Source organism: Helianthus annuus, chromosome 14 (genome assembly GCF_002127325.2).
Source record: "Helianthus annuus cultivar XRQ/B chromosome 14, HanXRQr2.0-SUNRISE, whole genome shotgun sequence".
NCBI lineage: Eukaryota > Viridiplantae > Streptophyta > Magnoliopsida > Asterales > Asteraceae > Helianthus > Helianthus annuus.
This window is the reverse complement of record NC_035446.2, coordinates 12,005,072-12,077,160: the sequence shown is the minus strand read 5'-3', so window position 1 is coordinate 12,077,160 and position 72,089 is coordinate 12,005,072.

Sequence of the window (72,089 nt, the reverse complement as noted above, 5' to 3'; positions counted from 1 at the left end):
GATAGGGTTTGCACACCCTGTTCATAAGGTCCATAAATACGGCAGGTGCGTTCAATAATATCAAACCATCCATCATATCAAACATAAAGTATAGTAGTTAAAATAATTCATAAAACCCAATACGATTGATGTTCAAACCAAACTTTGTTTGAGTAGCGGAAACATAATAATGAAAACCCAAAATAAGTTATAAGTTCAAATATCGTTCATTGCGTCTCCTCGTCCTAACACGAAAGCTCGACCTCTTGCCTCGTTGCCATTGTTGTTGTTGTTTCCCCCGTTGTTGTTGTTGTTCCCGTTGCCCTGGTTATTGTTGTGATTCTGATTCTGGTTCAACTGAGGGCAATCGGGTTTGTAATGACCTTCAGCCCCACACTGGAAACATCCCCGGTTTCCACGCTGTGGCTGCTGCTGCTGTGGGTTCTGAGGAGCTGGTGGTGGAAGTTGCTGGTTCTGATTAGCTGGCCGTGAGCTTCTACAATCTTTGGCTTCGTGCCCTATCTTGAGACATCTCTGACAACGTTCTTTGCGACACCTTCCACTGTGGTGCCTGTTACACTTGTTACATAGTGGGTGAACTCCCCGGTATCCACCCTGCTCCTGACTGCCAGATGACTGCTGACTCGAATTCTGGTAGTCATTCGTCCTGCGCTGCTGTGCTTGAGACTGAACGGATACTGATCCCCTGCTGGAATCCCCATCCCATTTCCGTTTGTTGTCGTTCGGTGCAGCAGAAGTAGCAGCTGGAGTAGTAGTTGCACTGACGCGTTTGGGCAGCTTGTTCTGTTCTACTGCCTGATCTGTGAGTCGATGAGCAAGATGCTGGATATCTTGGATGTTGTCGAGGTTTGCCGATGTTACATGGCTCTGGATTTATGGCGCAAGTCCCTTGAGATACAACTCAATGCGCTTCACTGGAGGGTCCACCATAGTTGGACACAGAATGGCCAGTTCGTTCGATCGCTTCGTGTAAGCTTCTATCTCTGACCCCGTCATCTTCAAATGATAAAACTCATTTTCCAGCTTGTGAATGTCGTCACGCGTGCAGTACTCACGCTTGATGAGTTCCTTGAAATCGTTCCAGGGTGTGGCATTAGCAGCTGCCAACCCTAAGATCTGAACTTGGGCGTTCCACCAAGTTAGCGCTATTCCTTCTAGCGTGCCAGTGGCGTATTTCACCCTGCGAGCCTCAGGGCATTCGCACATCTCGAATACAGACTCGAGCTTCTCAAACCAGTGGAGGAGTCCCACTGCCCCCTCTGTGCCGCTGAAAGTACTTGGACGACAGTCCATGAAGTTCTTAAAAGTGCAAACTTGCTGCTGCGCTGGTTGACCTATTGTGTACGAATGGGGAAAAGTTTAAATACAAGGGCTAGTTTAGGAGTGTAGGATCTAAAGATCCCAGTGTAAGTTATGACTACAGGATATACTACCTGCTTGAGCAGCTGCAAGTGCCGCAGCAACTTGAGCTTGAACAAGAGCCTCCAGCTGGGCTTGAGTCATGTTAATTCATCCAGACATGATCTTCATAGTAAAGTAACGTAAGTGAGAGTGGTTCGCGAGTAGGGCGATGACAGAAAAGCGTAAGCACGTAGGTATTCTCATGTAATAGAGTCATGTGTATCTAAGCGTAATGCGAGCAAAGTTCTAAGCAGTTCTAGCAAACAGGCAATAAACATAAACCTTATCACCTAGGATGTCGAGTCTTGCACGTGGAGCGAAGCGTCGTTGTGGATCATTGAGAGCACTGTTCTGGTTATAGTCTGGTTTTTATAAAAACGTTTCCCCATATTAAAACCTAGTTCTCCATAACCAATGGCTCTGATACCAATCTGTCACACCCCTAAAATCCACCTGCGGAGTATCACCGCTTGGGAGCGTGACATGACCAGGATCAAGCCACCAATCAAATTGAACATGTAAATAAATAGTAATAGTTATTCATCAATACGAAAGGTGTTTATCAAACCAACATAGTTAAGTATAGCGGAAGCATTTAAGTAAACCCAAACATAAGTATTAATATGTGAAATATCATAAGTGTTCACATAGCATTCACGATCCTTTGCCCACAACGACCTGCTCCTCCCTGTGCAAGCTCCATAAAGTACCTAAGGTCCTGCAAGGCATGCAGCAGAGAGTCAACAACTAGTTGAGCGAGTTCACAGAAAGTAAGTTCAGTAATAGAAATGGTATAGCAAGCATTTGCGTTCGTTCATCTAATCATGCATCGTATTAGTTCGTTCATTGTTCATGTATAGTATTGGTTTCCATCGCGGGCCCTTTCGGCATGTATGCGAAGATTTGGATTAATACTCCCAAATATCCTAGACTATGTATATTTGTATCGCTGGCCACCCTGGCATGTGTGCGAAGTTCTAATATGTTTAGTTCGCAGCCTTCCCGAGGCATGTGTGCGATGTGCACGTCCGGCCCAACTTGTGACAGCTTGTGCGACTGAGGACTGCTTGTGTGCTCGGGTCCTCTTGTGCGAATGGACAAGCCTTTGTGTGATTAGTTTGAATTTCCAGAAATCATGCATTCAGTTACAATCATTCAACGAGTTTCCTTATCTACACTTATCAATTAACAAGTTTCCAACTATTCGTTTAGCATAGAATCGATCAAACAAGGCAATTATCTTTCAATCCATATGAACTCTCATGAACCCTAGATGATCGATAATCATGAACAATCATTCAAAACACCTAAACATAATCATCTAAGGATTTAATCATCATGTAACCCTTCATATTCGACCATAAGCAAACCCGATTTCACAAACATAAATCCGATTGACACATTATCACATCACAGCCGATTTCTATATATCTATGCATCCGATTCTAAGTTAATTAACTCGTCCAAACGGTTGTGTAACAAATCCGAAAACATGACATTCCAGCCGATTAACATTCATACTAGTCTGATTATATTTATCATCATAACAATCCATCCGAGGACCAAGCATAACAACATAATCGAATCGGCCCTAGTTTATTAACATGCAACACTAATCTGTTTAATCTAAGTATGTAATCATAACATCACTTAATACGAAAGCATAAACAAAACACTAACCGATTACGAGTAAAGAAGTGTGATCCGAACAAGAGGATGATCTTGTGCCGTCGGGTTCCAAGCAACACGAGAGAGAAAGAGAAAGTCTAGGGTTTGTGTGTGTTATGAGAATTGTAGCAAATGAGAGAACAACCCCCCCCCCCCCTAAGGGTGTTTGTTTGCGTGAAAGGGGAGTGGGCCGAGCCCAACTCGGCTACTCATTGATCCGAAAGCAAGGTGTAACCCAAATGGGCTTGTGCGAATGAACGGTGTTGTGCGATTCAAGTATCATGCACGCAAGCATTTAATTCGTAACATATAACACATAACATTAAGTCAAATAATGTAGCACACATAAGCATGTAACGTTACAAGATAAGTCTAAAGTACGAGTTGTCACAAAGGCAAGGTATCGAACGGGTCAAATTATTGATCCGAGTCAGGTATGTAAAGTGGTTTAACTCATCACTTAGAACTTGAGGCTCTTTAAGAGTTAAACAAAGTCAAAATTGGATATTCGGTTACCTTAAAGGCAAACCGAATGATTTAAGTTATAAATGTGGTATTTTAGAAAAATAATGGTTTCTAATCAGAATTATCCTTAAAAGATCGGATTTTGGGTCAAACAAGCATCTAAGAGTCATTCGTCGTAAAAGAGAGTCCAAAATCGACCAAAACGCCCTTAAGGGTTGTTTGGAAACGAATTCCATGATTAGATAGATACTTAGAATAAGTATAGAAGTTGAAAGATGTAATATGTTAGTCAAATAGCTCTATTTGAGTCTTGCCGTAAAATAACAATCCGAAGGGCAAAACTTGGAACATATAGATATACACATTGTAATACAACACACAAAGAGTTGTAGTTGAAGATTACTTGATAAGAAATGTAGGAATAAGATACTAGAAATGAATGAAAGCGATTTCAAGCTTTAAAGTGCTTAAATACCCTTAACGGGTCAAAATAAGCATACGAGCGAAAACGGGTTTAAATTGTGTAATAAACCTATGATTAGAACCTAATATAGTAGGTAACATTAATTAGAAGAAGTGTATGAGATATAGGAATCAAATAAATAGGTTTGTTTGATAAAATGTATAAACGGGTTAAAATTCGGTAAAAGGGGAACGAGTCGAAGGCTTAGAAGTCTCAAAATTTATTATGTTGGATGTTGGATTTTAACTCCATATGATGGAGAATTAAATTACGGACGCGTAGGAAAAAGAATCGCGTAAAATGGATCAATAACAAAGAAGTTATGGCCGTTTCCGTGAAATCGGGTTGAGCTGGGAATGTACAGCAACAGCTGAAGCAACAGTCTGTGAAAAAGGGGGCCTAGCGTGACGCGACGCCCCTTGGCGTCACGCGACGCCCCTAACTCCGGAAAAATTTTAATTTTTGTCATTTTAACCCCTGTACTTGTTTGAACTTAATATTTGACTATCAAAACTAACTTTTAAGTTGGTTTTGATCATAGGTGATCGCCAAGAGTGCCCGGATGAAGATCAAGCTCGATGAGGAACCGAACACGATAAGATACAAGCTTCCGCGCGGCGTTTTGTCGTATCTTTAAAACGACGAATCCAATTACACTAAGGGTCTGTTTGGTATGAGGTAATGGAATAGATGAGAGAATGAAATGGACGAGGTAATGGAATGGACAACGGAATGAAATGGATCATTCCATTCCATTGTGATGTTTGGTTACTCATATGTGAATAGAATGAATCATTACTTTGTACAATTTGATAAACAAAAAAATATGAAGAAACGAAACACAACTGTATTAAAAACGACAAAAATATAATTATCTCAATAATAATAACAATAATAATAATAATAGTAATAATATATTAATGATAAAAAAATTAATAATAGATTTTTGATACATATTAATATCAGTATGAATATTAATAAATATAAATATAAATATAAATATAAATATAAATATAAATATAAATATAAATATAAATATAAATATAAATATAAATATAAATAAAAGTATAAGTATAAATATAATAATAGTAATAATAATATAAATATAATAATATAAATAAGTATAAATAAAAGTATAAGTATAATAATAATAATAATAATAATAATAATAATAATAATAATAATAATAATAATAATAAGAATAAGAACATATTTTTTTTCATTCCTTGAAGGAATGGAAAAAAAAAACATCTACATACTAATGAATGGAAATTATTATATTTGGAAGGAGTTACATTCCTTTGGAATGCTCCATTCCATTACCACATTATAACCAAACATGTTTCTTTTCATTCCATCAGAATGACCCATTCCATTCCACCTTCCATTCCTTCGTACCAAACGCTACCTAAGTTGCAAATTTTTGAAATGTTGTTAATATGTGGAAATGTTAGTATGAAAAGTTTTTTTTTTTGTAAAGTCACATTTTAGCATTTAAATGTGTATTTTATTAATAAAATCTTGATATATAAGACGAGCGTTACAAGTTGGTATCAGAGCCTTGGTTTAAGAGATTCAAGTATGGTGGGAAAACTATGCTTGGACTTAAACCTTATGCTCTTGATAAAGATTGGTGTTCGGTTCGTGGCTTGATCACAAATCCGGTAAGTACGTGTATTTTAATGGTTTAGCATGTTAAAGTGTTGTAAACAACACATAGGGTTATCGTGTAATATACGATACCTCAATTAAATAATTGATAGATACAGTTAACGAAACTACGCGTGTTGACACGTATGGTTGAAAAGCCTTGTATTATGATACGGGCGTTTAGTGAAGTTGACATTACTAATCTTTGTAAATGTTTTAAATGAAAGGATACTCGCATCTGAAGATGGCAAGGGTGTAACAAGTGACGGATAGGATAGAAGAACGGTCCGAAGTATGACAAGTGGAGCATGCTCACAAAGGACCAAATTGCGTTACAATCGCGATTAGGGATAATGGCAAGGAACGCCCGTCGGGGCAAACATTACAGGTGCACGCTTTAAATTTAATCGTACAAGTAGTCATATGTAACAAACATGTAAAGAATGACGGTTGGATATATATGATAGAACTTAGAAAACCTGAATAGGATATCTATTCAGGATGATATTTCAAGAGAAATTTAATAGAAAAATGTGTTATTCACAATGATGAATAACAAAGAACTAACAGGAGTAGTTCATATGGAAACTTGGACGGTGGTAATATTCCAAGTGGAAAACTCTCAATATAATGCTATTGAGAAGAGTAGCAATCACAATAACGGGTGCGATTATATAATAGTTTGATAGAGAAGAAAAACATTTTATATGTTCAAATGTAAAACTAGTAAAACTAACAATTGCTGTTTTGGCAATTAAATAAAGTTTTACTAAATAAAATAAAAGGTATGAAATAAATAGAGGTGTTACTTGCATAGGGTGTGATGTGAAAACTATAAAAAGGTCATCTGTATCATGTGTCGATCGCTTACTCTGGCCAAGTAAGTAGTGGCATATGATACTATGAACTTCTTGTAGCGGACACATTTACGTCCGATGTAGTAAGGGCGGGGTGAATGGGACTAACTTAAATAGTACCCAAATGAATCAAATAAATAAGATGTTTGTTGGATCGTCGTTGACCCTGAATGAGTCGATCAGAAGAGTCGTTTTCCAATTCAAAGGCGGAATCAGTGAATTAGACGCTCAAACTAAATATAATGCTTCACTTTATTGATTCTGATAATGTTTACAACCTGGAAGCAATTTGGCAGCACTTCGTTACAATTTCCAAGCCGTTACAAATGAAATAACCAGTCACCTATTTATAGTGTTCATGAACCGCCTATGTGACCTGCTCTATGAGCGGTCCAACTAAGTTGGTGTGGATCGCTTTTATAGACAATGTCCATATAAGCGGTCCAACATGCTATTTAACCGTTTCTCATTTCTCGAACCTCGTGCACTGGTTATTCTAACCTATCCTATCCTATTACATGATACAAGACGAAGTCAATAGACGTAGTGCACCAACAATGTTTGATAGTAAACGTAAACGCAAGCCAGACGACGTAAGCGTATTACGTTAAAATGACGAGCCCGAGAGAAGGGACAAAGATCGAAGTAAATGAAAATACAAACCAACTAATGAGAATGCTAAGGCATGGGGATAAAATTGTTATCGACATAAGTGATGAAATTCACATGGATAAGTCAAACGAATTAAATAATGAATAGAGGACTTAATTGAATAAAAGCGATGGATTTCGCTAAGACGACCAAATAAATTAAAATGATATCTTAAACCATATAAGAATGATAATGATTACGGTAAAAATACCCGATGAATGGGTAGGATTGTGGGAGAATGCGCAAACCGAGAGACGGGAACGCGAAATAGAAAGTCAAAAGACTCGGAATACGAGTCATGACTAAAAGATGACAAGAATTTTCGCAAACATAAATTTTGGTAATTACATTCAACCATTTCAAAGTTGGACGGGTCAAATAGAGAATGAAGTTTGACATTCATAAGTGAGGAAAATTCACCCAAAATGAGTCAAACGAGTCAATTGAGGAATAACGCTTAATATAATAGGAAAACGCAAACCGGTGAAATCGGAAAGCTAAAAACAATAAGATAGAAGGACCCGGGTAATGGGTTGTAAAAGAGTATAAGTATAAACCGGGTAACGGTAAGCGTAAGACAAACCGACGTGTAAATGACGTTAGAAGTCGTAAAGTCGGAAAGATAGCCCGAAAGTAAACAAATGAAACCTTAGATTACGGTCAAGGTCAACTAAAGTTCAAAAGCAAAATTAAATGATTCCAAACATAACAAAGGATGCTTTAAAGCTATATATGTATAAATAGGCATATGAATGTAGACGTGAATAAAAGACGATCTATGGGATCATCATAACCTACGGGATAAAATGTAGTGATAAGGTCTACGAGACCAAGGAGATCGTTGGGTCATAAATAGAAAGAGACGAACTGTTGGGTCTCACCTTAAAAGGTGAAACATATAAAGAAATAGCCCATGAGGCTAAGTGAAGAAACCTACGGGTCAATATTGTAAAGCAAGGGAAACTGGTTACAATTCTCCGTGTAAAATAATAACGGTCAGGAATAAAACTTAAAACGAAAATTCCTAGACATGAGAAAAAGATATAAGACAAGGAGAAAATGTAAACAAAAAAATTTAGTTTTTAGTCAAAAGCAATGTTTTAACAAACATAAGTAGTATGAGATGGTTTAGAAAATCTTAAACACACATAAGGCCGGAGATGGCAAAGTAGTATACCCGTGTGACGGGGTATGAAGTGACGGTGGCAAATTAGGCTAGCCGGCAAAACTATTCAAAGTTAAGAAAATATCATGACGAATACAAAGCGCTTGTTAATATAAGACAAGCGCGTGATAAACCTGTTAAAAGACTAACGAGACTGAGTGGTCTAGTTACAACTCAGTCAATAAAGATTAAGGGTTATAAGCAGTAAGTAACGGCCCGCGAGGCCTTACACATGAAAGACGTACACGTCAGTATACATGAAAACTTTTAACTAAAAGATAACGAGTTTTTAAATGGTTACCTTATAAGGTAAACCATAGCAAATAATAAGGGTAGAAAGTAACTGGACCAATAAGTCTAGTTAGTGAGACCGGTTAAGGTCATTTAAATAAATTTGGTTTGCTTGTAAGTGGTGGATTCGGTATAACTGAGCCGAATATATAAATTTGAAAACAAAGGAAATTGTTGCTAAAGGTGAAAGATTTCACCAAAGACATTTAAACGGGTCAAAGTAACGGATCCATAAAGAATTCGATAGTATATGAAAGGGATGGATATCGCTAAGAGAACTAAACTAGTAGAAATAACGAGATTACATTATTTCAAGTTGCACTGTGTCTTATGAGATACGTAGACAATTAGAAACCAAAAAGATGTTACCATACCTTTCTGGTAATACTAACAATTGGTTAAAAGTATAAGTACCGTTTAAAAGATTTCTCGGATCAAATACATTTGAGTTTAAACTCAATGAATTATGTAAGAAAATGTTTCGAGGACGAAACCTCTTTAAGGGGGGTAGACTTGTAACACCCCGAAAACGGGTTTGGTAATCAAACCACGTTAATACTACAAGACGGGTAAAATACAGTTAGTGGTAAAACTTACCCCGTAAATTTCAGGATTTAAATAGATAAATTTAATATTTATTAAAAGGATGAGAAAATACTTTGAGAAAGCAAAGTACATAAAAAGGCCCGAGATTTAGCAGGACTTAAAATAAAACGAGTTGTGAACAAGTTAAAGTAACTAGGAAATAAATAACCTAGTACAAGTCTTGTAATGAAATGAAAGAACAAAATATCAATTTACAAACCAAACTAAAGTTGAGGGGCCTAAAGGGTGTAAATTGAAACTAATATTATTAAAACAAAATTAAAACTCAAGACCCACTTAGGAGCGTGGGTGGAGGTCGAACCAGGCAGGGGGAAGGCGACCAAGGTTCTTCAAAACCCAAGCTTCCACAAATCTCATCAATTGAGGGTTAAAATCTGATAAAAAATGATATCCGAGCTAAGATTAATGATCCCCATTGCAAGGAGATCATAAGGTATGTAGAATTTGACAAAAACCCTCTACTTGAAATTCTTATGAATTTAGAGAACTTGAAATCTGATGATGCATGTGTGATTTGTAGATGAATTAGGAACATTAAAACGTCTAGGAGTAAACCCTAGACAAGTACATGTTGAAATTATGCTAAATTCTAGAGAAATCCATGGTCACCATTGTAGGTGATTAGTGGGTTATGTAGAACTTGATAAACACTAGGAAATTTGGGGTTGTTCTTGTGTAAATTGACATATGTGAAGTTATTTCAGAAATTTAAAGGCAAATATTTGTGAAAGACAGTTTGATTGATGAAAATTCGGGTTATGTGACAAGTTATGAGCTTGTTAATGAATTATTTAAAATTCTGCCTTTAAGGTGTTTGTATAAATGCCTCAAAGAAGACTTGAAATTGAAATTTAAAGTTAAAACGCATAATTGTAATGATTTAGCAAAGTATGCGATACATGATTGAGAAAGGGTTCTAAACGGATTGCAAATTGAACTCTTTAGGAGAGGAATCTGGATCGTCAAATGGACAAGCCGGTGGAAATACGCGTTTGAAAAGGGCGCTTAAAAAGGTACATAACTACGGTTTTGTTACGTTATGCTTGATTACGTATTTTCGCTAGTAGACTTTAAATTAGCATTATAGATGAAATTGGTATTTAGTTGAAGTGACGAAGATCACTAAATAGATAAATGGGTCAAAAGGTGAAATTATCACCCTTTGACAATATCGACTAATGGTTTGTGAGTTATATGATTATAGGAATGAATATCAAATGGATGCAGACCTTGCTATTTCTTAGCGGCTATTAAGGCAAGGTATCGAACGGGTCAAATTATTGATCCGAGTCAGGTATGTAAAATGGTTTAACTCATCACTTAGAACTTGAGGCTCTTTAAGAGTTAAACAAAGTCAAAATTGGATATTCAGTTACCTTAAAGGCAAACCGAATGATTTAAGTTATAAATGTGGTATTTTAGAAAAATAATGGTTTCTAATCAGAATTATAGTTAAAAGATCGGATTTTGGGTCAAACAAGCATCTAAGAGTCATTCGTCGTAAAAGAGGGACCAAAATCGACCAAGCATCAGAATTATAGGAATAATATGCTAGAAACGAATGAAAGCGATTTCAAGCTTTAAAGTGCTTAAATACCCTTAACGGGTCAAAATAAGCATACGAGCGAAAACCAGTTTAAATTGTGTAATAAACCTATGATTAGAACCTAATATAGTAGGTAACATTAATTAGAAGAAGTGTATGAGATATAGGAATCAAATAAATAGGTTTGTTTGATAAAATGCATAAACGGGTTAAAATTCGGTAAAAGGGGAACGAGTCGAAGGCTTAGAAGTCTCAAAATTTATTATGTTGGATGTTGGATTTTAACTCCATATGATGGAGAATTAAATTACGGGCGCGTAGGAAAAAGAATCGCGTAAAACGGATCAATAACGAAGAAGTTATGGCCGTTTCCGTGAAATCGGGTTGAGCCGGGAATGTACAGCAACAGCTGAAGCAACAGTCTGTGAAAAAAGGGGGCCTAGCGTGACACGACGCCCCTTGGCGTCACGCGACGCCCCTAACTCCGGAAAAATTTTATTTTTTGTCATTTTAACCCCTGTACTTGTTTGAACTTAATATTTGACTATCAAAACTAACTTTTAAGTTGGTTTTGATCATAGGTGATCGCCAAGAGTGCCCGGATGAAGATCAAGCTCGATGAGGAACCGAACACGACAAGATACAAGCTTCCGCGCGGCGTTTTGTCGTATCTTTAAAATGACAAATCCAATTACACTAAGTTGCAAATTTTTGAAATGTTCTTAATATGTGGAAATGTTAGTATGAAAAGTTTTTTTTTTTTTTTTTTTTAGTAAAGTCACATTTTAGCATTTAAATGTGTATTTTATTAATATAATCTTGATATATAAGACGGGCGTTACACAACCGAGATCGTGGCAATCCCGCGAACGAAGACCCATTCTTCAACATAGACGATTTAAGGAACGCCATCCCCGATGATGAGCCGTTTAGTGTTCCCGGTTACCAATCGCCGGAACATGTAAGCATTCATACAGAAAATTCGGTCGATGTGGGGTACTATGATGATCGGGCTAACAATGACGAAGATTGGGGGTACGTGAATCGAGGTAATGGTTAAAATGCAAGAGGGTATGACGCTGAAGAGTTTGGTTACCAAAACACCAATTATGTTGGGGATGAAGACTACGGGTATGGGAATAGAAGGAATGACAGTTACGAAAATAACCGCCAACCACGAAATGACAACCAAAGGAACCGAAATGACAGGTTTTACAACAACAACAACAACAACAACAATGGCAACCCTAATCAGATTCCTCTTTTCGTGGGAGGGGGTAACCAAGGTGGAAATCAAAGAGACGATAGAAGAGGTGATAGGGGCGGTGATTGAAGGGACAATCGAAGACCGGGTGATCAAGAAGTAAATGGTCCACAACGTCGTCAACAACCTCCACGGGGAGTGAATGACCGCTTTCGACCGATAGTTACCGAAAATGACTCTCCAATAGTATGCGAACGGAGAATGTTTGATTGTAAACCACATTACATCAACATACTTCCCCACTTCAATGGGAGGTCGAATGATGAGCCGTATACGCATTTGGCGGAGTTCTCGTCCATTTGTAACACTATTGGGGGGCACAACTTCGCATTAGAAGAGGTCAAGCTTCGTTTGTTTCAATTTTCGTTGAAAGCAAGGCAAAACAATGGTTTCTCACACTTCTGGCGAATAGTATTCGGACATGGGATGAGATGCAACAAGCATTTTTAGATGAATATTATTCGATGGCGAAAACTGACGACGCTAGGGATGAGATAAGATCATTTCGGCAACTATCGAGTGAACCGTTGCATGAAGCGTTCACTCGATTTAAAAAATTGATATAGAGATGCCCACATCACCAAATAGAAAAGTGGGAATTGGTGAAGTGTTTTATACGTGGGTTGGATGACACAACATGGAATCGTCTCGAATCGACGAGTAACGGGACCCTTTTGAGCAACCATGAAGACGATGATTGGGAGTTTTTGGAGCGGATGAGTAAACGGTCAAGGGAGAAGGAATCGGCCGATCGAGCTAAGAAGCATCCCATTTCCCATTTCTCGGTCACTTCCCGATCTCGACTCTAAAGATTGGATTTCTACCTTAGAGCAGGAAATGGCTCGAATGAAGAAGAAGGAAGTGAATGCGATGCAATTTGAGGTGTGTGAAGAGCGTGGTGACATTGGACATAGAGCGGAGCAATGTCCAACAGGGTCGAGTGACTACATCGAGGAAGTCAACCAAGTGTATGGAGATCGGAAGCAATATGACATGAACTCCAACACTTACCATCCGGGCTTGAGAAATCACCCTAATTTCTGGTATGGTAATGCCTCGAATCAAATGAACCCGAATTTTCAATCGGGTAATCAAGGAGGTCAAGGTGGGTCGTCGTACAATAATCGGCAAGGTGGTAACCAAGGGGGTTACCAAAGGAATTACAATCAAGGGGGTAACCAAGGATATCAAAACCGTGAAGGTAATTATCAACGTGGTTACAACCAAGGCGGAAATGGGGGTAATGCTTCTAACTCCCGAAGTGATGATTCGATTAGTTCAAAGTTTGATGCTATCATGAATGCTGTGAGTACTCTTACCAATTCACACCATGAGTTCAAAGCCGAGGTGAGGAAAGAGTTTGAAGTAAGGGATAAATCTCAAAAGGCATTGGAGAAGCAAGTGGGTCAACTCGCGGAGGAAATGGCTCAAATGAGAGGAAGCACGGGAAAGCTCCTGAGTGACACCGCGGTGAACCCTAAGCATCAAGGGTCAAGCTCGAGAAACACACGTGAGGTACCAATTAATCAAATTTCTTTGCGTAGTGGTCGAGTCATAGATAGTGGTGTCAAGCCACCATCACCCTAGTTTGTTGAAGGGTGGTGGAAGATGCTAGTGAGGATGAGCAGGAGGATGGTCAAACGGGTCAAAATAAAAATGACTTGAAAAAGAAGAATAACACTCCCGTTGTGACCATCCCTGTCCCTAAGGCTAAGGAAAAGGGTGTGGAGGCTAATACCGCCCCTTATCCCGAAGCATTGAAGGGACCCATTAAGAAAGTTGTAAACAAAAGAGGTCCACAACAAGAAGAGTTGTTGGAGATTTTTAAACAAGTAAAAATTAATTTACCTCTTTTGGATGCAATCAAACAAGTAACATCTTACGCTAAGTACTTGAAAGAATTGTGTACCCAGAAACGAACTCATACATTTCCTAAGAAATTAGATTTAACTGAAAATGTGAGTTCGATTCTTTCGGGTGCATTTCCACCTAAGCTCCAAGATCCGGGTACGCCTATCATTTCAATCCAAGTAGGCGATTTTAAAATCAACCGGGCACTTCTAGATCTTGGTGCTAGCGTGAGCATTCTACGGTTGACATGACATTTGGAAATCGAAGGTTGAGGTTGCATGTTTTTTTCTGAACTTATGAACCCTCCAGTTGATGATGAATGCTATATGGCAGACATTGTTGACACGTGTATACCTCTTTGCGACACAGTCATGGATGGGGAAAACACAATGGAGGATTGTTATATGTTTGACAGGTCACAGGTAGAGGTGGAAATGAGCATAGATGAGGAAGTGAAGAGTTTGGAGGTGCTTGCGGTTCGAGAGGGAAAACCGACATGGACGCACCAAGTCGAGAACTTACCGGAGAGCATTGATACTAAATTGAAGCCGTCATTAGTAGAGCCTCCGGAGGTTGAGTTGAAAGCATTACCGAAGCATCTCAAGTATGCTTATGTTGGTGAAGGCAATACACTCCCGGTTATTATTGCATCAAACTTAACCGCGGAGCAAGAGGAAAAATTGATGGATGTTTTGGTCACCAATCGGGCGGCGATTGGATGGATCATTGCTAATTTGAAGGGTATTAGTCCCTCAGTGGTGATGCACAAAATCATCACGGAAGAGAAGGTAACTCCCGTTCGAGATGCATAACGGAGATTAAATCCGAATATGTGGGAGGTAGTGAAGAAGGAAGTGCTGATATGGCTCGATGCGGGTATCATCTACCCGAGCTCGGATAGCCAATGGGTGAGCCCAACACAGACGGTTCCCAAGAAAGCGGGTATACAAGTCGTCAAGAATGACGCAGGTGAAGAGGTAGCCACTCGGCCGGTAACCGGGTGGCGAATTTGTATTGATTATAGGAAGTTGAATACCGCAACTTCCAAAGATCATTTTCCTTTACCGTTCATTGATCAAATAGTTGAGAAATTGTCAGGGCAAAAATTTTATTGCTTCTTAAATGACTATTCTGGTTATAACCAAATTGCTATCCATCCGGAAGATCAATCAAAGACCACGTTTACTTGTCCCTACGGCACCTTCGCATTTAGGCGAATGCCGTTTGGATTATGTAACGCCCCCGCCACCTTCCAAAGGTGTATGATGAGTATCTTTTCAGATATGGTGGGGAAGTCTTCGGAAATCTTCATGGATGATTTCTCAATTTTTAGGTCATCATTTGAGGCTTGTTTGGACCAACTAGATAAAGTGTTAAAAAGGTGCGTCGAAACTAGTTTGGTCCTAAGTTGGCAAAAGAGCCATTTTATGGTTCAAGAGGGAATTGTGTTGGGACACGTGGTGTCAAGTCGTGGGATAGAGGTTGATCGTGCAAAGGTACAAGTTATATCTACTTTACCGTATCCCACGACTGTTAAAGGTGTTAGGTCATTTCTAGGTCATGCAGGTTTTTATCGACGGTTTATTAAGGGTTTTAGTGACATAACAAAGCCTTTATGTAATTTGTTGTTAAAAGATCAACCGTTTGATTTCAATGAAATTTGTCAAAACGCTTTTAACAATTTGAAAGAAAAGTTAGTTGAGGCCCCAATCTTGCAATCGCCAAATTGGTCTTTACCTTTTGAAATTATGTGCGATGCAAGTGATTATGCGATGGGGGCCGTGTTGGGACAACAGGTGGATAAAAAACCCGTTGCCATATACTACGCGAGTAAGACTCTTTCGGATGCACAATTGAATTACACCACTACCGAAAAAGAGCTACTCGCGGTGGTATATGCATTGGATAAATTTCGGTCATATATATGGGGTAGCAAAGTGATTATTTATTCTGAATTTCTGATCACACTGCAGTTAGGTACCTCATGGAAAAGAAAGATGCAAAACTAAGGTTTATCCGATGGGTATTGTTGCTCCAAGAGTTTGATTTGGAGATACGGGACAAAAAGGGTATCGAAAATGCGGTAGCGGACCACTTGTCCCGGTTGATGGTCGAAGAGGATCCTAAGTCATTAGAGATCAATGAGTCTTTCCCAGATGAGCATATTATGAAATTAGATAAGTTACCATGGTATGCTAACATTGTAAATTATCTTGTTACAGGTGACATGCCAGCACATTGGGATAGACGGAAGAGGCAACACTTCATGTCTCAAATCAAGTATTATCGGTTGGAAGAACCGCACTTGTGGAAGGAATGTGCGGATCAAGTGATAAGAAGATGCATAGATGACGAAAAAATTCCATGCGTGTTGCAGCATCTACACTCGTTTGCATGTGGTGGCCATTTTAGTGGTCACAAAACGGGTCATAAAGTGTTGAATAGTGGTCTTTATTGGCCTACTATTTTTAAAGATGTTAATGAGTTTTCAAAGAATTGCATAGAGTGCCAAAAAATAGGGGGTATTTCAAAAAGGGATGAGATGCCCATGCAACCAATCCTCGTAGTCGATGTTTTCGATGTGTGGGGTATTGATTTCATGGGCCCATTCCCCAATTCTTATGGTAACTTGTACATCTTGGTGGCCATTGACTATGTGTCAAAATGGGTCGAAGCAATAGCCACCAAGACAGACGACCATTCCGTAGTGTGTAAATTTGCTCAAACCAATATTTTCTCAAGGTTTGGGATTCCTCATGTCATCATAAGTGATGGAGGATCTCATTTTAAAAATTTTCGGTTTGGGAAACTTCTAAAACGGTTTGGTGTTGTCCATAGGATTGCTACCCCCTATCACCCTTAAACAAGCGGGCAAGTTGAGGTGTCAAATTAGGCAAATCAAAGAGATTTTGCAAAAGACCGTGCAGGCGGACCGTAAGGATTGGTCAATTAAGTTGAACGATGCTTTATGGGCCTACCGTATGGCACATAAGACACCCATTGGGACCACACCTTCTCGGTTGGTTTATGGTAAAAATTGTCGTTTACCGGTTGAACTTGTGCACAAATCATTAAAGAGGTTAATGTTCCGTATGATGATGCAGGTAAGGAAAGGAAACTCAAACTATGAGAGTTGGAGGAGTTACGGGAAATGGCATATGAATGCGCATCCAAGTACAAGGATGGGATGAAGAAGGCGCATGATGCCAAGTTGAGAAAGAAAGAGTTCGAGGTTGGCCAAAAAGTGTGGCTTTACAATTCGAAGCTCAAGTTCTTTCCCGGAAAGCTAGGGAGCAAATGGATGGGACCTTATGTTATCACTCAGGTCGGACAATTGGGTGATGTTACCATCGAGGACCCGAAGGATGGGATACGACAAACGGTAAATGGTCATCGGCTAAAACCATTTCTCGATGGTAACGAAAAGCTGGATGAAAACAAGGAATCGGTGAGCTTCATGGTAAGCATCCCGGTTTATGAGGTCGAATGAAAAGGACCGGTAACGTTTTGTGCAAAGTTATGTGCAATTATTTAATTGTTTGTGTGTTTTTGTGTTAATCGTTTTCGTTTCATACTAATCTCTCTTGATTGTGTGAAGTCCGGACATTCCGAACGGGTCATGAAGACACAAGGTATGTTTTTAGGCTTTGTTATGTGCGTTGAGGATAATACACGACTTTTCGGGGGGTGGTAGGGCCGTTAACGGTTTTCGTGTTTTAAAAATTTAACTTATAAAAAATCACAAAAAGATTTTTAATAATTTTTAGGATTTTTGTATGTATATAGGCCCTTTATTAAAAGTTCATAAAATTCTCTTTATTTTTCATAAAAAAATAAAAAATAATAAAATAATAATTAAAGAAATTAATTAATTAAATAAAAAAATAAAAAATGTGTTTTACAGACACCGTTGCCGATGGTGTCAGCCTTCGCCGCCTACGGCTCTTCGAAATGTCCGTCGCCCATGCTTGTCCGTAGACAGCCACTTTGGCCGTCGCCAGAGTTCACCAATTCCACACGCCGTCGCCGACGGTGGTCAGGCCCGTCGGTGACGGCCCCCCTAAACTCACCCGACGCAGAATTTGTGTTAAGGGTTATGATCGAACCGAAGGTCAATTTCAGCTCTTCAAACTCGAAACAAAACATGTTTTGACCATTCACATGACCCGATAACTCCCATACACACCCAAAAACACCCTCAATTCAGATCCATACGTTCCTTTTCTCTCTCTCTTGCATTCCAACTTCATCTTCCCCAAACTTCTTCTAGAACCCTAATCCTTCTTTCACTCATAACTTCTTCAAATCCCCATCAAATCCAGTGATTCTTGAGCCTAAATTGTGTGCTTTTTCGAGAGGAACAAAACCCCCTTAACCGTTTCCATCAATTCTTGCTTGTTTGCAAGATTTCTGGGAGTGAGTTTTTAGGGTTTTGAAGAGTGTTCATCCAAATCATTTGCTTTGCACTTTTCCTTAGTTCTTCTTGTTAATCTACGCCAAAGGTATGAACTTTCACTTAATTTATGCTTGATTATCATATAAATTGTTGATTCCGTTCGAATTTTTAAGCCTAGTGTTTAAGAGTAGATTGTTTATCCTAATGTATGATGTTCTAGCATAAATGTAAGAATGTTTGCTTGATTTGGGTGGGATTTGAACATGCTTTAGTTTTGGTGATGTGATTACACTAGATTGTTGCATGATTGAACATAGTAGTGATGTTGAATATTGTTCAAACCATGAATTTTTGAGAAATTTTATGACTAAACATGTTTAATTGATATAGATGATAAAATGAGCAACTTTGAAAGTTTAAAAAGGCGATTTTACATCTAAAATTTTATTGAAATTCAACATTGCATATTATGTTCAAAGTTTGAGATTGTTTGAAGGTTTGGGGTATACTAATTGTTGTTTTCTTTGTCTTTTGATTGTAGCCATGTTTCTAGGAAGCAAGAAAGCAAAAACTTCTGGTCAAGGTTCATCTTCGGGAGCCGGTTCAGGCTCAGGGATATATCAAAGGCGTTGGGAGCAACTGAGTAATGTAGAGGAAGGCGATGGGCAACTTTTTAGACAAGATTGGGATTGATAGGAGGCGAAAAATAGTAGGTCGGCTTCGGTATGGAAAGATGAAAAAACAAAGGCTCTTTCCCGGTACCAAAACAAGAGACTAGAAGCTAAGATGTGGAAAATGAAGATGGTTACGGGTATTTCAAAACCCGTACCCAAGTGGGCAGTATGTGAGCGTACAGTAGATGTCGAGGAGTTCCGAAAGATCGGCATAGTTCAAAAGTTCGAAAAGATTGGTTGGGAGTGAGTGATTGACTGGTGTGAGGATATCACCACCCGGGTATATTTGGGGGCTGTTTGTGAATCGCTATCTACTCTCCATTTCGAACATTCTGATAGGCCGGCTCATAGGTGGCAGTTGATCGGCAACATTGGCAAAAACCAAATGATCATGTCATTCGAGCATATTAATGCTATAGCAAGATTTGACTCGCTTGGGATTGAAGTTTATGACTACTACGGATATGATCAGTTTTTGGACAATAAAAGAAACGACGCTGATCCGTTGAGACTGTTAGAGGACACACTGCCAGGTTCCGGGGGTGCAGGAGATTCAAGAAACGACTTGTCTTTGGAGGGCAAATACTTCAAGGCATTTCGTTAGAGAATGTTATGGTACGGTTTGGGGACCGCGGTAAAGTGAAGGCACCCGACTGCCGGGTTTTGCATGCGTTGTTGTATGGGACACCCAAGCTATCATGGCGTCAAATTGTGATGACCAATACATGGGATACAAGGGAATCATTCAAGCGGAAGATGATGACTTATGCGAGGTTGATTAGCGCAACGATTCTGCAGCAGAATGCATTGCCTCAGGAGTCACTGTGGGTGTCTAAGCCCATCGATCAGTTCAGCTTCGCCACCATGAGGCGACATTGGAAGATAACTGTGAAAGCTTTCGGTCAACTTCACACGGTTGAAGATGAACAAGGAGATAGTTACCGATTCAATGAACAGAGAGAGGGTGATGAAGAGGGTGACGAAGAAGAAGGCGATGAGGAGATGCCTGATGTTGAGGAGGAGACGGATCCTTCTGGTCCGCGGGGACTGAGGCAAAGGTATGGGAAGAAGCATCGGGAGATTTCTGCCGATGTAGCAGACTTTGTGAACCAACGGCAGATACCGTCATACCGGTTGTGGACCCGCGGGCAATAAGCGGCTTACGACAATGTATCGGCAGGTATTGGTGAAGGGAGAGAGTACCATGCGAGCAGGAAGGCTTGGGAAGAGGCGCAAGGGGTGTACTTGCAAGAACAATGGGGTTTCCAAGCAACCTTTCGCGAGCGGGTGGAAAAGCATATGGAGGAACAACAACTGCAACAGGCGTTACAACAATCACAAATGGAACGCTTGTTACAGTTGCAAGAGGAAGAAAGGGCCCACAGACGGGCATGGGAAGAAGAGGAGGCTAGGCGCCAAAACGCACAAAGGGAATTGGACCAACGCCGATGGGGAGCGTTGGCTTTCTCTAACCAAATAACGATTAATAATGCCAAGGTGCTCCATGATCAAGAGCGCCATCAAAGAGATTATCAAGCCGGTCTTCCTTTTGCTGAACATTCGGGTGGATCGATTACCCCAACCTTCCTCATCCACAAGGCCCATCCGATCCAACCCCTCATTGGCTCGAGGCGGTCGGCTCAAGTTTCATTCCGATTCCTTACCAACCGCCACCTCAGGGAGAGTCGAGCCCACTAGATAACTACAGGGATATTTTTGAGGCCCTCACTGGTTACCCATACCAGCCGAACCCGCCAGTGAACCCTAATGAGAGATATCAGCGGTAGAGGCAAGGTATGTTTTGTTGTTGTTGTTGTTGTATATTATGTTTGTTTTCGTTATTTTTGTTTCGTTTAATTTAAATTTTTGCCTAGTTAAATGAACGTTGTGGGTGTGCTCCCTATATAACCCTCACGAGACCTCTCGTCCTCCCAAGCTATTGGGGGATTTAAAAGGGCTTGTTGCATAAGCTAAATGCAACCGTGATTCCTACGAAAGTGAGTTAGGTTTGTTGTTGTTGTAAATTATTTTTCCACATAAATCAAAGTAAAATAAGGTATGACTTGGTAATAATTTCATAAAAGTGGTAGAACTAGATAACTAACAAATTTTGATGGTTATGAGAAGCATGCTTCTACACAAGGGTTAAGATTTGTAGGTACATTGGGTTCGTGGGACAACCACTTTCATGAAGAGAAGAGGAGCACACTAGGAATGAGCTCAGAAATCAGGTGCATACATTTCTTTCTACTTCTGATTTTTAGTTAGCAAATAAGTGGAATGTAAATTGTACATTATTTTCCGGGGTGAAATTTTGGGAAAATTAGCCGTGTCACATCCCTTGTGCGTTTAATACTCTAGTTCTTACACATTGAGGACAATACGTACTTCAAGTGTGGGGATGGGGGAGTAGTAAAAATTTTCGCGTTTGACCCGTTCATTTAAACACTACACATTGAGGACAATGTTTACCTCAAGTGTGGGGATGGGGGAAAATTTCAAAAAATTTTCAAAATTTCTTGTTTCAAAAGCGATCTTAAAAACACAAGTAACTAAGTCAACGAGGGATGTCACAACCCATTTGATCTTTTGTCATGGTCAAGTTCAAGTTAATAGCATGACGAGTATTAGCGTGTGGTTATTTGGGAATAATCCGCCTAAGAAACTAGTAATTTATGCCTGTCACATACCATACCCTTTTAGATATGTGAGGTTTTGAGCCACTTTTATATCATAGATTACATACCTATGTTTCTTTGTTTGAGTGGACCATTAGTCATATATTGTAGAACTTGCAACTTTTGATACGTTAAGACTATAGACCGAATACAAGCATGCGAATGATTAAGGCATTAGGTAAACCTTTTCTCTTAAAACCATTTATCTATCTTTACCCAAATAAATCCCCTAGTCGCCCATTTTGAGCCAAAAACTTTCGTTTGACTACCCTAAAGCCCATAACCGTTAAACCTTTTCTTTTAAACCCGTGTGATGAAAATTCGATTATAGGAATCGTATTTGTATAGTTGCTTTTGATTGTTTACATAAAAAAAGCATTGAGAAAAACGCAAAAAGAAGTGTTAGTAGTTGTCGAATAAAGGGTGAAAGATTATTGCCCATAGTTGATGTTTTTATTTAGTTTTGTTTAAGTTAGTGGTTTGTAATAAAAATCGAATTTTCATCGCCTTAGCCACTTTAAAAATATCCTAATTCCTACCCTTAGCCTAGCCCTGTTACAACCCTTACAAGACCTTATGACTTGTGCTTAGTGTTCTTGATCAATAGTGGAGAATGATTGAGTTGCAAGCTTATGCGGGTATGTGTACTAATCGGTTTTGAGTGAATATTCTTGAAGTGCTAATACATTATAAATATTAGCCAATTTACAAGCCGAGTGGAGAGAACATTGTGAGGGATGTGCATGAATTGTTGGTTTCACGGGCGGGTTAATCTTGGGTAATCATTTGTGTATGTAAAATCACATTACTGTTAAATATATCGAAAATTGTAAAGAGTTTGAACTTTAGCTTGACACGGGACCTTAAACTTCGTCTCGAGAATGGGGAGTGTATTTGTCGTTCGACCCACGTGAAAGTGAAAAACAGATTTGCTTGAGGACAAGCAAAAGACAAGTGTGGGGATGTGATACTTGGTCGAAAACCGGTGCTCATAATTGTTTAATTTGATGTTTTTACACATGTTTTAATTTCGAATAGCCCACTTTTGATTAGATACTTGTTTTGCAGGTCTAGTAGAGTTTAAGGAGCTTTCGGGAGCTTTACGGGTCACCGGAGTGAAAACTGGACCAGCGGAACGCGAAACGGGTCAACCGGGAGCAAGGAACGCGAAAAAAACAAAAGTTGGGTTTCCAGGCACCGTCGCCGACGCCCATGAGGGCCGTCACCGACGGTATGTGTGATGTACTGTAGACCAGATTGTCCGTAGACAGCCAACTAGGTCGTCGGCCAAAATCAGAAAACCACCCACCGTCGCCGACGGTGGTTAGGTCCGTCGGCGATGGCCCTTCAAAGCTGTTGTCGTGAATTTTTTGGTTTCTATTAACTTTGGAACGAATCAAAAGGGCATGGAGGTCATCAATTCGGGAGTTACATACTTGTGGGAGTTTGAAAACATATCTTGGAGACACAACTCACCACCATTCACCTACCATTCCATCTCAATTTCCATCTATCATTCCGACATCACCCGAATCAAGATTATCACCATCTACACAATCAATCCATCATCCACAAACCCTAATCCTTCTACCATCATTATCTTTCACTAAACATCATCATTCACCATTCTCAAGGCTTCAAGATGTTCAATTTCGAGTTCCAATCATCCGGTGATCAAGCTTCTTCAACCATGAGCGGCTAATCATCTCGGTTTCACCCCGGCGTAGGTAGTTGTAATTTTAGGGTTTCGAATTGTTTATTGCTTCAACTTTGTGACAACTTGTGTTTGATTTTTGAAACCTTTGATAATAGTGTTACATTTGTTGCGAATTCGTAAATTGTCGAACATGTTAAAAGTTATGACTTTGCGAAATGGTGATATGTAATTGTGCATTGTCGTGGATAGGATTTACTTGTGTTGATTACAAAGTGTATTCTTGTTCGTTCTTCGGGACGTTGATAGTTATTAGCACCTAAGTCACGGTACACTAAATCCGCTAATCATTTGCATTTGAGTTGAATCTAAAACTTGTAGAAATCCTAAGTTAGCAATTACCAAAACCGGGTGTGATTCCTTTTTCTTATTACTATTCTAGTAACCAATTTTCTCGTAAGCGTTAATCATTAGTTGTTAATCAATTTAATCAATTCACTTAGTTTAAACTCATGTCTCTCAATTAAACAAAAACATAAAGATATTCTAGCAAGCTTCATAAATTATGACACTCTTGATAATTCAATCAAATCCATTCACAAACCACATACTCTTCGTGGTTCGACCCCTTGCTACCACTAACTATTGTTAAGGGTAATTTGGGCTTATAAATATTATCTTTGACCGGAGCGCGACACTCCGATCAAAGACGTGAGGTAAAACGACCATCACGGTCTAAGATTATGTCAATAGGTATGCCATGACGACATATAATCTCATCGGTATAGATTCGAGCAAGTTTCTCCACTTTATAATCTTCGCGAATAGGAAGAAAGTGGGCTGATTTGGTCAATCTATCAACGATCACTCAGATACTATCGTGACCAAAAGGTGTACGGGGCAGTTTAGTAATAAAATCTATAGCAATGCAATCCCATTTCCGAACAGGGATTTCAGGTTGTTCTAAGAGTCCCGAAGGACGCTGATGTTCGGCCTTTACCTTCGAGCAAGTAAGGCATTTAGAAACATACACAACATTGTCCTTCTTCATACCGGGCCACCAATAAGTCATGCGCAAGTCACGGTACATCTTATCTGCACCTGGATGAATGGAGTATCGGGACTTGTGAGCCTCAGTCATAATGAGTTCACGGAGGTTATCGCAATCTGGCACCCAGATGCGATTGAGATAGTACTGAAGACCATCAGATTTAGTTTTGAGCTGATTCATGATGTGTGTAAAATGCAACATATAAATTACATCAAATAAGGCATAAAACTAACCCTTTTTAAGTACTAATGTTGGAAAAAGAGTGTTTTTGTCTTCCTTTTGTATTTTCAGGATGAAATCACCTCAAATTCACAAAAGAAGCAAAAAGACAGCTAATTCTAACATAAATACATGAAAAGGAATAAAAGTAGACTGCCCGAACCCTCAACGGCATCCTCCCAAGCAAAGAAGAGAAAACAGAAGCCTGAACACGCCCCGTGCTCAGTCAGCACGGGGCCGTGCCCAAGAAGCAGCAGAAAAGACAAACCTGTAGAAGCTTCTATTGCCCACCACGGGGCCGTGTCCAGTGAGCACGGGGGCGTGGCGAAAGTACAGCAGGCGCATTAATTGTAATTGCGAATTACAATTAATGAAGAGAGAGAGTGTCAGACGGGCACGGGGGCGTGTCCAGCGGACACGGGGCCGTGCCCAGCCTTCTGTTCAGCCTATAAATAGGAGTGCTTGGTTTCATTCCAACTCATCCCTTGGCACACCACCTCTCTCACACTTCATCCATCACCCACCACCACCATAACACCATCATCCACCACCATCATCCATTGTCCATCGTAGAGTGTGTGAGTCGTCTCGGGATCCAAGATTGATAGTAAGAGTTCTTGACAATCAAGGCCATGTTTGCCTAAGTCTCTTACATCACTTGGTGAAGAAAAGTGTTTAGTATAATACTTTTTATTTTTAATCTTTTGCACTTTTTATGTGGTTTTGTATTAATGACTTTAATAACTAGTTGCTTATGTTGAAGGTGATCTTTCCTTATCGTTTGTCCGTGGTGTCTTGGCATTATTTTACTGTCTATATAAAATAAAAGATTTTCACCATTCATATCTCCACGGTCTATATGGAGGTATGTTGGCTACCTGGTCGGGGGTTAAGGGAACGGTTTGGTAAGGGTCTTGCCCTTGTTCAGCGTTTAGAGGTCCTGCAAGGGACCTGGGTCAAATTTAGTAGGATCTCCTTCAATGCCCATAGGTATTGGATGGCGGGGATCCAAACTCTTTGACCCCCTCATAAGTTAACTACTATTAATACTATAACCGGCTATTTAGGACTGTATCCCTGCTGACTCAGACTACTTAGCCGAGGGTAACGTCACCGCCAAAAGCGGGGCCTACCACAATTTGCATTAATAACTTAATTCATTATCTTCCAATAATCCAACCCTTTAGGATTGTATCCTTGCTGACTCAAACTACTGGGTTGAGGGTAACGTCGCCTTCAAAAGAGGGGCCTTCTACAATAACTAAGATAATCTCTTAAACAAGTGCAAAAGTGCGAAAATAATCAAAGGTTATACTAATACACGAGTCGGATCCAAGTGATTCATCTTGTCTATCTATTTTTATTTTATTTTTATTTTTCAGCATTTAGTTAGTTTTTATTTTCTTAGTTTAAAAACATTTTTCTAACTTTTTGATTTGATTAGACGTTGAGGATAAACCGGTACTAAAAGCTCTTGTGTCCTTGGACGACCTCGGTATCTTACCAACACTATACTACGTCCACGATGGGTGCACTTGCCCATATGTGTGTTTAGTGTTAGTGAATATCGTGTTTTATAAATTTAAAACTTGGCTAAAGGTGTAAAAAGAGCTTAATTAGATATCTAAATTATATACACACCGACACACATCAATTCACGTTAGCGCCAAGAACTTCAACGGATAGACTACCTTCATTAGCTGATGAATACTGAGCTTCACGAATACAAGTATGCAGATCACTAGAGATACGAATAGCCTTAAAATGAGTTTTACGACTAAGAGCGTCGGCCACTACATTCGCCTTGCCAGGATGATAGCGAATTTCGCAGTCGTAGTCGTTAAGTAGTTCCACCCAACGTCTCTGTCGCATGTTCAGTTCCTTTTGGTCAAAGATATGTTGAAGGCTCTTATGGTCGGTGAAAACCACACACTTTGTACCATACAGGTAGTGGCGCCAGATCTTTAACGCAAATATAACAGCACCAAGCTCCGGATCGTGAGTAGTATAGTTTTTCTCATGTATCTTGAGTTGACGAGAGGCATAAGCAATAACCTTGTCCCGCTGCATGAGCACACAGCCCAATCCAAGGTTAGAGGCATCACAATATACCACGAAATCGTCATTCCCATCGGGTAGAGTAAGTACAGGGGCGTTACACAAAAGGGTCTTAAGAGTCTGAAAAGATTCCTCTTGCTCGGGACCCCAAGCAAAAGGTCTCTTTTTGGGTTAATGAGGTGAGAGGGACAACGATCTTAGAAAAGTCCGAGATGAATCGACGGTAATAACCCGCCAATCCTAAGAAGGAACGAATCTCAGATGCGGATTTAGGCGTACTCCAATTCTTCACAGCTTCGATTTTTGACGGGTCAACATGAATACCTTGCTTACTAACGACATGACCAAGAAATTGCACTTCATCAATCCAAAACTCACACTTAGAAAATTTAGCATACAGACGTTCACCACGTAAGAGTTCAAGCATAAGACGTAAATGACGAGCATGATCGGCTTTAGACTTAAAATAAATTAGAATATCATCAATAAAAACTATTACAAAATGATCCAAATAGGGTTTACAAACACGATTCATAAGGTCCATGAACACAGCGGGTGCGTTGGCCAATCCAAAAGGCATGACCACGAACTCGTAGTGTCCATAACGGGTACGAAAAGCGGTTTTGGGTACATCATCTTCGAGTACACGAAGCTGATGATAACCAAAACGAAGATCGATTTTCGAGAAATAGGACGCGCCTTGTAGTTGGTCAAATAGATCATCAATACGAGGTAGAGGGTAACGATTCTTAATGGTAAGCTTATTAAGTTCACGATAGTCGATACACATACGAAAAGAACCGTCCTTCTTCTTGACGAACAGTACGGGAGCACCCCATGGAGAGATACTTGGACGGATGAATCCCTTGTCGAGTAGTTCTTGTAATTGGCTAGATAATTCTTGCATCTCGGGAGGTGCAAGACGATAAGGAGCCTTGGCGACAGGAGTCGCACCAGGTATGAGATCAATACGAAAGTCAACGGATCTAGGAGAAGGAAGACCAGGAAGATCTTCGGGAAAGACAACAGGGAAATCACACACTACTAGAACATCGCTTATGTTCTTCCCTTTGCCCCTTTGTTCCACCACGTGGGCCAAGAAGGAAAAGTTTTGTTTATGTAAGAACCTTTTTGCCTGAGTGCATGACATTAGCCTTAGTCCACTCGAAGGTCGGTCTCCATAAACGTTCAAAATATCATCGGACTGTAGAGGAAGACGAACAAGTTTCTCACGACAAGCAATCTCGGCATGATTCTTACGCAACCAATCCATACCGATTATGACATCAAAACTACCCAGTCGCATGGGTATGAGATCAATAGAGAAGACGTGATCGTTAAGCGTCAGGGAACAATCACGCAAAATAGAATCGACAAGAATCGACTTACCGTTGGCAACCTCAACAGAGAACGACTCAGGTAACTTGGAGCGTGTACAGTTTATCAAAGACTCACATTCCACGGACATAAAACTTCTATCGGCACCAGTATCAAATAGAATCGAAGCATAAAGGTTATTCACGAGAAACATACCATTAACGACGTCATTGTCATTACGAGTCTGATTAGCATTGAGATTGAATGCTCGTCCAAGAGCGGCTGCTTGTTGCTCTTGGTTCAGCTTGGGGCAACGATTAAGAAGATGAGTAGTATCTCCACACTGAAAGCATGCACGTATGGCGTTGACTGGTCCTAGATTCTGCAGAGGAGCTGGGAGAGCTGGTTGAGCTGCCTGAGCTGGAGCTAGCTGAGCGTGTTGAGCAGGATTAGCTTGATGACAGTAAGGAGTCATGTAACCATAGCGATTGCAGTTGGTACACAAACGACATGCAGAGGTAGTCGCATGATGAAAGCTGCAAGTCACACACTTGGGGTAAGACCCAGAGTACTGCTTCTTGATTTCAGATACAGCAGGGTTCTGAACAGCAACAGTAGGAGCAGGTTTAGCAACAGGGTTCACAGCAGGAACAATAGCATTGCATCCTGAACCCTGGACTTCCGCCTCTTGTTCTTGTTGCCACTTGGCTGCTGAGTAACTTGATGTGCAGACTTGGAGGGAGCAGAGTTAGCAAACTGCTTATCACATACGCGGTTGTTGAGACTAGCTGCAAGAAGGTAGACTTCCTCAATAGTGTCGAGTTGAGCTGCTTTGATAGAATCACGCATAGCAGGAGGTAAACCATTGATGTACTTGGTTATCATTCGCTTAGGGAGTTGAAACCAAGTGAGGAACGATCAAACTGAGCTGCTTGAAATGGGTAGTATAAGCCAGATTGTCATCCGTAATCTGCTTTAAGTGCCAAAACTCTTCTTCAAGCTTCAATTGTTCATGGGGAGGGCAGAACTCAAGCATCCTTAGTTCCTGCACCTCGGTCCATGGAAGAGCATAGGCTTCTTCGTTCGAACGTATGTTTCTCTCATTTGACCACCACTCCAACGCTCTGCCTTGAAACATTCCAGTCGCATTCCTAGTCTTTAGATGATCTGGGCACTCGATGTTAATGAAGGTAACTTCGATGTTGTCGAACCACTCGAGCATGGCAGTCACCCCATCACTGCCCGTGAAAGGCTTAGGGTTGCAAGAGACGAAATGTTTATAGCTGAACTTTGTAGGCTTTAGCTTCTCGGCTTTAGAGTCCACAGAGGACGGAGGAGTGTTTGATCCTTGGATCTCAGAGACGATCTTTGGCACGACTCGAGCAATCTGGTCGGCCATGAAGGATATCATCTTTTTCTGAGACTTTTACCTGGATCTCTTGAGGGTGTCGGATACCTTTCGAGAAGACATCTAATGATCTGACAAAAGGATCGTATAAGTCTAAAGTCTCATAGTATAGATTCACACACGATAGATTTAGGCTCAAGATTCACATAGATACTGCAAACCACGACCTTCGCATGGCACGTTGTACGAAGTTTGGCCACATGTCAAAAACGCTTATATATAGGGAGTACCAGCGGCGTATCCACCACGCTTCGAGCACAATCGCTTTTGCCTCGTACTCGGTGTCATGTTACGTGTTGCAACACACTCATCATCATTATCATAGTTTCACATAGATTTCAATAGATCCAATAGATTCCCATAGACTCAAAGATTTCAATAGATTTCCATAGATTTTAATAGATTCACATAAATTAGTGTTAACAATCCACAAACAACGAAATCCCGCATGGCGCGTGCTACGAAAGTTCGGCAACATGACGGAAGCACTTATATATAGGAAGTACCAGCGGCGTATCCACCATGCTTCAATCATGCCACGTCCGTCTCGTCATCGGTGTCATACTTCATTAACCACAACATTAGAATTCACCACAAGATCTCCACATAGATTGACCCAATGGATTCGACAACATAGATTAACCCAAATAGATTTCACAACTTCAACCCGAGCCTACAAATTTACAAACTTCACTTAGCGCGTGGTACGAAGGTTTGGTAACATGCCAGAAACACTTATATATAGGAAGTACCTGCGGAGTATCCACCATGCTTCGTACATGCCACTTCCGCTTCGTCTTCGGTGCTAGGCGACGTTTCGTATTTTGTTTCTCAAAACAACACATACATAGTTTACACATAGATTTCGCTAGAGTACACAATAGATTACACATAGGTTTCATAGTTTTAGAATTCAACAACATCATCACCGGTCTGCAAAACACTAGGTTTCACATGGCGCTTGGTACGAAAGTTGGTAACATCTCGAAAACACTTATATATAGGAAGTACCAACGGCGTATCCACCATGCTTCGGACACGTCACTTTCCCTCGTATTCCATGCCATGTTACATCTAGTGCCTTACAACCACAATAACACATGGATTCACCAGATAGATTAACATCATAGATAAGCTTCTTAAATTTAGTTTGATCCTGCGAGATTAGAATTAATGTTTTAGATTGCAGACATCCATGCGATTCGTGTGAAAAGCCTCAAAATAAACGAAGAATTGAAGAATCAAGTTTAATACCACAAGTAAAATCAAGATGACATAAAAAGGACATGCTCATAAAACATAGGATTGTTCCGGTTAGAGGAACGGCGACTAACCAAAGTGATTCAAACCCCTTTCGAATTGAGGTAACGTATCTTGACTTACTTAGACAAATACGTCATCGATGTTAGGCCTACGATATTCGTCCTTTTGGTCATTCCACGTTCCTAATTGAATGGAAGTTTCGAGACTTTGGCGAGACATAAAAACATCAAGGAGTGGGACTAGTTATCAAGGTCGGAGTTTCACCTCTATCTTGACAACACCGTACCCTAATAGCGTCGGTACTTATCCGCAGACAAGACCTACTAGAATTATATGGAGATTTTCCATCAAGGTTCGGATGTCACTCCTGACTTGAGTGTAAGTCTTGTGCAAAATACAAACACTGATTAACAGCGTTTCCAAGGTATCAAGTGTATATTGTATCAGCCTTAGGAAAGGCATGTAAGTTCAATGGGGAAACGGTGCTGCTAGGAAGCAGATACGGTAGAATGCATAAGTCTTAAACGACATGTAAGAATCAAAATTCCTAGAACTATAGACTAGGGCAAGTATTCCTACTTATGCTAATTCCCTATAGTTATGGCTATGATACCAATCTGTTACCCCCCAACCGATGGCGGAAACATCGGGGTGCGAGCACTAGGCGTTCAGATTGCTCTTGAGATTCCATAACACTAATGATTTCAATATAGATTAAATAAATTTCATGCAAGATTTGTCTAAAACATCATCACGACCACAAATATCGAATACAACCACAATAGTCATTGTTTCAAACTCTAAAATTTAAACTAGGCGAGTTTATAATCATCAACCGTACCTTGTTTTCCACAGTTCCAGCATCTATCAGCCTGCAACATGTATTAAAATAGAGTCAGTACAAAAATGTACCGGCGAGTATACAAGTTTGGATATTAGTATAAATAGATTAAAAACAGCTCATATCCATATGTAAATGTAACAAAAATAGTTTCAGCCATGCTAGTGTTCGCAGTCCAACAAGTGATAGCCCAAGTATCCTGATGCTTTATTGTTTTCCCAAGTCTCAAGGAAACCTAGAATCCTCCTAACAATACCCCCGAGAATAATGGGGAGGTGCATCTCCTATAGCGCTACTATTGTTAAGGCGGAATTACACACCCTAGATTAAATGTCCACATAGCACAAATAGAATACAAGAATCACAAGTTTCACATACACATAGGATAGAGTTTAGTTTCAAAAGTCTCAAGTATCATAGTTTGATAGAATACATGTTACGTCCCAAAGTTTAAAACAAAAAGGGATCGAGTATACTCACAGTGATTGCTTAACATATCAACTGTTATTGGATCAAAGGGAGCTCTTTAGATTTAGCCTGATTAGATTACAACAGATAAGTGTCGGACAAAACAACGAGATTTAAACCAAGTGTCGGATCAGTCATCTTGATCGGATGGCTATCCGATCGGATTGCCATTCGATTCAAAGTTCTGAGTTTTCAAAGTTTCAAAGTCTCGAAAGATTTTAAGTGTTGGAAGATTTCAAAACATATTGTCACTTTGATCGGATGGCAGTTCGATCGGATTGCCATTCGACGAGCAAAGGTTCAAAGTATCAAAATGTTTAGGGTTAAGAGGCAAGTGTCACTTGATCGGGTGGTTGTTCGATCGGATGGCTATCCGATCGGATTGCCACTCGATCAGGTTATCCTTGTCCCATTCCTAAACTTGTAAACTCTCTAAGTTTCTGTTTAAACAATGACGACATGGTACGAATTGAGACAACGGTAAACACATCAGTGTACAGCCGATCTGATCGGGTGGGAATCACCACAGTCCATTCAGTCGTCCGTTCGTGACGGTGCTTATGTCGGAATTCATACTCCGGACATCTTCTCCGGCAACAATCCTTTTTCAAACCAACTCAGACTAATCATCAAGTCTATAGTCCGTTTAGATCCAGATCCCACCGTTTTTAAGTAAAAGTTCAAGAAAAGATGAAAGAAAAGTATAAGTTTTAGTTGAAAAGTCTAGATCTAGCATAGATTTAATGTAAAACGCATGATATTCCTTAGATCTGAGCTAGATCTTGACTTAGAATGACATCACACAGCAGTTTAGCACAAACCGCCATGATGACGTCATCTTCAAGAGCTCAAGTCTTAGAGATTTCATGTTGAAGAGTGAGATTTCAAAGGAGAATCTCGTAAAGATTGATGTGTAGATTAAATTTGTACAAGAATCTAGCGTAAAACGTACCGGAATCGCTGAGAAATCGAAGAAAAGTGCTGAAAGTGAGGACGAATACGTGATGATCGGATAAGGCTGTCACATCAATGAAGGACTGATGTGACAGGCCTATTTCTAGTGTGGAAGGAGAGTTAAGGCGGTGTGCACTCGGATCGGATGGCAGCTCGATCGAGTGGCCATCCGATCGGTTGGTCATCCGATCGGATGGTCATCCGATCGCATTGCCACTCGGTCAATCCCATCTTTTCTGTTTAACCGTCTTTGATTCGTTTTGCGAGTTAGATTAAGCGTTGCATATTATTGGGTAATAGTATAACTAGATTATAGCATTAACACAAAAGATTTTAAGTTTCATAACTTTCGCCAATGACAAGACTCCAGTCCCTCGCTCAACAAAGTCTCAAGTTTCACGAGCCTCAAGAGTGAAGCACCAAAGTATCAAGAGTCAAGAGTCTAGTCTTCCAAGTATCAGGTATCAAGCATCAAGTATCTAGTTTTTAGTATCAAGCCTCATAGTATTAAGTATCAAGAATCTAGATTTAATCATCACAAGGATCTAGTATATAGCATAAGATTCACCAAGTATCAAAAGTATCAACGACCACATAGTTCAGGGACTAAAATTGACAATATCTAAAAGTCTAGGGACGCAGGTTTTACACCTTGGGCGAGTAGAAAAAATGGGTTCTCAGGCAATTATCGCCCCTGCGCCAATTTGTCGCCCCTTTAATTTTTAGAATATCCGTTTGTGTTTATAGATGAGTTTAAATTTTAAAACATTATTGGGTTTAGTTTGATTAAATGAGAATTCGGTTTATTTGTTTATATGGGCACATACTAAATAGGATAAGTTAATGAATTAAGAAACATATTGAGTCTTAACTGTTAAATCTAATTATATGCTTTATTAAAAATAATAATAATAATAATAATAATAATAATAATAATAATAATAATAATATGCATACTTTCTTTTTTTTCTTTTTAAATTTAGGTACATCACCTTGCCTCACATATGTGTCGGCTCTAACCATTTGTTTATATTATTATCAAATAGTCATATATAAACATGAGTACATTCCTTTTCTTAACGAGCGAACATAAAAAATAAAATCTTGTTTTCTTAGTTTTTGTGTTTGATCATTTATTTGATTAAAGTTAAAAAACAAACAAATATATGCACCATTAACTTTCCTTAGACGCTTTTTGGGCGTAACGTGAATTCGACCCCTCAAATTTATTTATTTAAATTAGTTCCACTGATTACTCGAATTATATATATATATAATGGAAGAAGTCCTTAGCTACGGTAGATTTTGTGACTTTTTGTTTTGACCACATATCTTATATGGTTTTGCATTTGAGACACATCAACTTCAAAGTTTCTTTGAATTGTATGTGGGTGTGAGGGAATAGTCAAGAAATGTCATTATTGTTGTTAGCCCAAACTCAAGACGTTATTGTGTTTTGTCTTTTATATCATATTATTTTTGCATTAGTGTACACTTTTAATTTATTTTGTTCAGTTAAGTGTATTCAAGTATTACATCACTCTCTTATTTGCTTTTATATGTTTAGTATTTTTTGGGTTATTGGATTTTAATAATTCGAAGTTTCCCTAGTTGGCCAATAATAATCCTAACTTCAAAAATTTCTAGTGACAATCCCAACTTGTAAGATTTTGCCCCCCCCCCCCAATGATCCTTTTGTAGTTGGGTCATAACCCAATTAGTTCTTGATGATGTGGACTCTGATGTGTTAAAAATGAGCTGGTTGATTATGTGGACGCTGAAGTGGACATTGATGTGGCACACAACTTTATTATATGCTGACGTGGACAATGATTTGGCACCTCTACCACCATCATCAGCTACCACTACCACCACCGCTATCTACACTGCCCACCACCACTACCATCTCCACCAACACCACCGCCATCTCCACCACAACCATCACAACTGCTAACCACCATAGTCATCCTTTACATCGCCACCTTCACCTACCGAGTACCACCATCTTCACCCACTGATCTCAATTTCTTCCCCACTAGATTAACCATTAGACACGTAAAAAACTAGAGCTAAGCAGAGTGTACCACGAGAGTTGTTAAATTCGACCCTTGCCACTCACCCTTGGTTGCCGGAGACGAACCCATACTTTCAGATATGACTGCAAAATGAGTTTGAAGATGTGAATCTAAACCGAATACTCTTCATCCAGTTGAAATCCCTAAAAAAATCCCACCATCGCACCATAACAACCACCAATATGGTGGTTGCGTCGCCGTGTAAATCTGAACCCAAAACCCTCGATCTGTCGTCGCCGTCGTGGCTCCTCCACGGTTCGCTGCTGTGGCTCCTCCACAGTCCGTCACATATCACCCAGCCAGCCCTCTTTCCATTCCCCATCTCTCTCTCTCTCTCTCTCTTTGGTGGCGGTGAAGTGGTTCATGGTGGTGGTGAGGTGGGGGATTGGTGGTGATGAAGATGGTGAGTGTGTGTATATATAATTAATTTTTTTTCACATCAATATCCACGTAATAATCCACATAATCAACCAGCTCATTTTTTTAACACTTCAACGTCCACGCCATCGTCCACATCATCAAGAACTAACTGAGTTATAACCGAGTTACAATAGGATCAATGGGGGCCAAAATCTTACAAGTTAGGATTGTCACAGGGAATTTTTTAAGTTGGGATTATTATCGGCCAACTGGTAAAACTTTAGATTATTAAAATCCAATAACCCGTATTTTTTTAGTTAAAATTTACATAATTTATTTTACTCTCATACTCAGTTCGTGTATGATGTATTGCAAAATACATACATTTATCATGTGAAGTTTGTATACTTTTCATTTCGTTTGTTTCAGTTTTTAGTTAGAAATAATTCCTATTGATAGTTTGTTTGTTTGCAGGTCTCGGTTGTTGAAAAGTTAGAAAAAACGCTTGGAATATGCTGGAAAGGAGTTAGCAACGAGAAGTGAGTCATGACGCAGCTGAACGGGAATAGAAAACGAGGAAATCTAGAAAAAAGACCCCATGGCATCACGCCACCAAATCATGTAATACCCTTCGCATAGCGCCAAGATATTTAATAATAAAACTTACTTTTATAGTGTTGCGTCGCGTGACCGTATTGGCAAGTCCCCTCTGCGTAACGTGAAGGGGTTGAAGTCGGGAACAAGTTTGTGTTGTAGTTGATTCTTGTTAGAACATCATATAAAAACATAATTAATCAAACACAAAAACCCTAATCACAAACTTGCAAAACCCGGGACAAATTCTCAGTTGAAGTTGAAGCTTTTTGGAGCATCTTTGATAGCATGAAGCAGCCGGTTGAAGGTTTGAAGCAAAGAAAAGCATCCGGGTCGTGTTTTACCACCCGGGTTTCTTAATTTTTCGTTTCAAGTTTTTGATCATGTTTCTTGTTCATAAAAATACTCTTGTTTTGATTGTTTCATTGATTATGATTGGCTAAACTTATTTTCTGCCTAGACTGAGATGAATGGATTGTAAAGTTTTGAACTTTATTATGATTTATTAATTATTATGATTGTTTGCAAAAGTAGCCGACTTGGTTGATTAATTTGATCTGTATGTATGCTTAGAGTTGTTTAATTAATATTTGTTGCTTCGTATGAGTCTTGGTGAATGTCTTTCACGGAATAGGTTCATGCTAGATTATGACATTGTTTTATAATCTTTAAGGTTAATTGGCCAATACACCTTAGAAGTAATAGTTAATAATTTAATAATTCTGAGTGTTCTACTAATCTTTAAAGTTGTGAGGTGCGAGATTATTGTTATGTTTAAGTCATTAAATTGCTAGGTAGGGTCTTCGTGAGGAGTCTGAACTAGTTGCCTTAGTGATCGTTGTCTAACAAGTCAAATTAAGATTCTAAGTCTATCCTAGATTTATGGCCTGTGAGGGAGTAGATCGTATTAGGATACTTTTGTAAATCCCTTAGATAACCCGTGAGGGAGTCTAGATTAACCGGTGTCCATAACAACCTTTAAAGCTCCATAAGTGTCTCCTCGAGAAGGGTCGAGGGTCTTGTTCGGTGTCTCGATAGGTTTAGAATATAAAGATCCCGGTTCCATAATAAATAATAATCGTAATAAATCATTACTATTACAATCCAGGATTACAGTCTAGGTAGTTGTTTCCATCATCTGAGTAAGCCCGAGTTAGTTTGTGATTAGTTAATTTAGTTAATTAATTTAATTTAAATTGCACTTTTAGGATATTTAGACCCCCCTAAATATAAAAACACTTAGTGTCATGTCATGTCAGTGTTAGTCTAGATAAGTTAGTTAGCGTAATTAAATAGAGTCCTGTGGGTTCGATATCCGGGCTTACTTAGCTTTACTAGAGTCGATCTATTCACTTGCCGATTAGTAGTTTAGAGAGTCTAGAGTATTACTTTATGTCTAGATTAGGTTAATTTAGTTTGTTTTTATTAAACTACTTTTAACACATCTGTGTACTTTGATGTAAATTTTGTTTGGAAATGAGTCAAGTCAAATATAATACATTTTAAATAGACGGTTTAAATTCAAGGTACTTTACGTTTCATAAGTGTTAGGAAACCTTATTGTATTTGTTGTTGAAAATCGTTAAAGTTACTTAGAATTAATTTCGTCAATGCGAACCAACTGATGAATCGTCCTAGAAGCACTGAATATGAAGACCAAGAAAAAAATCAAGTTTCTAATTCTTTGATTAAAAGATCACTACAAGGTTACAAGACTTCAAAATGTTAGCGAGACATTATGGAGTTTACACCATACAAATTCAAAGAATTGTGTTCATAAGATAATATATCTTATGAACACATTAAATATCTCTATATGTGAAAAGCTTTCATCAGAAAAGAAAAATAACAAGTTGGTGAATAAAGAAGATAAGCCACATGACAAATGGATTGGCACGCAAACCAACATTCTATCACCCAATTACAATTGTGATAATGCACATGGCATCTCTATAAATACATAATTCCTTCGTAGGAATTATGTGTATCCTTTGAAGTAAATATTACAAATAGAGTTTTGATGTGAGTTTACCCCTGGTTTGTTCCAGGGGGTGATATTCAAGATTCGAGTTTATTCTCGGATCGACCCCTTTTTCTTTGTTTTATTCCGCCAAACAAAGATTAATTCTTATGTTCATAGAATGATACATTTATATATAAGAGTTAATCATGGAAGAAATCTCACTCTCATCGTCTCTATTTTTATTCTTTGAATGTTTATATACTTCACAAACACCCATCTCTACGATCGTTGCATCATTCGAATAGGATCAGAAAAGTGACCAACAATAAGTCATGTCAATTATAATACGTTTTGGTACTTATTTTTATTGACGTTTTCAGTTGGTTTGTTTTTTTTTTCTTTTTGTTTTTTTTAGCCTCACCCCTCTCAACATTGACACTTACACCCCTCTACTTTTTAAAAATGTCATTTTGACCCCCTTGAGTATTACATGCTTATTTTTATGTGCGTGTCGGTATGAATTCAAGTTGGTTTACGTTTCGACATATTTTTTTTTCCCAAAAAAAAAACGAGTAATGTCAAATATAATACGTTTTCCATTGTACAATATAAATTCAAGTTAATTTACGTTTCATGAGTCATGTCAAATACCTTATTTATATTGACGTTTTCAGTTGGTCTTCGTTTTGGCGTTTATGTACGTGTCGGTATAAATCAAAGCTTTTGACGTTTATGTATGTGTCGGTATAAACTCAAGTTGTTTATGTTTCGACGTAATGACATTTTGACCCCTAGAGTTCTACGTGTTTTTATGTATGTTTCGGTATGATTCAAGTTGATTTACGTTTTGACGTAATTTATTTTGAAAATGAGTCATGTTAAATATAATATAATATGTTTTATGCTTAATTTTGTGAGAGTTATCAATTGGTATACGTTTGATCGATAAGTAATTACAAAATAAAAATTACTATGCTCAAATTACGTTAAAAAATTGACTCGCAACGCGAAGAAATCAATTCTAGTTATTATATAATTAACGTTTGAAAGTTGTCGTCCAAAAAATATATATAATTCACGTTTGATGGACAAGACAAGATTCAAAAGTCAATGGTTATCCGTATCTCTTTTGGTTTTATGGTTTTCATACATTCAAATAAATAATAATGATAGGTCACGTTTTATGTTCTCAGCTGCACTTGACTGGTTAGTCATAATTGGATACTTTACGGCATGAAGCCATGAATTTTCAACGGATCATGCTAATCACACACGGCCAAAATAATTTTACACCCCTAAGCGCCGCGCTATGGCCAAAGCGGGGCGCTTAGGGCGACAAAAGTTGATACGAGGTTTCGACTGACTGACAGACTGACAGACATAAAGGTGATACGAGGTTTCAGTCGCCCCGTGAACCCTAAGCGCCGCGCTTTGGCCATAGCGCGGCGCTTCGACCCCAAATTCTGCCTTTAAATCACTGGCCAGACTCGAGATTCATAACTCCGATTGTTTTTTGTCGATCTTCTTTGCTCTATTAGTTACATTTTTTGAAAAAACGATGTCGTGGTTCAGTAACTATCTTTTCGGTCAATATTCTGACGAGTCAGTTGTTCCTGATTCTTACGAGAGGACCGCTATTTCTGACTCGTTTGAGAAACCGGTGTCGTCCAACTTGAGGGAGACAGAGGTTGTATCTGGCATTCGTTATCGTGATAACACGGTGCAGCTGGATTTGAATACCCCTGTGGAGGACCCTTACGCACAACAAGGTTATTCGAATTTCGGTTACGGTGGCGACTATAGCTTTGTACAGCAGGAGTGTTATCCAAACGACAGTTACGGGTGTCAACAAGGTTATTCGAATTTCGGTTACGGTGGCGAGCAAAGCTTTGTACAGTAGGAGTGTTATCCAAACCAGAGTTACGGTTGTGAACAGAGCTTTGAACATCAAGTCTATTCGAACCTCGGTGACGATGGTGAGCCGGAGGATGTGTCTGTTGACGAGGAAGGTTGTTACCCGGTTACATTTTCGTTTGATACAACGCAGACCTTTTCGTCACGTAAAGAGTTGGTGCGTTGGGTACAAGACACGGCAAAAGACAATGGTTACCTCATTGTGACTAAGAGGTCGAATAAAAGAGGAGAGAATTACAAGATTTGGTTTCAATGTACTTTTGGTGGGGAGCATAAGAGTGTAGCTACACAGAGGAAAACGGGTAGCAAGAAAATAGGCTGCCCGTTCGAGATGATCGGGTTTTCGGAATCATCCGGAAGTGTTTGGAGGATCGAGGTGACGAAGGCGAAGCATAACCACACTCCTATTGAAAACTTCGAGGGTCACGCGTATGCGAGAAGGCTTTCTTCGGAGGACAAAAAACTGGTTAAGGAGCTGGCAGAGCAAGATATTCGCAACCAAAGTATCTGGCGAACGCTGACAAAAAACAATCCGGCTAGAAAGCTTATTCCGAAAGATATACACAACGCTGTTCAGAAGATCAACGCCGAAAAAAATGTCGGTAAGTCTCCGATGCAAAAACTTGAAAACATTCTTATCGAAAAAAATTACACTTATTACATGCGCACGAATGAGATATCGAACGAAGTTGAAGACGTCTTCTTTGTTCACGAAAAATCATTCACTATGTGGTGTGCCTTCCCGCATGTGCTATTGATTGACGCCACATACAAAACGAACATGTGCAACCTACCATTTGTTCAGGTCGTAGGCATAACGTCGACAAACAAATCGTTTACGGCTGCTTGTGCGGTAATTTCCGCTGAGAAGTCAGAGAACTACCTATGGGTGTTGCAGAGGATCAAGTCTATGCTGGCAGGATGTATGGAACCGCGCGTGATTTTAACAGACAGGGATTTTGCGCTAATGAACGCGTGTGAACAAGTTTTTCCAAAAGCGCATAAGTATCTTTGTCGGTTCCATATTCAACAAAATATTAATAAGAACAGCAAGAAGAAATTCTCTGACAAGGAGTGGAAAGAATTCGTACGTACATTTTGGACATTGTGCGAGTCTACGACCGAGGAAATATACAGGTATAACTTGGAAAACCTTGAAGCACAGCTGAAAGAAGCTGACCGTGAACGTGAGTATTTCTTACATAATTATGTTCAAATTTTATATAATAACAAAAACTGACTATTTACGTTTTTTAATTTTAGAGGTTTTTGATTATTTGAAGAAATCCTGGTTGGATCCGTACCGTGAAAAGTTTGTATCTTGCTGGATTAACCAAACTATCAACTTTCACCAGACTACGACCAACAGGGTTGAGAGCATGCATGCAACATTAAAAAGTCACTTTCCAAGTCATCGCAACACACTAGATAAACTTGTACTGTATGTTGATCATGTTGTTGATAAACAATACGCCGAGATTAGAAGTAGCTTTGAAACAAGCCTCCGAAAAGTGATGACGCACCACAAGAATCAGCCCATGCTTGCATATATTCTCAGAAAGGTTTCAATATATGCGATTGAGCTTTTGAGTATGGAACTAAAACGTAAGGAAGACGGGTTGAGAGCCTACGGTGCAAGCTGTGGTTGCCAACTTTTTACCAGCTGTGGTTTGCCATGTGCCTGTCGTTTGGAAAAGTTGGAAAATAAAGGTAATTAATATTTTTGACCTTTCTCGTTATGATTTTGCCACCTAATTTGTTTTCATCCATAGGTCAGCAAATCCGGATCACACACATAGACGTGTTTTGGAAGAAGCTTGACTTCAAGCCTGCAAGGAATAACATAGAGGATATCGATGTAGACGCGGAATTTGAAAAATTGAAAAAACAGATCGATCCAACACCCCCTCAAGTGAAAAGGAGCTTCTTTGAAAAGTTTCAGCAAATCCTCAATCCAGGGAACAGTAACAAAAAACCTCCTGCTGTTCTGAAGAAAACTCGTGGTCGACCAACATTGAAAACGCAGGAAGAAAGAAAGGTTGAAACCGCTAGACAAAGCTCTTACATTCCGTCAGAAGAAACTTGGGTCGATGCCTCAGACGATCTTCCCCGTCACAGCTCGTATATATCAGCCGAAGATTCTAGAAGAGAAAAGAATACCAAACCGCTCAACCTACACCCTGATTTCCCAAATATCAAGCTCGGTCCTAAGACGGATATAGCGATCCGCATCTACGCATCTCAGATTCCCAACGTGATCCATCCATACATCGTTAGAATAAAGGACGTGAAACCAGATGGTCATTGTGGATTTAGATCGGTGGCTGTTGGGTTAGGAGTGAAACAAAATTCATATTTGAAGATCCGGGAACAACTTCTAAAGGAGTTACGTATGAACGAATCGCTTTGGAGGCAGGTTTTCGATCCGGAAAACATAGGACATTATGATGCGCTGGTTAAACGGATCGATTTCAAGGGGGTGGGACGAGCAGGTATCGAAAATTACATGTCGATGCCTGAGACGGGGTTTCTTATTGCCCAACGATACGGTGTGATTGTTCACACCTTCGACATTCGTGGGAGCGATACAATTTTCCATCTGCTGGGCGGCCCAAACGAAGCTGAGGAACCTCACCTGGTAGTTGCGGTTGTGTTCGTCGACCATGGGCATTTCATACATGTAGAGCTTGGAGGTTGTTATCCAATGCCTCCCCCAAACCTACTCTGGACAGCGAATAGAACAGAGCGCGCAGCAGCCTGGCATACATTATACAGGGATCAGATCAACACGTACGAAATGCTTACGTATCGTGCCCCTGACCTTAATGCAACCCCATATGTTCACGATGTATCTTAAATGTGTTTAATAATAATCATGTTTGTGTTTGTTCAATATACGCGTTACATCACGTTAAAAACCGAATGTCACCGACACGACCCAGTCAGATTCAATACGCACTTGTACGACCCGAAATGACAATATACATCATAATACTGCAATTAATGAAAAAATACGTCATGTTCATGTACGGTAGGCGGCTGATACACATAACACTTCTCACAGGAGTACTTGTGATTTCAAACCTAAATGATACGAGATAACGGAATAAGACATCACACGTAACCGATTTGATCCGAAACTTGCCGTATAGTCCATATATATTAAAAAATGATGTATAATGGAAAAAATGGAAAATTTAGACTATTTATCGACGCGTTTGTGAATTAAATACAATTTTAAAAAATTTAAAAAAGCCCAAAACGCCCCGCTATGCTCATAACGCGGCGTTTTGGACCCAAGGCGCCGCGCTATGGCCATAGCGGGGCGCTTTGGACCCTCGTTATACACTGAAGCGGGGCATCATCCCCCCCACTTCACCCAAACAACAAAAACACACACAAGGTGCGATTCTCACACACTCGAGCCATTTTCGAATATTTTTTGAGCTTTCAACCGCAAAAAGGTTCGATCTAAACCCCTTAATCTTTTCTTTCACAAATGTGGCTTGATTCATGTTGATTGTTGTTGATTGTGGTTGATCTTGGCCTGCTGTTTGGGTTCTGTTCTTCAAAACGAAGAACCAAAGCGCCGCGCCGAGGCCAAAGCGGGGCGCTTTGGTTCATGTTGTTTATTTTTTTTTTTTGTTAATTGTTTATTAAATAATTTGTTTAATAATTATTATTTGTTTAATATTAATTGTTTATTAATATTTGTTTAATTATTATTATTTGTTTAATTATTATTAGTTTATTAATATTTGTTTAATTATTATTTGTTTAATTATTATTAGTTTATTAATATTTGTTTAATTATTGTTTGTTTAATTATTATTTGTTTAATTATTATTAGTTTATTAACATTTGTTTAATTATTATTTGTTTAATTATTATTAGTTTATTAATATTTGTTTAATTATTGTTTGCTTAATTATTATTTGTTTAATTATTATTAGTTTATTAATATTTGTTTAATTATTGTTTGTTTAATTATTATTTGTTTAATTATTATTATTTGTTTATTAATATTTGTTTAATTATTATTAGTTTATTATTATTTGTTTAATTATTATTTGTTTAATTATAATTTGTTTATTAATATTTGTTTAATTATTGTTTGTTTAATATTATTTGTTTATTAATATTTGTTTAATAATTATTATTTGTTTAATTATTATATGTTTAATTATTTGTTTAATTGATCAACGTGCAGGGATGGATTTATCTGATGAGGAGATTGAGTATATGGAGGATGAGGGAGTGGTGGGGGACGAGGAGGAGCCGGCATGTCCGTATCTTCAGTTTCCGATGGGGTCACGGGCGAGGGGGAGATGCGCTAGATTGCGCACCATACCGATTGGGTAGCACGCAGGCATAGACTGGGAGCTGCTATCTACCCTGGGAGAGGTCGAGCGGGCGCGTGAGATAGTTGGGCTAGATACTCCTTGGTCGCGCCTATTTGAGTTAGCGATGGAGGACTCGTACCCTGAGCTTACGGTCGAGTTTTGCTCTACGTTTACATACGCGCCGCATCCGGCGGATTACGTGGAGGACCCTTATTTTCCAGTCCACGAGGTTACATTCCGTCTGGCCGGTCAGTAGTTTGAGATGAGTGTGCGGGAGTTTGCTTTCCACACAGGTTTGTACACTGAGCCAGAGCTTGATACTGATTTATATACGCAGGCTGTTACGATGATGGACAGGCAGACGCTTATCAGTTTCTGGAGGGCCATTTCCAGGGTTCCCTTTGGGAAATCCTGGCAAAAGGCAACCACCATTAAAGATCCCTTGTACCGATACCTGCACCAGGTGATCGCGTCGACTATCGTGCCGCGGGGTTCCAGCAAGGAGAAGGTCAACCTTAGTGACCTTTTCTTTCTTTACTGCCTACTACGCCGCCAGCCCTGCGATCTAGCAGCCAGCCTGGCAGAGTACTTTTCTACTGCATACCACCGGCAGCTCCGCGGGTTTCTTCACACTGGCTCATTTATCACCGCCATTGCACGATCGCTAGGGATCGTGCCCGAGCATGATCCGCTGCTGTCCGATCTGGTCCCGTCATCCAGGTTGGGCCGCGCGTCAGTAGCCGCTATGCAGATCACCCGTACCTTTGATGTCGGTCTGCGGTTCAGGGGTGCTGACGGGCTGATTTGGCAGCCAGAGGTGTTGCCGGAGGTCATCCCGGTTGTTATTGAGGTGAAGCCTGGGGTGTTAGCCCCTCCTGATGTTCAGCGGGCCGCTCGGCGGGCTCAGCTACAGGCTCTAGGCATCGATGAGCCTGAGGATCAGCCTGAGGGTCAGCCTGAGGCTCAGCCTCAGGCTCAGGCTCAGGCTCAGGATGATCCGGCGCAGGAGGAGCGAGTCGAGGAGGTCCCGGTACCACCAGTTCAGCCAGCTCCTGAGCCGCCACAGTACCCGCAGCACGTTTACGCTGACCTGCCTCCGGCAGCGCGTGAGGTGGCTCGGGACTTCGACCGGCGCCTCAGACGTCAGGGCGCACGCATTGACTGGATCGTCCAGACGCTCGTCGATCTACGAGAGCTCGCTGCGTTGCCTCCACTTCCCCTCCCACCGTCCCCACCGCACGAGGATTAGTACATTACTTTCTTTGTTTAGTGTTTTGTTATGTATTATGTACTTAGTTGTACCTTTTTTTTGTGTATTGTATGTACAAACTGATATGTATATATATATTGCAGTTAATCTTCTATTTACATCACGTTGGTTCTGGATTGTTTACATTTAATTCTTATGGTTTTCTGTACATTTTATTTAACGTGTTCGTTTAATTTAACAAAATAAACAACGTTAAGAATTTATATTATACACCTTCTATAAAAATAATGACGTAATGACGTAATTATAAAACAACTATGAATTATATGTAATAAAACTAAAATAAAATTTTTTTCCTCCAAAAATCTCTATCAAACTAATTCAACCAAAAATCCCTACCAAACTAACCCACAACAACCCCAAATCAACCCCACCAATATGTTTAAAAATGCACATCCAAAGCGCCTCGCTATGGCCAAAGCGGGGCGCTTTGGCCATAGCGAGGCGCTTTGGATGTGCAAAAAGACAACAGCCGTGTGCGAATAGACCTGGCCTTTTCAACATATACATTTTCAAGATGATGACGTCATTGGGTAACAGTTTTGGTAAATGATTGGCCACTTTTGGCGGCAACTTTGGACTTTTGCTTTTTTTTTTTTTCATATAATAGTTATTTATAGATGATGCCAAATTACAATTTTATCCCAGGTGTAAAATTACGATTTCGTCCTCGATTCAAAATAAAATTTTGCTTTTGCCCCTTGCTTAAATTTACGATTTTGCCCTCAGTTAAAAAAATACAATTTCACCCCTAGTTCAAAATAAAAATATGGTTTTGCCCTCAGCTAGAGTACTGTCAAATTACGATTTGGTTCCCAGTTTAAAATTACGATTTTGCCACCAGCTAAAAATTACGAATTTGCCCGCAGCTAAAATATTACGATTTCTCCCCCATTTCAAAATAAAAAAATTGGTTTTGCCCTCAGTTCAAAATATTATTTTACCTCCATTTTAAAATTACGATTTTACCTCCGCTAAAATTTGCAGTCTTGCCCAGCACTCGCTAATTGGTCCTGACAAATTATTGTTTTGCCCCCAACTCTAAGTTACATGCTTGTCATCGTTTTAGTTAAAAAAATTTTATCATAACTATGGTACTGTTTTTCTTTAATTGGTTAACTTGATGTGTCTTTTTTGATATTGTGTTATAGTTAGCATGTATAACTAACTGACATAAAGGCGTACATATTATTAACCTAAGAAATACTCGGTTTAGCGCCCCGCAACGCGGGCGGCGCATAACTCTAGTTGCCTAACACTAGCTCATTAGGCCTGAAAAATTACAGTTTTGCACTGAGCCCAAAATTACGGTCCTATCATCGTTTTTTTTCATAGCAAAATTATAGTAGTCTTTTTTTAATTGATTGAAAATTATTCGGCATCTGCCCCGCAACGCAGGCGGGGCATCTACTAGTGTAACTACAAATACATCTAAACTTTCTATGTGACACAAATAGACCCTTACTATATGTGACACGATTAGTCCCTTCGGTTTATATAAATTGTTGTTCTTTAAATGGATAAGCGTCTAATTAAACTCACTAAAATACCATTTTTCTAAATATATATGGTACTCCAATAAAGTATTTTTTTTTTCTTTTTCACTTTTTTATTTTAAAATCAAGTCTAAATCTAGTCTATATATAAATACTTACTGTTTAAAATCAAATCTAAACACTTATAATATAACACCGTCCATCACACTGCATGTCCATTGCCACCATTTTTAACCACCAACTTCATATCCATTACCTCGTCAATATTTAGGTTTTTGAAGTCCATTGTTAGAACATGTGTAGTGGTTTGGGTGAATAAAGACCCTATTTTTGGGCGTTTTCCGTCATATGGCAGTACAACAAGGGGCATTATTGAGCGTTTTTCTAAAATGGGTGTAGTGGGGATGTGGGCATTATATTAAAAAGGGGTGTTAAATAATTAAATAAAAAAAACATTCAAAAAATGGTATTGGGCAAGCATAGGAATAAATGCATGTGATTGGCCAAACAATTGGATGTTTGGCGTGGTTTAAAAAACGCCGGGGGGCTTTTTTTGAAAAAAAAACGCTAAAAAACGCCTGTGGGGGTGGGGGTGAGGCATGATTGGGCGTGTTTGGGGAAAAAACTGAGCAAAAACGCCCCAGTACGCATGGTCTTGTCATCCGCTAACAAACATACTGCCATCAATATGAACAAAAGTCCAATTCTACAAGCCTACTAGAGTTTTGAATACTATATCCATCAATTTGGGTTAGGATTTAGCTTGAGACGTATATGTATGTTACAAACAATTTCAATTTGTCTTTTGTCTTTTGTTCCCATTCATGTTGGTGTGTCTTTGTGAAATCAATCAATTATTTGTGTTTATAGGGTAATTTGAGTTCAAATCTACGACAACGGTTATTTAGTTAAATTTAACTTAACAACATCCTTAAAGATGTTTTGTTTGTGAATTTAAGGTTTGGTTTAACCAACAATGGTTTGTCTATGCTTGTGTAACAATGGTTTGCCTATGCTTGTGTAATTTAAGTGTGTGGTAGGAGAGGGGTAGAGAGTCACATAGGTGATTCAAAACATCATATGACTCGTGTATGTGTGTTTGTTTTGTCAGTAGGTTAGGGTGGTTTATGCTGGAAACGTGGTTCTGATGCTTGTGTGCTATTCCATATAATTTTTCAAACCTCAAACAACTCTCACACATTCATATCATCTAATTTTTTTAAGAGTAAACTGCCATTTTGGTCCCTGTGGTTTGGGCACTTTTGCAATTTTAGTCCAAATCTCAAACTTTTTACATCTGGGTCCCTGTGGTTTGCATTTTGTTGTCATTTTAGTCCAAAATCCAAAAACCCTATTTTTTTAACTGTTGCAACCTCCTATTTTGTCTTTTAGTTCAGGGGCATTTTGGTTATTTTGATCATTTTGCTTTTCATTTAACATTTTCTTAATTCAAAAATATATATATATATATATATACAATCAACTCTCTCTCTCTCTCTATTAAAACCCAGATCAAATACCCCTATCCCAATACCCAGATCAAAGATCAAATACCCCCTATCCCAATACCCAGATCAAATACCCCCTATCCCAAACCCAGATCAAGATGGAGGTGGTGTCGCCGGAGATGTTGCAGGTCGCCGGAGATGTTGCAGGTTACCGGAGGACTCGTCGGAGAAGATGAAAATAGATGGTATGAAAGTTGCAGGTTAACGAGATCAACGAAGACGGTGATGGTGAACGTTGAAGATGAAGAGTTTGGAGATGAAAGTTGAAGATCAACGAACACCCAGCGTTGTTTGAGGTGGTTCTTGAAGTTGACGGCGGCGTTATGACGGATCTGGTCGTCGGAGAGGTGCTCACCGGATTGAGTTGCAGGTTCATCGGAAACCATTTTGGTCACCGGATGGTGTTGTGATGTAAGAGAGAGAGGGGCGGTGGTTGCAGGGGCTTTGATTCTGAACGGAAAACAAACAGGGGTGCGTGTGGCGACACACTTTGTTCATCTGGGTCTCGTTCTAATAGCAGGTATGGCGATACACTTGCGGTTTTGTTCTGATTTTGCTTGATTAAATTCATTTTATCCCAGCTTTGATTCGTTGAAATCTCAACTACCCAGATCTTTTTTTTTCGGTTTCGGATAATGGGTCAATGAAGGATTGTTCATTTGGGTCTCGTTCTGATAGCAGGTGGTTAAAGTTGTTGACTTTCTGTGGTTTTGATTAATGTGGTTGTGTGTAATTGATTTGAAGCATTTGGGTAAGCTTGTTGTTGAAAAAGATGGAGGCTGCTTGTGTGAGGTAGGGTTTTTTTTGGAGGATGAAGTAGGTTCTGTGCATTTATATGGTCAAACCTTTTATTTAGTTTAATTATTTAAATAAATAATGAGTCATAATAAAACTAAAATTACCAATTTACCCCTAAAGAAAATGACAAATATCAGGATTAAATTTGACAAACAAGACCTGATTTCATTTTTTGACTAAAGTGGCAATAAAACTGAAACCATAGGGACCCAGATGTAAAAAGTTTGAGATTTGGACTAAAGTGGCAAAAGTGGCTAAACCACAGGGACCAAAATGGCAGTTTACTCTTTTTTTAACCAATCTTTAAAAAAAATGGATTCCAAGTTCCCGTTTTTTTCTCCCCTTCTCGACTTTCCCGACGATGAAGATTCATCGTCAAGCGATGGTAGTTTAATTTTCTTCCAAAATCTCATCCATCAAGCGGAGCTACTAGACACGGCATCGTCTAGTAAAAAAAATTGTCCGTCGAGATCGTGTGGGAGGCCACGAAACACTCATGGCCGATTATTTTGTCGAAAATCCAAAATTTAATGCCGATATTTTTCGTTATAGGTTTCATATGTCCAAGTCTTTGTTCCTAAAAATTGTTAGTGACGTGGAAGCGAGCAACGAGTGGTTTCAAGAGGGCTTGGACGGGAGAATGAAGAAAAGTTTCAGGCCGTTGCAAAAGGTTACTTCTGTGATTAAACAACTTGCAACCGGTAACCTACCAAACGAAAACGACGAGTATTTAAATATGGCTGAAAGGACCTCTCGTGAGTGCCTTGAATATTTCTGCGAGACGGTCTGTAAAGTGTATGCCGGTGAATTCTTACATGGACCAACGAGCCACGACGTTGCGCTATTGTATCAGGCTCATGAGGAGAGACATCACCTACGGGGTATGTTGGGTAGTCTGGATTGTACACACTTCGTCTGGAGAATGTGCCCCACAGAATTGCGTGGACAATATATGAGAGGCGATCATCAATACCCGACAGTTATGTTAGAGGCGGTCACGTCTCAAGATTTGTGGGTTTGGCATGCTTTTTGTGGCCCGGCGGGTTCACAAAACGACATCAACGTGCTCCAACAATCTCCGTTATTTCTTACTCAACGAAACAGAACGGCGCCAAATTTTCCATTTCAGGTGAACGACCACTTATACAGACGCGGATATTATCTTAATGATGGGATCTACCCTAACTGGTCTGTGTTTGTGAAGTCTTTTCCATATCCTCACATCCCGAATGAAAAAAAGTTTAAGAGGCAACACGAGGCCGCAAGAAAAGATGTGGAACGGGCGTTTGGTGTGTTAAAGGCGAAGTGGGGAATGCGAAATCGTCCAACGCGTTCCAAAACGATGAAAAAGATAAGGTCCATCGTGTATACGTGCATTATTTTACATAACATGATTATAAAAGACGACGGAAGGGCGATAGCACCGGTACGCATTCAAGATCCTCCAGTCGAACCCGTCTTCGATGATACAGCTTATAGCGAGCTCATTGACGAAGAAACGCATTTGAGACTAAAACACGATCTCGTTGAGCATCTCGGACGTTTAGATCTACCTCACCTTGAAGTGAGTTCCGACGACGAGTAGTTTGTTTTTTTATTTTTCTAGTTTGAATGTAATTTTTATTTTTAATTTAATGAAGTGTCTTTTATTAAATTTTATTTAATTTGTATTAATATTTTTTTTAATTTATAAATATGCATAATTACAACAAATAAAAAAAACAAAATAAAAAAATAAAAAAGCAAGTCCCCTGAGGAGTGCCGCCATCAAATTGAGGGTGTGAGGGGTGTTAAGAGGGGAGTTGACATGGCAAGTGCTGATTGGGTGTGTGTAAGAGAAGGAACTCCCCTAAGGCCATGAGGTGTGGTTGGAGCCCCATGGGGCTTTATCAAGTCCACCTAGTATCCACCTCATCTATGGAGCCCCCCTTTAATTTACATGGTGTGGATGGAGCCCATATTAAACAAAAAAAAAACATTTGATTGGTTTAAAACTAGTGGGCCCCACCTGAATGCTTAAACTTTGGCGTTAAAGGGCTTTACCATGATGGAGCCCCATCAATGGAGCCCCCCTCTTCACTTGGAGGGTGTGGTGATGGAACCCATATGGGCGCTATACATGATGACGTGGCGGCGATATATACAACGAAAGGCGCACACTATAAAACATATCACCATTGACAACGGTCAATGTTTAAAAAAAAATTCACCTCTTCTTTTCTATATACACGACACACACATTTTTTTTACCAAACTCACTGTCCTTTTTTTTCACCTCTTCTTTTCTATACATAGCAACACACAAAAATATGAATTGTGGATATATATTTGACTCATCAAGCCGCTTATATTGGTGTACTTAGTTTTGACCCATATTGCAAGTTTTATAACTTAGACTTAAGTAAAAGTTCGTTGCATATTAGACCATAATTATATATGGGTGTTATCTGAATTACATTGAGTCAAACTTTGTGTTCAAAATCTGAAATTTTGAAACCACAACCAAGCACCTAAATGTTTACTAAGATATACTATTAAACGGGTTGTGTTCCCAAATAAATTATACTAGCGGATATCCTCACGCAATGCAACGGGAATTCAGTTGGTATTGATTTGGTTTATTATGGTACCAACGCTCATTATAGTAGTTGAAAGAGGATACCCCAAAAAATAAAATCTTGATGTGTCCAAAAGAATATATATATATATATATATAGAGAGAGAGAGAGAGAGAGAGGAAGGATGTATAGAAAACCCACTTTAATTTAGAAAACCCGGGAAACTCAAAGCTCCCGATGTTTTTTTTTTCTTGAAAAAATTTACACATGTTATATACATGTTTTTAAGGGTTTTGGGCAAAAAAAATCAAAAAAGTGCCGAGTAGATATTTTAAAAAAAAATAAACAAGTTTTGGTGTAACACATGTTACATTCATCTGACATATTTGTAACATGTGTTACACCAAAACTTGTTTATTTTTTTTAAAAATATCTACTCGGTGCTTTTTTGATTTTTTTTTTTGCCCAAAACCCTTAAAAACATGTATATAACATGTGTAAATTTTTTCAAGAAAAAAAAACATCGGGAACTTTGAGTTTCCCGGGTTTTCTAAATTAAAGTGGGTTTTCTATAGATATTTACATTTTATATATATATATATATATATATATATATATATATATATATATATATATAGGAAAAGTGTAAAATACATTACGGCATATCGTACGATACGTACGCGATCATCCCAACCGTTTGATCTGTTGCGGATCTGGTGCGAATTCAATCTTCGCATGTTATAAAAAGACAAATGAAATCGCATGGCTTGAAAATGCAATGAAATCGCATGTTTGAAATCTCATGCAAATGAAATCGTATGTGAAAAAATGGTTAGCATGAGGTAATGTGAAAAATGGCATGGGGTGTGTAGATGGACAAAATCGCATGTGGAATATTGAATATCGCATGTGAAAAAATGGCTAGCATGGGGTAATGTGAAAAATGGCATGGGGTGTGTAGAATTGCATGTGTAAGATTGAATATCGCATGTGAAAAATGGCTAGCATGGGGTAATGTGAAAAATGGCATAGGGTGTGTAGAATCGCATGTGGAAGATTGAATATCGCATGTGAAAAAATGGTTAGCATGGGGTAATGTGAAAAGTTGCATGGGGTGTGTAGATGGACAAAATCGAATCTGGAAGATTGAATTCGCACAGTTCGTACAGTTCGAATGGAGGTATGAAATCGCATGGGAGATGAAGATCTGACGGCTGGGGTTATAACGTACGTAATGTACGATAAGCCCTATTGTACGTTAACTGGCCTCTATATACACATATATACATATAGGATATGGATTATTACAGAACACTAATTATTGCGAGAACAAAAATAACAACTCTAAATCACTAAATTTTGGGATTTAAGGTTCATATTTCTTAAATTTTATGTTTCTTACATTCATATATGTATTATATATACATAAAAATATCATATATTTTTCTCTACATATAGTCTACATACATGTAGGTAATTTAGCCTACACATAACCTACATGTGTGTAGATTATTTAAAAACTGAAAATTTTTCATATTTTATTTTAAATTCTAGTATGGGAAACAATAAATCTTACATTTATAACATTTTCATTTACTTTTTAGGTTTTTAGGATTGAAAAAAATGAGTGATTCATTTTGTTCTGTGTGTTCTCGCAATATTTAGTGTTATGTAAGGTACATTCTTTCTGAACTTTGCCCAAACAGGAGGAGTGTGAGTGACTTTCTTTTTTATCATGTCTTGAATTCTTGCAGCTTCAACTTCAAGTTCAGGAACAGTCCACTCTTTGTACATGTGTCTCTCTCCTTTGTATCTTTTGTGAAACATAATGCTTTCAATGTAGTCTTTCTTCAAAGTTTCAGCTGCTCTTTCTGAAATTTGTTGACTGACATTCTTTGCAAAACGTTCTAGGGAACTGACTTGTGTGAGCAGATATTGGTAGTATCTTGATACTACTTTGTCAGATTTCCCTTGTGAGTTTCTTTTCGAAATATCCTCTGCTTGCTTGGCCTTTATCTTCAAATATTCTTCAATATTTTTGGGCCAGGGATATCCTTTGATTGAAGGCAAACTCCTTTTGGCAGGGTCATCCTCAGTATAGAAAGATTTTATTTCTTCTCTAACAGCTTCTAGTTCAAGAGGAAATTGAACACCTGCAGGAGGTAAGGGCTTGTGCATTTGAACAGAAGAGAGTGGAACTGGTTTTGGTATTTTGACAAGAGCTAAAGGTTTTGAAGATGTTTGGGATGGTGCAGTGACATCATCTTTAGGAATTCGCCTTCTCCTCTTTATTTGAGGAGGGACTGATGATGTTTTGGATGGAAAGATGGTTGTAGTGGCAGTGGTTTGTGATAGACTAACAGTTGTTGAAACAACTGGTGTTCCAACCACTGTTGTCTTTACAGCAGAAGTTATAACAACTGCTGTCTTCTGCCTTTTGACAGGAGGTGATTTTGATTCTGGTGGTGATGGTGGTAAAGCAGTGGATGTAATGTGTGTTGAGGTGGTGTGTGTTGAAGTGGGAGCAGATGTTGAAACTACTGAAGTACCAGCAACAGCTGATACAACAGGAGTTACAACAGCCGTTGTAGGTGGTGGTTTTTGAGCCGACTTTGAACGTCTGACCGGAATGGATTTGGGTAGCCTTACTTTTCTAGTAGGCTTCTTCTTTTCATCAATAAGATTTTCATTATCTCTTGACCCTGAAGTACCCTGATCCGGATAATCCATCCTGGCTTTCTTTTTGGCCTCTCTATCTCTTTTCACACATACAAGTGCTTCTGCAAGTGCATTTGTGGTCACATCAATTTTCTTACTCCCATCTGGCAAAGGAATCTTTTTGGTCATATTTGAATTTTCTGGTGCAAGGTAGAGACCATCTGTTATTCCTTTCCTTCTCCACTCCTGAATTTTCTCCCCCTTTTTGGCATTATCTTCGGGGAGTTGATCAATGAAGAATACTGGTGGAGGAGCAGTGCCAGTGTTGTGAAGGATCTGAGTTTTGAGAGCCTTTAGATCAGCCTGAGTGTCTTTAAACCTAGACTCCATAGCATTTCTCAGCTCTTGAACATGTTTCTCATGTTGCTGATCTGCTATTTGTGCTTGATGATGGAGAAAAGGTTGAAATAGATTCCAGAGCTCATTTGTAGCAGGTGCCTATTGTAGAGCATGTGCTTGAGGTGGAACAGCAGTGGATTGTACCTTTTGTACCTGTAACAACTGTTGGAGCATATCTTTGAGCTCAGCAACAGAGTTATCAAGTTTTTCAACACGAGCCGTCAATTTCTGGTACTTTAAATCATCACCCAATTTAATGGGATCATCTGATTTCCCACTAACAATGGTTGTATCAGTGGTTGAAGTAGGGAGTTTACTCCAAACATTAACCACTGATGCCCCTTTTTCTTGGTACTGGGGTCTTCTTCCTTCAACACTTGACAACCTTTTGATGTTGCCAGTAGGATAAATAAATCCACTGGTGGTTGGCAGATGTGCTATAAAAGTAATTGCCTCCAAGGAAGTCTTATTGATGTAACCACTGTCCAACTGTAAACCAGTGGGTTCAACAGTTGTAGTGGCTGCTTCACTTGGATTACCACAAAGAGTTACTTGTAACTCAATGGGTGTAACCTCCTCAGGTTGTGTTGGTGGGTTAGCAAAGAATGATACAACAGGCTCAGTCATTTGTTGAAGTATATTCTCGTTGACAGGTGATTGAGAAGGAGTGAGTAATGCCTGGTTCAAATCAATTGCATCCAATAGCAGTTGTGTTTTTGGTGGAATTGAGGATGTGATGGTGGGTGTAGAAAGTGGATTTGCTCCGGGCATTGAGCTGTGGATGATGGAAACGAGTGTATCCAGAGCATCATAATGTGGTGGCCCTTTGTGTACAACCTGTTCTTTTTGTGAAGAAGGAGGAGTTATGGTTATGGGTTGAGATATTTGTACCAACTGCTGTGAGGAAGAAGCAGCAGTGGTTTCTTGTGACATTTATGTTGTCACAGGCATTAACTCTGGTATCTCATCCTCCAGAGTTGCCGTTTTGATTGGTTTGGGGGGTTTTTGATTTTTCTTTTTGTAAAGCTTTTTGGGTTTTGTAGGTGTGGGTTTCAAAATAGTTGGTCTGCTGCTTTGATCACCTAGAGCAGTAGGCTCAACAGCAGATACCTGAGGAGCAGTGGTAGCTGCTAAATTCTGCTCAGGTACCCCTGCTTGTGTTTTGCAAGGTGCTAACATCCGTGAAAAAGTTTCAGATGTTAGGCTGTTTATTACAGTTATTTCACCTTGGTTTATTAAAGCTAAATCATCCTTACTGAATTTCTTTTCAAAATAGTAACTTAAAAACCTTGGAAACAGTAAGAATGATTTGGTTTCAACATTATTAACCAAATCTTTAAAGATTTCCCGAGAATAATTGTAATTTTCTTCTTGAAGAATTGCATATCCCAGATTTTGAATCTTTATAGAGATCTCATTAAAAGAAGTGGTTTTGTTTGAAACACATAGTAGGAGGGTATGAAATAGGAATCTAGGTGCAGGAGGAAAATAACCTTTTTCTAAGGTCAGTTTCTTCATCATGGTGGCTTCATACCCTCTTTCAATGAAGTCAATGTGCAACTCGTTTTTAGTGAAGGAAGTTTTACCTGCCTGGTCATCGAGTTGAAAGACTTCGGAGATGGATTGTGGCGTGATTTGGACAGTTTTACCCTTTATAGAAGAGTGAATGGTGGTTGCAATGTCTCCTTGTTTTTCAAGGGTTGCATTTTTCCAAAACTCCCTTTGGGTCGCCAAATAGATTGGTGCCTCGGCGGTGAGCAAAGTTTTGTACTTTGACTTTGCCATGATGGTAATAATGGAATCGAAAACATCTGTGGTTCCTGGTTTTGTGAGAAGACCCAGGAGATTGTGAGATTTTTTGAATGGAATTTCAGTGGAGGTTGCCTTTTGAGAGGCTGTTTTCGATGATTTTGATGTGGGTTTTGCAGATGACTTCGATTTTGTCATTTTTGAAACGAACGATCGAAGGAATTTTGTGAGAGATGAGAAGAAAAACTGCTTTGAGAAGAGAATTTTTAAGAATTCAATTCGACAGTAAAACCCTGTTTTGGTGGTGAGTGGGGAATTTTATAGGAAAGAGAATGAATGTTGACGTGGCAGCCGTTACAAAAGGTCTGACTGCTATGTACTGCCCACGTGACAACCACTGGTGAAAATGGAGGACAGTACTTTTGGTGAAAGCAACTAATGAAAGCAGTGGAAAAGGGGGCAGTGGATGATTTTCACTATCAGTGGATAGTATATCAGTGGATAAGACACTGCTTTTGAACAACAGAGGTTATCAAGAAATGAGAGAACAAAGGTTACCTTTCAGCAGTGGGCAGACTTTTGAAGTAGAGTAGACTTTTGAACAATCAGTGGTTATGGCAGACTTTTAAGGATTTCAATGAAATTTTCATTTTTAGCTATTTTTAAGGATGGATTTTTGATTTTCTGAAAACATTTTGTTGCTTTTATTCATAGAAAAACAAGATGTTGCTTGTTATTCCATGTTTAGCATCCCAATCCTAGAGACCAAGCTTTCAAAAGTGGCTGTATCAAGTGCTTTTGTGAGCACATCTGCCAGCTGGTCTTTAGTTGGGACATGATGCAGAGAAATCAAACCTTTTTTCATAGCAATCCCTCACAAAGTGATGTCTGATGTCGATGTGCTTTGTGGTAGAGTGGGAAACTGGATTTTTTATGATATTTTCTACTGCCTGGCTGTCCAACATGAGTGGTGTCTTTAAGGCAGTGATACCAAAATCCAGCAACTGATTTTGAAGCCACAGGAGTTGGGCTGTACAGCTTGCAGCAGCAATGTATTCAGCCTCAGCAGTGGATGTTGAAACTGCTGCTTGCTTTTTGCTTTGCCAAGAGACTAAGCAATCACCTAGAAACTGGCACCCTCCTGTGTTGATGCATAGGATGTCTGTTGACTACGTCTACGTGAAGTCTTAGGTCAAGTTAGGTCAACAGAGGGTCTAGATAGTCAAAATCATGTTTTATTGTAATAGGTTCGCTTTTATGAACATGATAGAGGTAGGTCCGCTCATAGGGTTCTTTGATAGGTTCGCTTATGGTGGAATGTTGTAGGTCCGCTTATAGGACAATCATATAAGCGAACCACCCTAGTCTATAAATAGGAGATCATTTGGAGCGGATCTAGTGGTCGTGTATGTGCTTTTGGAACGAAACTCTGTCAAAATTTACTCAGGAAGCTAATAAAAGCAGTGGAATTAATTGGACAAGCTGTTGTAACCTTGTATACTCTGTTTCCGCCTTTGTATATGAGGATGAGCTACCTTGACTGACTTTTCGGGTCAAAACAACGGTCCAACAAGTGGTAGCAGAGCTCAGGACGAGGAGTTCATACTACTACAACTTATATCTGCAGAAATCTCTCTTTTCTACTCACTTTCTCTCATACTTTTTCGATTTTCAGTGGTTCCTACGGATGAAATTGTTTGAAAATGGAGTATAACGTGTAAAACATACTAATAACAAACCCTAGAAAGTTTCAGACTAAAATTCGGACTAAAACATGATGAAAATTGGTTAAAACTAAGATTCGCTTTTTCGAACAAGGTTCGCTTTTCCGGACAGAATTGCTAGGTTCGCTTGAAATTCACAAGAGATTCGCTCGAAATAATCTCTTTGGTTCGCTTTTCAGACATTTTCACTGTCAGATTCGCTCGAACGGACTCATACAGGTCCGCTCGAACATACCTGTCTGGTCCGCTCATCTGTCAAAGTGACAGATTCGCTTTTACGGTCCGCTTATTTGGACAGTTATTGGTTCGCTCGAACGGACATACTGTGGTTCGCTTTTAGAGTATTACCTGGTCCGCTCGAACTAACATTGTTCTGGTTCGCTCGAACGGTTCGCTTATCTGGTTCGCTTATTTGAACCATATAGATTCGCTTATCTGTCACCTATACAGATAGATTCGCTTTTGTGTCCTGTTGTTCAAAACTTCGAAAATTTTTCTAAGTGTCGGTTGATTTTGCAGGTACAGTCAAAATGGATGATATTTTCATGAATCCGTTCAGCGAAATGTACGCATTCACGGGAAGTTCCGGAAACAATGATACGTCTTCGAGCAATACGAATGAGGATCCACCGAAAGAAAGAAAGAAGGAAGCTTGGGAGTCTGAAAGCGCATTTGGAACATTTAACAAACCTCCTAAGCTGATGGCTATAGAAGATTACAGCAGGTGGGCAACAAAGTTCGAAGACTGGTTGATGGCATTCGCTTTTCCCAGCTGGAAGAGTATGAAGAATGGTTATGCTGAGGGAAAGAAGAATGGTGAAGCATTGAGATTGGTTGATGAGATTGATAGTTTTGTGGTAGAGCAAAAGTGTGTGGCATTATTGTTTCAGTCGGTGCGGGAAGACATCATTTCGTCGATAGATTACTCTAATGCTAAAGATTTGTGGGAGAAACTCGAAAAGAAGTGTCTTGGAAGCAAAGAGATTGTAAAGAACAAACGAAAGCTTCTTAGAAAAGAATTTGATCTTTTTGGTTGTCTAAAGAATGAATCGGTGTGTAAAATGATAGAGAGGTTCGGTCATCTGAAACTAGAGTTAGCAAGACATGAAATCAAGTTTTCTGATGAAGAACTAGTTGACAAACTGTTCGATTCATTACCAAATGAGGTTGATTGGAGATATTATGCGCTTATGTTGAAGAACACTATTGCTCCTGAAAAATTAACTCCAGATTTGGTGATTGAAAGACTTGAAAGTCACGAGCTGGAACTGAAGAAAACTTACAAAGTCAATCACTCTTCTTCTCAGCAGAATTTGGATCTCTATTATCCAAAAAACATGATGCAAAAAGCAACTTCTCCAAAGACTGCATTTTCAGCTGAGAATGTTTCTTCAGCAAGTAAAGAAAGTCAAAGCAGTCCAAGTAGCGGAAGCCACAGTGGTTATCATAGTGGATCTACGTCTTCTGCAAATCGTTCTGATGCGAAGTTTTCATGCAATATCGCGATAGATTTGAAGAACGCACAGAATTTTGATGAGGAGTCGGCTAAGCAACAAATGGTCTTTTTGGCGTCTGTGTTGGAATCCTACGAAGGTTTGGTGGCTGGTAAGATCGGGAACACAAATTTGACAAAAGAAGATTACGATCAGATAGATCCCGAAGAAATGGAGCTTATCGACATTTGTTGGGCAATGGCGAGTGCTGTTCGACGTGCTCAGCGTTTCATGGAAATTACCGGGAGGAAGACGATTGGTGGTCCGTCTACAAAGTTGGGGTTCGATAAATCAAAGGTGACATGCTTTAAGTGTAAGCAGAAGGGTCACTTCAAGCGGGAATGCAGAAACGCATACGCTGATGAGTCAGAGAATCCGTTTAGAGACGATTACTACAAAAAGGCAATCTACCATCAGAATAAGTCCGAGCCGCCTCGATTGAAGCAGTCTGAAGATAACAGAGACAAATCAAGGGCTCTAGCTGTGATTTATGATGATGAGGGGTATGATTGGAGTAAGGAAGGTCTACCGGAAGAAGATGCAGTGGGTTACGCATTCATGGCAAGTAACAATGAACCGATTCCGTGGAAAGATGATCGTACTGAAGAGCAGAAGTATAAATACCGGAAGATGATTGTTGAAAATAAGATTATCAGACTTTCTGGTATATTTCTGGAGGCAAAAAGAGCAAATAGATGGGATCCAGATAGAGAGTGCTACCTTGATAAGTATGGCAACATCGCGATTGATGATAAAACGCTAGATATCGAAGCCATCATCAAGGAGTACAAAGAAGAAGATGAATACTGGCAGCACAAGTGGTGAGGAACACCAACTGAGAAGATGATTGAAGAACAGAAAGAGAAAGAGAGAAAGCAGAAAGAGGAGAAAGAGAAGAAAGAAAAAGAAGAAATTGAGAAAGTAAAGCAGGTTGATACAGGCTTGATCGATACTACGCAAGAGTTGACGGCTGAGAACCTGGGAAAGACGGCTGACAAGGTGCTGGCTGCGAAAGCACTTGAGGTAGACCCTAATTCTATTACTGAGTCAAAGGGACTGGTCAGTCAAATTGCGTCAACAAATGCGTCAGGTAACAAGATTGATGGGAATGCTGACTGCAAAAATTGCACCAAACAATGCAATTTTTGTAGCACTATCACGTACCTTTACAATGAGAAAATCAAGAATCTGACAACGAAAATTAAAAGTGTTGAGGATCAGATTCTAGGTCGTGACAGAACTGTAAAAGCTTCAACTGAACGAATCAAAGAATTAACAGCTCAAATTGAAAATGATAAAATTGAACGTGAAAAAATAAAATGTGAAAATGAAAAGTTAATTCTTGAAAACCGTCAAATTTCTGAAAAGTTTGAAAAATTGAAAAGCATTGTCAAAGATAGTGATGATCGAAATGGCAAAACGTTTAAAGAAAACGAACATCTGAGAGCTGTGGTGAGAATAAAAGAAGAATCAATTAATAATCAACTGGATGAAATTGCTAAATTGAAACTTAAAGTTCAAGAAGCTGAAATTGAAAATTAAAGAATTCAGTTGAAGTTAAACAGCTATAGCTCAACAAGCTTTGTTTTGCAGCATATTGTTCCCAAACCTATAGGGTAAAACAAAGCTGGCGAGGATGTGTTTTCTGATGGAACGGGTGTAGGGTTTCACAAAGTTCCACCGCCAATTTTACACAACTACACGAAAAAGCAGTCTAGTTTGGTGGAAATTGAGGAAGAAAGTGATGTTAAACTTCCTGAGAACATTGATGTCACGTTCACGTCTTCCAATGACGAGGGTGTCCAAAATGATGTGGTGAAAAGTGTAGTAGACAAAGTGCTTAAACCGGATTGTGACACTTCTGAGGAGGATGGGTGTTTCTTGGATAAATACATTCCGAAACAAATGTCCAAGAACAACTTTGATGAAGAATCAAACCTTGTCATGTACAAGATGATGGGTTCGGATAAGTTGTTTTCGGATTCTGAGTTTCCAATAGAGAATGTTAATTTGAACAAATTGACAAATGTTTTTAAACTGGTCGAAGTGGAGTTGTCAGCTGTGAACAATCTGAGTCGAAAAAAGACAGAGTTTACAACAAGAAAACTGGTTATCCACCACGTCTTTACAATAAAAACAGAAACAATTGGTCGGGTGGTTATCAGGGGGGTAAACCATATCAGAAAAGAAATGTTCCAAACAAGAGGTTTGTCGAGAAGAAAAAGTTTGTGAATAGTTCGAGTTCATTGGCTGATGAAGAGAAAGAAATTTTTTCAAAATCGAACAAAGAATTTTTTGAGAAGAGAGCTTCACAGGCTCAGTCTGAAGGCACGAGTCGAGTAGCTGATACTCGTACTTGTTTTAGGTGTGATAAGGTTGGTCACATTGCACGAAAGTGTACATTTGTGAAGCCTAAGACTGAAGCTGTGAAAGTTCAACAGAAGAAGGTTGATGTCAAGGGTAAAGCACCGATGATTGTTGAGAAAAGGGTTGTTGAAAAGAAGAATGTTAAAATTGATTACATCAAAGTGAAAAATGAACCCGTAAAGAAGTTGGTAACTCAAAATGATAAATTTTACAAAAGGGTTGCAGTAACTCAACAGGTGTGGAAACCAAAAATTGAATCAAAAGTTGAGAAGAAAGTTTCAACTTCTGAGGTGAAAAAGGCTGAAGAATCAATTACGGTTGATTATGATGCAAATTTTCCACCTCTAAAGGCTGAAAATTTCAAAATTCAAATTGCGAGAGTCAAGGTTACACCTAAGGCTGATGAAGCCTGGGTGGACACCATGTTTGACTAAACAATTTGAATTGCCGGAGCTTCCTGGTTAGCAAAGCATGAATCAGCATCTTTCTTGAAGTTGTTTAAATGATGATTTGTTGTGTGCAGGATCTTCCAAAACTTGTATCCAGGTGGATCATGGATAGTGGAGCGTCAAGACATATGACAGGGAAGACCGCATTACTGTATGATGTAAATAACATTAACGGTGGTTACGTGGGTTTTGCGGGTAATCTAGGAGGAAAGATCATAGGTGAAGGAACGTTATCAAATGGCATTGTAACGTTTGAGAGAGTTAATTACATCGCTGAGCTGGAGAATAGCCTGCTGAGTATCTCCCAGATCTGTGACAGGATGTATACTACTCATTTCACCGACAAAGAATGTTTGATCTTGAAACCGGGATTTGTGATACCTGAGGAATGGATCATCATGAGGGCACCAAGAGTCAATGATCTGTACGTGTTGGACATGAGCGTCGCTACTACAACCACGGGTCAGGCTCATTGTTTTGTGTCCAGAGCAACGGAGAAAGAACCAAGGTTATGGCATCGAAAGATGGGGCATATTCACCTAAGGAAGATGAATCACTTGGTGCATAACGATTTGGTGACAGGGGTGCATGTCAAAGGTTTTCATCTGGAAGGGGAGTGCATAAGTTGTGTCAAAGGCAAACAGAAGAAAAAGTCACACCCCACAACGCAAGTTAATTCAGTTTCAAGACCATTGGAACGACTTCACATGGATTTGTTTGGTCCAGTGAATGTCAAGAGTATAACAGGAGATTCCTACTGTTTGGTCGTGACTGATGATTATTCCAGATTTTCGTGGGTCATGTTTTTGAAATCCAAAGACGAAACGTTTGACAGCCTGATGGCATTGTTTAAAAGAATTGAGAATCTGTACCAGAGGCCTATCTGTAGAATTCGAAGTGATAATGGTACCGAGTTCAAAAACAGTAAGATGGAAGAATTTTGTGACGAAAGAGGTATATTGCATGAGTTTAGTGCTCCGTACACTCCGCAGCAGAATGGAGTTGCAGAACGCAAAAACCGGACGCTAATCGAAACAGTCAGAACGATGCTTGCAGACTCAAAGTTACCAATTAATTTCTGGGCTGAAGCTGTTTCTGCTGCATGCTATACTCTCAACAGAGTTCTTACTGTGAAGAAGTTCAACAAGACGTGTTTTGAGCTAATCAATAACCGCAAGCCGAATTTGAAGTATGTAGAACCGCTTGGATCTCCCTTTACGGTGATAGAGCCTAATGGAAAGTTTGGTCTGAAGAGCATTGAGGGAATCTTTGTTGGTTATTCAAGTCCTACACGGCGTGTCTTCGTTCCAAATGAGAAGCGGATTATTGATGCAGCTAATGTTGAATGTCAGAGTTACACTATGCCGCCACAGAATCCTGGTGATTCATGGTGATATCATTATGACAAACTTTGGGATTCGTTTGACATGAGAGAAGAATCAGAGGAAGAAGAAGATTTCTTTGATGAGCTGGATATTTTGCGAGAGTATGAGTCGCAGCTCAGGTTCCCAGCAGAGTATTCTAGAAGACCTCGGGAGACTTCAAATGATGATGAAGCAGGTCCTAGTAATGCTGGTGAACATGAAGATGAAGTTGCTCCTGGTAATCAGTCGGAGGTGAATGATGATCAAGAAGCTGATAACATGCCAGTATTTGACCATGGTGATTCAGACCTTGAGGGGGAGCAGATCCAGTTGTCAAGTCAAACAAACCAAGTTGGTGAACAAGATGCAGAGCAGAATGTTACTAATCTGGAGGGAAATGTAGAAGTTCCAAGCGAAATGATGCCGCGAACTCTTTCTTATCATCCAGAAGAGTTGATCATAGGAGAATTGCAATCGGGCGTTCGCACGAGACGTCAAATTGACCAGGGCTTAACATGTTTTTATTCTACAGTAGCACCTTTACAAACTGAATTTTCATTAAGTTGTTTTATCTCGCAGTTCGAACCGAGAACTTACAAAGAGGCGCTTACTGAAGACTCTTGGGTCATAGCAATGCAAGAAGAGTTAAGTCAGTTTGAAAAGTTGGGGGTGTGGAAGTTAGTGGATTTGCCGGATGGTCAAAGGAAAATCAATACAAAATGGGTTTTCAAATGTAAGAGGGACGACAGAGGAGTGGTTGTAAGGAATAAAGCTCGACTCGTTGTTCAGGGTTTTAGTCAACAGGAGGGAATTGATTTTACCGAAGTCTATGCTCCTGTCGCTCGACTAGAGGCTATCAGAATTTTCCTAGCATTTGCGTCTTGGAAGAATTTCAAAGTATATCAGTTGGATGTAAAATCAGCGTTTCTTTATGGGAAGGTCAAAGAGGAGGTTTATGTTGGTCAGCCGTCGGGCTTTACTGACCCAATCCACAAGAACAAAGTTTATTTGCTGGACAAAGCGTTGTATGGTCTACATCAGGCGCCGAGAGCCTGGTACGAGACTTTGTCTCAACACCTACTCGCTAACCAGTTTATACGTGGAAAAGTGGATGCCACTCTCTTCACAAAAGTCGTTGATGGTCATCTTCTGATAGTACAAATTTATGTGGATGATATAATTTTTGGGTCAACAAATGAGAAATTGTGCAAAGATTTTGAACAGGTGATGAAGCAGAAATTTGAAATGTCATCAATGGGGGAGATGAAATTCTTTCTGGGTCTACAAGTTGAACAACTTCCTGAGGGAATTTTCATTCATCAAACGAAGTACGTGCATGATATTCTAGAGAAATTTGGAATGTCAAGTTCTACTCCAGCTGCTACCCCACTTGCGACTAATCATGGGATTCACCCAGATCTCACCGGAGACAGGGCTGATGAAACGTTTTACCGTTCCATGATAGGTTCTTTGATGTATCTGACTGCTTCACGTCCTGACATCATGTACCCAACGTGCCTCGCAGCAAGATTTCAGTCTAACCCGAGAGCATCGCACATGATTATTGTCAAAAGGATATTACGTTACCTGAAAGGTACTCCGTCATTGGGGTTATGGTATCCTAGGAAAGGCGATTTTACGCTCGAAGGATATTCCGATTCGGATTTCGGATGCTGCAAAGTCAACGCGAAATCAACAACTGCAGGATGCTAGTTCTTTGGTCCTAGATTGGTTACCTGGCAGTGTAAGAAACAAACATCTGTGGCGCTATCTACATGTGAAGCGGAGTACGTTTCTGCCAGCAGTTGCTGCTCTCAGATCCTGTGGATACAGCAACAGATGCGCGACTACGATTTGCAGTTTCTTAACACACCTCTGTTTGTTGATAATGAGGCCGCAATTAATATAACTAAAAATCCAGTACATCACGCTAAAACTAAACATATAGAAATTCTTCATCACTTTATTCGCGATTGCTTCGAGAAAAAGTTGATACGAATTGAGAAAATCCACACTGACGAACAAAAAGCTGATTTGCATACCAAAGCTTTTGATAAAAATCGGTTTTTATATTTGTTAAAACTTAATGGTATGAAATTGCTTTCGGTGTCGGATGGTATAGTGAGCGTTGATGAGAGTACTGTTGCGGATGAAGACGAGAGACAATCTGCAATGGTTTGTCGATTTTTTAGATGTTTTGGTATTTAGGGGGAGATAGATAGTTGTACATAGTTTATTTTCAGAAAAATACAAAAACAGTAATAAATGAAAAATCCAAAAACATGATAAAATTTGAAAAAGAGCTTGTGTATATAGGGAAAATGATAGTACATCAGCTAGACAATTACAGTATGCTAAAGATTTGGAAAGACAAAATGAATTAAACAGCTCACTAACGATGTGTCGATAGGTTTTCGCACATTTAGTAAATTTATTCGGGATATAAACTTAAAATTTCAAACGTGTGAAATTCGTGGGGAACACTACTTGGATATATAGGTAACCCCTGAAATCTCGTTTGAAAGGTCCCATATTCTGAGATACTAGGTCTTTATACTCAGTGATATCTGGGGTATTATTCCGGGACTCCTGCTGTATGGAAGTACTGACCTAGTCCCCGAATAATACTTTCTGCAAAATGCTTGAAACATAGCATCGCCCTCAGCAAGCTGATGAAACAATAAAATTGATAGTCGCTGCTGTTGTAATGCTAAAAGATCCTCTAAAGGGGACACACCAAAGGTCGAGCCGTCATCTCTCTGCTGAACGGAAGTTCTGACCTGAGCTCTCACGGTTTCGCACCTAACCCCTTACAGATATCATCTGTGGTATACTCACCTGTAAGACTGAATATCTGGGATTCTGGGTACGGGAGTATATTCAAGAGGTGGGACACATGAATTGAACTAAGTTCTTAAGACACTTAAACTGTATCCTGAATAGATTGAAGTTTGTGTGAGAATTTAAGATGGATCAGTATATCGACAATCGAGGTGAATTGTTTAAGTCTGAGAATGTAATGTAGCTTAACGGTACTAGTAATTTGTCTGAAAAGCTGATATGATTCCCTGACACGCTCGCCAAAAATAAACTTGTAAATAGTTTACTTTCTGCAATTTAAGTTTTCTGTTATTTCATTTCTTAGTTTAGATCACTTTAAAATCCAAAAAGATTTTATTTCTGCTTTATTTTAGACAAACCAGAGTGGAAAGTTGATTGTCGGATTCTAGAAAGATGAAGCAGATGCAGGAGATTCTGAGCTGAAGAATGAGGAGAGCTTACATTGTTAGAAGTGTGATTGTTTTCTGTGTCACAAAACAAGTTCATTAACTTGATACTTGTTATTTTCAGAAAAAATTGAAAATGTTTTTTACTAAATCAGTTTGATTCGTCAAAAGATCAACCAGGGTCATTAAGTTGAACTTGGTAGATTAATCAAGTGATCAGGGTCATTAATTTGAACCTGAATACTTGAGTGGATGTTTATAACTGATTGAGTGTGAGTTTTATTGATTAAAAAGATAGATCATAACGTTATTGGTTGAGTAACAGGTTTGGAGACTTCATTATTCCCATGGAGGCAAATTGTCAAAGTTTGAATCAGATACCTCAGATCCCAGCATACTGAGAGAGGGAGTCTGTGAAAGGGGGAGTCTGGATCAACTGCTAAAGGGAAAATGGAAGTCAGAGCCAGGTGTTAATACTGGAACCTGTGAAGAATGCTTATGAGGAGAAGACAGAGTTGGAGAAAAGATCAAGACCGAAGACTCTGGAGCTGAAGACTGATAAAGACTACGTCAACATCCAAGGGGGAGTCTGTTGATGCATAGCATGTCTGTTGACTACGTCTACGTGAAGTCTTAGGTCAAGTTAGGTCAACAGAGGGTCTAGATAGTCAAAATCATGTTTTATTGTAATAGGTTCGCTTTTATGAACATGATAGAGGTAGGTCCGCTCATAGGGTTCTTTGATAGGTTCGCTTATAGTGGAATGTTGTAGGTCCGCTTATAGGACAGTCATATAAGCGAACCACCCTAGTCTATAAATAGGAGATCATTTGGAGCGGATCTAGTGGTCGTGTATGTGCTTTTGGAACGAAACTCTGTCAAAATTTACTCAGGAAGCTAATAAAAGCAGTGGAATTAATAGGACAAGCTGTTGTAACCTTGTATACTCTGTTTCCACCTTTGTATATGAGGATGAGCTACCTTGACTGACTTTTCGGGTCAAAACAACGGTCCAACAAGTGGTATCAGAGCTCAGGACGAGGAGTTCATACTACTACAGCTTATATCTGCAGATATCTCTCTTTTCTACTTACTTTCTCTCATACTTTTTCGATTTTCAGTGGTTCCTACGGATGAAATTGTCTGAAAATGGAGTATAACGTGTAAAACATACTAATAACAAACCCTAGAAAGTTTCAGACTAAAATTCGGACTAAAACATGATGAAAATTGGTTAAAACTAAGATTCGCTTTTTCGAACAAGGTTCGCTTTTCCGGACAGAATTGCTAGGTTCGCTTGAAATTCACAAGAGATTCGCTCGAAATAATCTCTTTGGTTCGCTTTTCAGACATTTTCACTGTCAGATTCGCTCGAACGGACTCATACAGGTCCGCTCGAACATACCTGTCTGGTCCGCTCATCTGTCTGTAACCTTGAACCACAAGCTTGGCTTTGTTCTTGACAACAATGCCCCTTTCATCTGTTTTGTTCTTGAAGACCCACTTTGTGCCAATGGGACTAACCTCTTTTGGCAGTGGTACAAGCTCCCATACTTGTTGTCTTTTAAACTGTTGGAGCTCCTCTTGCATGGCTTCTACCCAGCTGTTGTCTTTTAGTGCCTCTTGGTACTTGACTGGCTGATGGAGTGATAGAAAACCAGCAAAAAGACAAATGTTTTGGGTTTGGCTTCTTGTGAGCACCCCTTCATTGATGTTGCCAATGATTTGATCAGGTGGATGAGATCTCAAGAAGATTAAATCTCTTTGGTATGGTATGATGGCATTTGTTGGTGAAGGCTGCAAATGTGTATCATCTGAGCTAACCACTGCTGGTGACTTTGATGACCCAGCAGTGGCTTCAAAAGGCGGTGGAATGGGTGGTAATGGAGTGGACCACTGCTGACTTTTATCCACTGTCTGAAGACTTTTGTCAGCAGTGTTTGAGGATGTGGAAGCAGTGGTAGATGGGCTACTTTGGTCAACAACTGTTGAGGTAGCAGTGGTTGAGCTTTGGCAGCTGTTTTGAACAACTGGGGCTTTTCCCTTTGTGGCAGACCTTTGAGGGATGATGATTTCATACCCATAGTCTGGTGATGTATCCTCTGATGGACCCGCACTGTTAGTCTTGATAGCAGTATTTTCAAAGGTGAATTTTTCAAGATCAAACAGATCAGCAGGATTTGCTGGGATTTTCATTGATGAAAGTTCATTGAACTTTACATCTAAAGTCTCCTCCACTACCTTGGGCCGTGCATTGAACACTTTGTAGGCCTTGGCAGTGGTTGAGTATCCTAGAAAATAACCACAATCAATTTTGGATGCAAATTTTGAAATGGAATCTTTTAAATTCAAAATAAAGCATGGGCAGCCAAACACTTTGAAGTATGAGATCAGTGGTTTGATTTTATACAGAATTTCATAGGCAGTCTTTTTGTGCCTGGGGTTTATTAAAACTCTGTTCTGGACATAGCAAGCAGTGTTTACTGCCTCTGCCCAGAAAGTTAATGGCAAACCTGAATCTGCAAGCATAGTTCTGGCAGCCTCAATCAAGGTTCTGTTCTTTCTTTCAACTACCCCATTTTGTTCTGGTGTTCTTGGGATGTTGTACTGCCTTACAATCCCTTTCTTCACACAGAAGGCATCCGACTCCTTATTTTTAAATTCTGTGCCATTGTCACTCCTAAAGCTTTTCACTGGAAGGTCAAATTGCTTTTCAACCTGTGTCACAAAGTCTTGCAAAATGCCTGCAGTTTCATCTTTAGAGTGCAAAAAGAAAGTCCATGTAAACCTAGAAAAGTCATCAACTATAACCAAACAGTATCTTTTCTTTTTGAGGCTCATGACTTGAACTGGGCCAAACAAATCCATGTGCAGCATTTGCAAACACTGGTTGTTTTGGACTCTTCAATGGACTTGTAAGAACTTTTGTGCTGTTTTCCTTTTAAACAGGAAATGCAATGTTCAGAACATGAAAACAATTTTTTTGGTAGGCCTCTCACCAACCCATTTTTTGAAATTTCTGTTATTGTCTTAAGATTTGTGTGCCCCAGTCTTCTGTGCCAAAGTTCTGTCTCTTTGTTAGAGGCAGCTGAGAACAGACAGGCATCAGCTCTGGGACACTCTTTAGACATGTCAACAACATAAACATTGCCACTTCTTTGAGCAACAAGTTTAGTTTGACCATTTTTGATTATTGCTTCAATCTTTTTGACCATTTCTGGTCCAACAATCCTACAACAATCTTTTGTGAAGAATGACCCAAACCCTTTGTCACTCATTTGAGATACACTCAGAAGGTTGAATTTCAGATTGTCTATTAGATTGACATTTTCAAATTTTACATTTCCAGATTGCACTGTTCCAGACCCCAGAACTTTCCCTTTACTATTATTTCCAAAGGATATATCACCCCCTCCATGGATTTTAAAGTCTTTGAGGAGGCCTTATATCCTGTCATGTGCCTGGAGCCTCCACTATCTACATACCACAGACTATCAAAGCATGCAGAAGCTCCCTGCACATGAAGTAAAAGGATTAGTTCATTAAGGACTCCAAAGCCAACAGGGCTTTGGATGGGGATTCAGCAGTGTCTGGTATGGATGCAGTGTGATGAGCAGTGGCTAAGTCAGGGGTTTGGACAGTTTTAGTACTGTTTCTTGCTAACCACTGTTGAGGGTCTTGCCCAATCACCTGCTGATACCCAAAAGGATGCCTATTCACTCTGGGTTTAGAGGGCTTTTTGTAGACCTCATAAACGTGTGGAATCCTTTGGTAAGACTGTTTTTCCTTGCCTTTTCTGAACTGATTGGCAGGAGGTGCATCAGTAACCTGAACATCTCTTTTGACAGATGTTTGGTTCAGCTGTTTTGTGACAGCTGTTTGAACTGGCACAAACAGTGGTTGTTTCTTTGTGAATTTGACCGATGGTGATGCTGGTGGACTCAAGGATGTTTTAGCAAGGTACTCATTCTTTTTGATATCAAAGTTTTTGAGATACACACATGCTTGAGTTTTGTGGTTTGTTTTACCACAAACAATGCAGCTTTCAGCTGAAACTATGACACTTGTTTTGTTTATATCATAAGCTTTTAAGTGGAAACAATCTTTTGTTAGATGGTTCCTTTTCTCACAGAATTCACAGAACAAGTTATCAATTTTTTCTTTCTTCTTCCTCTTTTCAGACTCCTTTGCAGCAGAGGTTTTAACCACTGCTGGGATGTCCTTAAGAGGAATGACTTTAGCTTTTGGAGCTTTAACACCATCAGTTGATGTAAAGTCCATTGGCTTGAAATTTTCAAGAATATCACACTCATCAGACCATTTTGGTTTAAATTGATGATTTTCAATCTCCTCAAAAGCGGAGGGACCCATTGGTCTGTCAAGTGTGATTTTGTTACCAAGTTTGTCAGTGATTTTCACTTCTTGGCCATTCTTGTTTGTAGGGATGAACTCAGTAGTTACATCAGTGGTTGAAATAGATTTTTCAAAAGCAGTGTTTTCATCATCATGTTTTCTATAACCAACCCCAAATTTCACATTGCTTTTTATCTGTTTCTCAAGCATAACCTCATACCCTTTGCATGATTCCACCCATCTCTCACATGTGATCTGGGTGGACTCTAACTCCTTTTTGCAACCTTGGTATTTTTCTATCAAGGTTTGGAGTTGGGTTTTGGTTATGCTTTGCTCTTCTTTCATGCTGCAAATCTCTTTCTCTTTTTCAGCCAATTTGTTTTTAAGTTCTTTTAGAGACCTTTCAAATATGACTTCATCAGATAAGATTTGTAGGATCGTGTGTTGACCCAACCGAGTCGTTCAGAGATTTGCTCTTGCTCTTCAGATGCGGAATAATAAGAAAAACAAGTAGAAATAGCACGATCTTCCTTTTAACTCTCTTTTGTATTGAATATAAACGTTTTAC